Source organism: Sebastes fasciatus, chromosome 2 (genome assembly GCF_043250625.1).
Source record: "Sebastes fasciatus isolate fSebFas1 chromosome 2, fSebFas1.pri, whole genome shotgun sequence".
In the NCBI taxonomy this organism is placed as follows: domain Eukaryota; kingdom Metazoa; phylum Chordata; class Actinopteri; order Perciformes; family Sebastidae; genus Sebastes; species Sebastes fasciatus.
Genome location: NC_133796.1, coordinates 24728383 through 24800471, shown reverse-complemented (window position 1 = coordinate 24800471; position 72089 = coordinate 24728383). Strand labels below are relative to the sequence as shown.

The window sequence follows — 72089 nt, the reverse complement described above, 5'->3', positions numbered from 1 at the left end:
CTCTCTGCTCTGTAATAATAATAAATAATAATGATAATACACTTTATTTTGTATAGCACCTTTCGAAACATAGTTACAAAGTGCTATACAAACATGGGAAACATGTTTTTTTCACCATTTTTGACATTTTATAGACCAGACAAGTAAACGATTAATCAAGAAAATAGACAGATTAATCGACAATGAAAATAATCATTAGTTGCAGCCCTAATCCGAACACATTAACAAGGATGTATGCACTGTAAATAGCTCAATGTTTAAATAGCCTCTCAAGTCTTTAATTGTGGGGTTGATGATAAAGAAGTTGCTTCTTCGTTATGAGATTTTTATTACTGTTATAATACCTTTTGTATGCCACACATACAGTATCACTGCTTTCAAGATTACACACTGGGACTTCTTCACATTGTTATGTGCCATCTATGAGCTGTTGTCATTGTTTTCTCTTCAGATATACAGCTAATAAAGTGAGACATTGTGACACTATCCAATCCATCGTCCCCTTGAGTTCACTGTGAAAACGTATTTAAGATGTTTGTCTAATGTCTTAATACATTGATGCTTCTTTTCACGCAAATAAGCAGAAAAACATTTTATTTCTTCTCAGGTCATCACCTCGTTGATCTCTCTGTGAAGGCATTTTAGAAGTTACATGACCATCTTATCTGGGCTCTTTCATAGAAAAGTTTAGACATTTTCATTGATATAATCACAGGATTTACCTTGTGCTATCTTTCACACTGACTCCGCTTATAAATCCTTTACATGTGTGGACATATTAGAGCTCAAATCTACTCCCCTACTACTGAATGAGAGATGACCTCAATAGATTATAATGTCACCGAAAAGGGTTTGATGAGAATTTGACCTGAATTAAGTCACATTGTATTGTTTTTAACATTAAACGTGACATTTAATGTGACAGCATAACCTCAACTGCACAACAGCTACATTCAATCAGACATAATCTGCTGTCAAGTCATGTGTTTCCTAGTAAAGGTTACATCCGTCATGGTATTAAAATACACAGATGGTTGTCTTCATTCGAACTGCATTGCAAATTTTCAGATTTCTACATATTGATAAACCAAAGAGTAACTCTCATTGTCATTTCTCCTCATAAAGTTATTATTATATTCATGTAAATTACTCTGAATTTCATACATGTTTTCTGTTCCGTTTCAACTAAATTACCTCTCCTTTTACTTCAGGAGGATATTTTGTGTTCATTCAAGCTAAAATTAAGATAAATGGCAACAGATTGTAGCCAAAAGCATAACTAGGTAGCCAATCTGGCAGAGCGTATCAGAGTCCTTCTTTGCAACACAGAAGAGCTCTGTTATCTCCCCTGGGCAGGATGGGGAGGAGGAGGAGGAGGAGGAGGAGGGATTTCTCTTTGGCTGACAAGTACAGTAATCAAATGTCTGTTCCCTTGTGGGATCCTGGGGCACAAATCCAAACTATCCCAGGATCAAGTCTAATCAAAAAAGGGCTTTGTGTGGGCTGTGTTAGAGTGGGCTTGAACAAATTTGTAGAAATATAAATAAAATAAGCAAAATTAATCATTTCATTGTCAGATGTCCAGGAGCACTGAAGCTGTACATATAAAAAAACACATTATGATTGATGTTCCTTAACTAAAATGCACACACACACACACACACACACACACACACACACACACACACACACGCACACACACATATGTGCACACACGCACCCTCCCTTCAACCCAACCGCCCACACACACTTCTGCCACCAATGAGCTTCGTAAGAGCTTCAAAGATAGACGAGAGACCTCGTATCTGCTGTCAGCTGATGCCGCCATCTGGACAGGAAAAAGGAAGGATCGACCGCAACTCTTCCTCTAGTGAGATCTCCAGAAACAGGACGTAGTGCTCCGCTGTCCTCGGCAAACACGCAGCAGCTGGGGCTCAGCAAAATCAGACACATTTGTTCTCATTGTGTGTCTTAATGTGCACGTATTATGAGAAAACAATAATGGGTGAATGATTTGAATAGGTCTGAGAGACCTCCAGTAATACCTTCTGCATTAGAATAATGATAGGAATAATGAATATTGTTGGTCAAAACAGAAAAACATTTCCTTTTTTGGTTCCTCTGAGATGAGAATGAGTTTCTCTGCCAAGCAGCTATTTCTAATACAGACCTTGTTATGTGTGTGTGTTGTGTGTCCTTGATACAAACACCTCCAAAACACATTTCCCTCGGTGTATGCTATCGTTTTTTTTCCTGTAAGAAAACTCTTGCTGGCCAAACATTGAAAATGTGCACACACGCACACATATAAATGAACACACAGAGCGCAGGAGGGAGGCCGATAAAGAGAGCCAAATTAGCCAATTTGCAGAGTTGGAGATAACACAGTTTTCTTCATATCAGCCTCTAAATCTTTCACACTCTCTCTCACAGTGTCTGCATCTATAGATCACTGCAACCTGCATGTCTTTAATAGTGTTGGTGCTTTTTTTCCTCTTCCAGCTCCTCTGGTATAGACACCTCACGCTGTTAACAGAGAGAACAACACATTCATAATTAATTAATAAGATGTGTTTCTCTTTGTTTAGGTGTGAGAGCAGGAAATAGAATTTGATGGCCTTTAGCTAAACGTGAGAACGCTCTCCCTTCATTTCCATGTTATGTGAAATGTCCCATTTACAGTCCAGCTCCTTCACAGCTAGTAATAACAGCAGTGGCTGTTCCATTACATGTGCATTCATCAATACCTTGTAGTGCAGGGTTTCTGGAGTACTTATGCTTAGTTGTTAAGCCTAAGCATGAAAAATGTGGGAACCTTGCAGACTTTTGAGTGATAACTCCACATTCTGACTATATATTTAATAATAACAAAAGGACTGAAAGCTTCATAAAAGTCATAGAAAGAAGTGATAATGTTTTCAGAAGGGTGAAACTGTTTGGCTTGGCTCTCTGATAATCATCCTACAAACATTAGTACCATAGCCACCGTGAAGCTTATACTGTAATAGAGAACCAGAAAGCCAACTGCAAAGCATTTCACAATCCTTAAGTCACCTTAAATCCACTTAAAACAGCAATTAGTGTTTATTAATTAAACATGAATTTCACTCAACATGAAACTATCCAAAGCTGTCTTCATTTGCAGAGTGGATATCAGTGGGCATCTCTGCATCTGAAAAGTGAAGCCAATGTCGAAGTGCTTTAAACCTGCATTCTCTCTAATAGCCAGCAGGGGGCGACTCCTTTGGTTGCAAAAAGAAGTCTGATTGTATAGAAGTCTATGAGAAAATGAGCCTACTTCTCACTTGATTTATTACCTCAGTGAACATTGTAAACATGAGTTTATGGTCTCAATCGCTAGTTTCAAGTCTTCTTCAATACAGCATGATGTTCATTTAGTCAATTATGTTCCCGTTTAGAGTCAAATAAACCATAAAGCAGGGTATGCTTTAGGGCGTGGCTACCTTGTGATTGTCAGGTCGCTACCACGGCGTTGTCTGGTCTGGGAGTTGTTTGTGTTTTCGTCGTAGAACTTTAACCCTTTCACAGTGTGTTTTCACTTCATGAAAGTTAATTATAACCTTTTTGATCACCTAATAGTGCCTTATTCAGCGTTCGGTTGTACTTAGCTCCATCCTCTCGTGTCACTTATAGTTGCAAATAACTAAGATGGCACGGCCAAAATGCTGAACTTGAGGCTTCAAATTGGCAGTCCACGAACCTAGACGTCGTGGTGACAACGTTCACGTCTTATATGCAGTCTATGTTGGATATATTGGGTCTGTCTGGGTCACAAATGCATCCATTACATGAACAAATGAAAAGTATCCTTTAAAGGAATAGTTTGACATTTTAGGAAGTGTGCTTGTGCTAGCTTAGCTTAGCACAAAGACTGGAAACAGCTAGCTTGGCTCTGTCTGAAGTTAACAAAATATCCCTAACAGCACCCCTAAAGCTCACTGATAACATAAATAAAACCAGAACTTGTTTTTACATTTGCGTTTAACAGATAAGAAATTACATGTCAATTATACGGCTGTAGCTTCATATTTACAATACAGACTCCTTTTGATTGATTGATTGACATTTAATCTATTACTCAAACTCATCATTTTTATAAACCTCATATTTGTGGTAAAAAAAAATACAAATTGTCTCTTTTATTTAGCTGTAAAGTTTCTTAAGAAATGCTCTAATAGCTGCAATAAACCAGATCTGTTTAGTTGAGCTTGGCATTTCATTTATAGAACGGTGCAGTCTAAATGCAATCGCCCGAAGTAAAACGCTAACGTTAGGCTATAAACAAACTACACCGCGGTCGCATGAGCGCTAGTATTCACAACGAGGCTGTAAAGGTGGACGAGTCGACGTGATGACGTTTAGTAGTCTCATTTAGCCACTTGTTAGCAACTACCTTTTTAAGACACAAAGGCTACAGAATTCAAGTGGGATATTTACTGACATATTTTATATTGTAGAATAAAACGTTAAAATCCCTCAGACCTTATTTCAGGCATCCAACAAAAAACCCATTGACTTCCAGACGAGGGAACCGGAAGTGCTAAAATGCCATTTCTGGGTTTTAGGACTCATACCTGCACCACTCTATTGAACTTGAAAACAGCAGTTGACAAAATAATCCCAACTCAAGGTCCATTTACTGCCCTTTTCTGGATGTTTGGATCATATCACATGGCCCTCATTAGCCCATAGAGTTTGCTCAGTTGCCATGGAAATATAGAGACTTCCCATGCTTATGAGGACCTTTAGGACTTCTCATCCATAATCCTTAAAAGTTGAACTTGATATTTTATTGTTGACTTTGACCACAGCAATTGACAAAACAATCTCAACTCAAGGTCCACTTACTCGCTTGTTCTGGAGCTTTTTCATACAGTAGCTCTTTAATCTCTTCAGGTATTAGAGCAAACACTTAACTGTTTGAATAAACCCTGAAAAGATTTGCCGCCATTGATTGCTAATGTAAAGTACACATATTGTAGCAGACCTTCAAATGCTTTCATCAAGGCAGACTGCTAGTGTTTGTTAACAGCCTGAACACTAATTAGCCCAGTATTAAGTGTTTGTGTTACCAAGCAGTGGAACCATTAAGGGGCCATACATACTTTGAATCATTAACCATTCTCAGAATTGTGTTCAACTAAAAAAAAAATGTGTGCAATTACAATTCATCACAGTGAGTATGATGTAGTAGTGACTTTCACAATATAACAAACATCCCCTTTTTCAAATCTTGCGCCAGAGCAGAAGTCAGGCAGAGCAACTAAAACAGTTTAAAGTAGGGCAGACCCCTTTTAGTCGAAAAAAATGTCGTTTTGGTCTCAGTCGACTAAGATTTCTTTAGTTGATTAGTCATTTTTTAATGCTTTTTTCATGCTGAATGACTTATTTTTAAGAAACTTATGAGCACATCTCTGGTAAACACACAATTTAAAGTGGTGCTTTTGTGTGATTATTTGTGGAGAAACTCAGTTTCACAGATCTGTTGATTAAATCAACTAATCTATCGTATGAGTGTTAGTCGACTAAGAATTGCTTTGTTTGAGGACAGCCTTAGTTGAAAGCCACAATCCATCATTTGAAAGCCAGGCTGTATGCTCTTGAATTGTGACACTAATCCACAGCAATCTGATGTAGATATCTTTCATTCTGTTACAGAATCTAATTTTACAATCTTACAGTTTGGCTATCGTCATAAAAAATTGCAACTTCATTTTTGCCTAATTTCCTCTTCAGTTACAAGAAGTAACACATTGACAGGTCAGTACATCCTGGGGTTAATGTTTCTTTGTTTTGTGTGTGTGTGTGCAGGTTTGTGTCCGAGTACAGCATGAAGTCGATCCCTGGCTGCACTGGAGAAAAGATAAGATGCAGGAAATGAAAGCAATAATGAACTACAGTCAGAACTTTGCTCCCCCTGCAAGACTCTGTTAAGACCAGTCTGACATGAGCCCATTTTCATTCAGACAAGACACACAAACCTGAACACAACAATCTTTTGTTCTTCTGCTATCCTGTTTCTTGTAGCCTGTAACATGACAGCATTATGCAAAACCTTCATACAGTACAGCCTAGTTATATTACTTGCAGCAGCATTAAAGCCTGCAACTGTACTCCGAATATGGGGTTACATTTGCAAATCACACTGGTACAATAAAAGCTAGTGGAGGATAGGGATGCAAAACCAAACAGTTCAATGATGTACAAACCGAACTGTGGGCTTGTTGAATCGTTGCACCAACGTTAAATACAGGCCTGCTAATTATTTGATGAGGTGCCAGAGATTTGGTGGTGATCAGAGGCATTTGTATGAACATAGACCTACTTGACCATTAAAGTAAGAATCTCGAAGATTTTTGTTTAACTAAATGTCTGTTATCTCTCTACCTATCGCTGAGGGAGGCAACAAAATGGTAATTGAGCCTATAGCCCACTGATGAAAGCCCTTGCATTGCAGTATTACGAACTGGGTGTCAAAATCGCAAGTGGCGCACAGTTAGTGACGCGTTTTCCATCACCCAGTAGTGGTTGGTCCGCCAGAGAGGGTATAGGTGGATCTATCTATCTATCTATCTATCTTTTGAATACTCGATTCTGATTGGTCAATCATGGCGTTCTATAGTCTGTTATTTCTTTATAACAGACCGTTGCTATGTAAAACAGATCGTTGCTATGGGTGCAGTTCTGATGTCAGACTCTGGCTGACCGTTTTTTTTTGTCAAATTTTTGATTTCTTAAGTAATTAGCCGTATAATAAGTGGGATAATGTACAGCTAGCAGGTCATTGTTGTGAAATAAACCCCCTCAGGGCGATTCACTTTATTTCACAACAATAACCAGTTCGCTTGACATTATCCCTCACACATATACAGCATATAAACACATTGAAAATTATTGTTTTTCTTCTCCCTAATGTCCAAAACAAACCAAACCAAAAAGCGCTATACGAACCAAACCATTGGGCTTGTTGAACTGTTGCACTTCTCGTGGAGGAATCAAGCTGTAGTCCTGAACTTTTGAAAACTGCAAATGTCTTATCTTATAAAGGCCGTTCATGTTTTCACAACCAGCTTTGTATGCAGACACAGTTATAAACAAATATGTTTTGAACTTGTTTTAATATTTTATAATGAGCAAAACACTGGAAGCACATTGTTGTCTTGGGGTTACATTTTGGTTGAATTTCTTGAATCAATTTCTTGCCCTGATCAGTCAACAAAACAAGCAAGGCGTTTCTTCTTTAACAAGTTAATTAAATAGTGGAATCAATTCACAAATAGGAATGCATGAAATTACACATTTTGTTGCTTAAGATACTTGTGTAATTCTCTGGATATAGAATTGTTTTGGCTTTTGAACCACTTTAAAGTTGCCATCAGCCAGGGGTGGATAAAACCCAGGTATAGCTGCAGACTGGCAGATTGAAATCTGTGATCCTCCAGTGGCCATGTTATCTGTCTCCCTCAAGGATTCAACCTCAGTGCCTCGGACCATAAAGCTCCGTCTCCCTGTCTGCCCTGTGTAGTTTTGTTGGCTAGAGGGAGGGTGTAAATGTCGCCAGTCTCCGCTGAGCTGCTCTCAGCGCCCAGCAGCAGACCGGAGATTGGTGCAGCTGCCAGTGACAAAGCTGAGCCTTGCACTGTGCCGGTAAACTAAAAGGTAAAAGGCTGCCAGCATCAATCAGCTGCGGGGAACAGAGAGGAGGAGAGGGAGCATCCTCCTCCCCTGCTGTGGCTGCAGCAGGCTTCCTTTCACAAGAAGTGCAACCCCCACCCCTCCCTCCCTCTCTGGGCTGTCTGAAAGGGCAAGATGTGGAGAAAGAAAGTGTGTCTGTGACTAGGGTCATTTTAATTTGAGCTGCACGTCATTTCATGAATAGTAAGATACTGCTATTTGTCCCTGAAATGGTTCAACAAAACAGTATTTCCTGTGAGAAACTGATACCGCTGAAAGTATCACCTTTACAAATTTAGCTTATAAATTCACACCGTTCTTTGCCTTTGCAGCCAGCCTCGGTTTTTCAAGACTGTTCCTCTTAACGTCACAAAAAGCATTGAAGCACCTGCTATTTGGATCCAAATAAATTGGCCTTTTTAAGGAGAAAGGCAAAAAGGATGGCAAAGTCTTTCAGTCGGTCGGTCCATCACTTTGGTCCAGACTGAAACATCTCAAGTTAGTTGCATTCAAGTTTTGTACAGACATTTGTGGTCCCCAGAAGATGAATCCTAATGACTTTTCCTATAGCGCCACCAGCAGGTTGACTGTTTTGGTTTTTGAGTGAAAAAATCTCAACAACTATTGGTTGGATTTCCACAAACTTGGTAACAACATTCATGTCCCCCTCCGCAGGATGAATTGTAATAACGTTGATGATCCCTTGGCTTTTCATCTAGCACCATTACTGGGTCAAAATTTCTATTTGTCCAATTCTTTGTGACTTTTGTTTATGACTAGGGCTGTCAAAGTTAACGTGATAATATCACATATCACAATATTTGCGTTAACGTGATAATATCACGTTAACGCAAATATTGTTTAAAGCTAGAGTGAAGATACTGGTATCATATGAAACCAGAAAAAACCTAAGTAATCCATTGGTACCAACCATGTCACACTAGCTTGTCGCAAAGGAGGCTAAATAACGCCCCAAATTGACACTAAATTTTGTCGAGGAAAAACTGCCATGGCCATTTTCAAAGGGGTCCCTTGACCTCTGACCTCAAGATATGTGAATGAAAATGGGTTCTATGGGTACCCACGAGTCTCCCCTTTACATACATGACCACTTTATGATAATCACATGCAGTTTGGGGCAAGTAATAGTCAAGTCAGCACACTGACACACTGACAGCTGTTGTTGCCTGTTGGGCTTCATTTTGCCATGTTATGATTTGAGCATATTTTTATGCTTAATGCAGTACCTGTGAGGGTTTCTGGACAATATATTTTTTTTCTAGTTATTAATTGATTTCCAATAATACATTTATACATACATTTGCATAAAGTTGTACATTTGCCCACTCCCATGTTGATAAGAGTATTAAATACTTGACAAATCTCCCTTTAATGTACATTTTGAACAAATAAAAAATGTGCGATTAATTTGAGATTAATCACGATCAACTATGGACAGTCATGCGATTGATTGTGATTAAATATTTTAATCGATCGACAAGCCTATTTATTATGACCCTAACTAATGAAATTCCTATGGAAGCGTAATGCATTCACTTGAGGAAGAAAATATTTGCCTTGTTTTTCTGAAATAAGATAATTATCTTGGTTATTCTAAGAAAAGTTTTCATGGAAAAAAAAAGTCAGTCTGTTAGCATGACTGTAGACTCTTCTTCTTAAGTGTTGACCTTGTTTAGCCTTTGCACATGAATTATGGCCCAAATCAACATATTAAGTCATCATTACAGTTTAAGTGAGGATTGTAGAAACAGATTCTAGGTCCTCCCGCACATCTGTCCCATCTGTGCTGGACGTCTCTGTCACTCTGCCTCTGTCTGTTAGTGCTCTGGACAATGTTACAGCAGTGACGCTGCCCTGAGACGACACTCGCCAGATATCTGCCAAGCACAGACACGCCCACTTCCTCCTCACTGCTTCCTGTGTCAGTTTGTCAGTGTTTTAATATCAAGCTGTGTTACAGACACTCCAACTGTTTGCTGTATTGTTCAAAAAACGCATCTCAGTAGTTAAAGTTATAATATGCAAGAATTTCCTGAAAAAAACAAAAATAATCCCTCTCAATCATCACTTATGCCCCACTAGAAGTGTGTTTCTGCAGAGACCCTGCAGCCCTCTGTCTGGATTTTCTCTTCTCTTCTTAATTGTCCTATGTTCGGGACGCTTCTGGGCGTCTGCAAACAGCCTTTTGGCCCCACGTGGGGCTGTAACCCCAGCGTGCAGGGTGTGCATGTCGTCAGATATCGCTGCTTTGTCACGCCCCTTGGGGTCTGAAAGAAGTCCCCCTTTAGCTCTGTTTGATACAAAGCAGTTGTATATGACAGATGAGAACAGGTTGCTACATCGCTGTGTGCTTCAGCTTTTCCCCCGTTCGTCTCTCACTCCTCTGCTGTGTGCTGCTATCGGTGTGCCGAGGCACGCGCATCAAGACACAGCAATTATTAAATCTCAAAAAGATCAGTTTTTAACGATGGCCCTGAGAGCTCCTTGTGGGTAGGTGTGGGTTTACTGGGCACGGGCAAACTCACTGACACACGCATCATTTAGCGATTTACCACACAGAGTTAGTATTAATGTGTCGTGTGTGCTTCAAATCTCAGCGTGAAAGGTTAACTCGCCACACAACAGCTTTTTGTCATTTTCTCTTCTGTTTCCTCCAAAAGGGAGAGCAGTCTTGGTGATGACGCAATGCTGGTCTGGTCTATAGCTTGGAGCCGTGAAGCCCCTCAATTATATATTTTTTAGGACACGGCAGGGGAGCAAATCAGAGATCGGCGTTTTTGGATTTATTGTTGGTGCAACCAACTACTCAGCAACTTTTCGGCATAGCATTATTATAGATACTGGTTCGTTTAAGTAGACATTTGGAGACATGTTTCAACTTCTTCTCTTTACGCTGTTGAGGAACGAGGGATTGCTTCCTCCAAAAGGGGGCGTGGTCATACGAGCCTACTCTGGATTACGTATTGCCGGTCTGATGTATCCCATGTGGGCCCCGCTGTGGGATGGCCCATGAAGGGCCCAGTAGCTTGGCCCCTATTTGTTTTTTCTGTGGGCAGCCCATTTGGCCCCCCTGTGTCAACAGCACAGCACAGTTCAAACGTTGTTTTAACATGACAGTTGCTCAAAGATACTCATATTCATTTGACCAAACCACTAAGAGGAAGTTACTTTCTCTAAAACCTTGGATACATTTTACTTTGACAGAGACCAGGACAGAGCCAGTAGTGAGGAAACTTTTAATCAGTGATAACCTGTGGCCAAATGAACAGAGAACCTCTTTGGGAAACTTTGAATGAACAATTGTTTCCTCTGAAGCAAACTGTAAAAAATGAATAAAAATAGTACTATTCCTAAACCAAATGGGAGCCTTAAATCTTCTTATGAAGACCACGGTCATGATTTTCCACTTGGCTGCTCTGCAACCATAAACTGAAAAACAGAAACAGTAGCTTATTAAAAATGTCCCAGTGATGCTAAAGACAGTTCGCTTCCATCATGTGTCTCATGTACTTATTCCCATTTACACTTATCAGTTAGACATTTCAAAACTTTGTGCAAAGTATAAAAGCATTAAAACCATCTGGTTAATCTTTCAACTCTCAGGCTAAGCTTGAAGTAACTAATGTCTCTACATATGTAGCCTGCCCGGGCTGTTTGACCCTCTGCTGTTTCCGGCAAACTGTACTTGTGATACTTAAATGGGTCAGGCTGGAATCATCCTTAACAGATGGAGCATGTCAGAAACTGAAAAAAATGTCTCTACTTGTGCCTTAAGGGAACTGAACTCTCCCCTCCAAAAGACCAGGTCACAGTAAACTGTAAAAACATTTCCATCCATCAGGCCAAGAGCGCCAAAGAGAGTTCAGCGTTCCAAGAACTAACAAATGATTTCTCCCAAGGTGAAAAACCACCATGTGGTCACTGCCACAACGACCTAAATAACATCTTTGTACGGAGTCCCTAACTGATCTTTGCACTGAGATTCCCGCTACATCCGAGTTGAACGATAGTATTAAGACAGAACTGTCAGATGTGTGTGAGCTGTTGCAAATGTGTGATTTGCATTGCTATGCAACTTCCTCATATGGATGAAACACTGCTTTGTGCTGCTGTTTACTCACACATAGGCTACATTACTGCAGTGCAGCCTACCGTGTGATAAAAACAATGGTGATCTATATGCCAAAACTAATTTTTCAAATGTCAACAATTCACCTTAACTTTTTTTTTAACCACATGGGCACACCACACCACAGACTGTTCTTTAATTTGGTATGTCAGAACCTCAATCTGTTTTAGTTCATGCCACTTCCTCATTTAAAGGCCCTAAAACAGAAAACTTTCTCTTCCCCTTTGTCCCTTCAACCTCGCATCACCAATTTCCTGTTAAAGGTCAGTTTACAGAACATCTTCTTACTCATCCCAACGCAATTCAGCAGAAAAAAGTCTGTTTACAAGCTTTTAATGGGAATTGGTATATCTATAAAAAGGAGAAATAAAACTCTGCAGTGGCAACTAGTAAAAAGTTTTACAAATTATGAAAAGCAGAAGGAGTTCCTTTATACTCCAGCAGTGCACTGCTTCAGCTGTTTATTTTTGTAATTATTGCTAAAAACATTAAAAGGTGCAGTTTGTGACATCTGGCGACATCTAGCGGTGAGATTGCAGATTTAAACCTCTTCCGTGTGCCAAGTCAACACATTCTCACTCCGACGGTCGTGGTTGACGCCAACTTCACTGACTAGCGACTCACGTGACACACAGGGCTGACGATACTAACGAGTCACATGACTAACGACTCATGGGTCTGATGATACTAACGACTCACGTGACTCACAGGGCTGACGATACCGATGAATCACATGACCAACAACTCACGTGACTCACAGTAATAAAGAACAATTAAATCTATATGTATTTATTAGTCACATTAAAACCACACGGTGAGGCATGCAGCTTATTAATTACACACTGGTATCGGATCAGTACTCGTATCGGCCGATACCCAAAGCCAAGGTATCGCCATCAGGACTGAAAAAGTTGGTTCGGTGTATCCCTTGTCAGTTTCCGATGCCGACGGGCTTTTATCAGACGGCGGTATTTGACGAGTTGGGAGTGAGGACAGTAGAAGAGGAACTACGGTGGCCGACATAAAAACGCAAATGGCCCTATCTAGAGCCAGTTTTTGTAAGAGTAGTGTAGGTCATTTGGAGTAGAGTCAGTGTGTAGAGTGTGTGTACGTAAAAAGTGAGTGGTGAAGCAAGAGAGAGGGGGGTGCCGGCGAATGTGTGAGCGAACAAGTGAGCTGGTGGAGCAGAAGACAGTTAGTTTAGCTCTGAGAATATCAAGTGGATGTACAGTGGAAGTTGCAGTTTGTGCAGAAATAAATGCTGCAGCTCCTCAAGACCAACAGAGGTTTCCTTTGTCTTGTTTCCCGGCGGCTGAGTGGAGTAGCGGCGGTCAACTCCGGAGCGAGTAACGTTATCGACTCCGGCCCAAGTAGGAAAAGTCAGTGTTTGGTTTGTTACAAGATTAACTAAAGGATAAACTCTTTCACAAAATCAGGACAGGCAGAAGATTTGTTGACATTAAATAACAGGTTATTCTTTTTGTCCAGTTTCTTCTGACGGCATAAAACATCTCATGTGAAATAAGCAGCGTCTTTGTAGCTGCTGTTAATTCTTGGATCCCTGTTACTGGATGCCATTGTTGTCAGTTAAAGTCATATTAGTACACGCTGGCAAGTACCTGTACTGTCATAATATATTAGCAATAGAAGTCATATTGTACATTAAAAAATAGTTACTGCTCTAATAATTTGGGCATATTCAAATTACATTTTTATCCACAGTTTGACACTGAAATGTCTATTTTACTATGAGACCAATGATGCCATCATGTGGTACACAAAGGAACAACATAAAAACCCATATAGATGTTTAGTTTACTTTATTTACAAAAAGATTTCAGTTAAGATTCCCATTTTCAGGTGACAAATAGATGCATTATATATACCACTGATTTATCCCAAAGTGCACTTGGTGAGATTACAACAGAACAGAAAGTGCCTCAGTACAAGTTAAAATGTGCCTCCATACATGGGTTACATTAACAAGAAAGATCTGATATCTTTAATGTACTAATGGTCAAATATAGCACAAGGATATGACAAATAGAAACACTAACATTAAGAAAAGCATTAAGCAAACACTAATAATTCTCACAATTACTTTATTTCATATATTAATTCTACATTTTCTTGGAAAGAATTAGCAGAAAAAGGACAAACTAAGTAGCACATTTGCTTAAAAACAGCCATTAAAAAAAGTCTACCTTGCATATAGATCCGCAGATTGTCAAGATCTAGTATCACATCGTAGTTCAATTACTATAGGAGACTTAAGTCATGGCCTGGCTGTGTAGTTTCATCCAACAGGAGTTCCCAGCGATTCGGCTGCTTACTCTGTGATCTGGAGTACAGCATGTTGGTCACATGGAGGGGGCACCAGCGGCTAAAATGTTAATAATAAGCGTTATTAATGATACCGTTTGATTTTTACTTGACAAGCAAATCAAGTACTAGTTTCCTGCACAGTGATAAAGCCCAGTCCAAGTACATTTGGTTTTAAGTGCATGATTAGGATTCATTCCTGTTCTTCACAGCAAGGAAAATTGGCCAAAAAAGAACAATTGTACTGAAGTCTCACAAAGACCAGTACTCACACTTGAGTTGGAAATAACAGGGCTCACAGTGGGGCTTCCTGTTTCGGATTCGAACCTGGACTCCAGTCTCAGTTCCTCCGAGATGCCGGTGGCAGCCCACACACTGAGAGGAGGAGGGAGAGAGGTGAGAAAACAAGTCCAGAACTATTTAAGAGAAATCCAGCTGACCTGTAACGTGGGCCTTTTGTGTCTAAATCATTTCACCAGATTGTCCGCCACCCAACACAGAACAAACCAAGCTTTGTTCCTGCGTACAAACACATATAGCATATAAATATTCTATGAGTGTTATGTGCGTCTGTAACTCCTATGGAGCAGAGAGTTGCAAGAGTGAGTCGACTTTTACATCTACATGCTAATGAACAAAAGGTCGACTAAATGTGGGGGTCGTCTGCCAGAGACATTTTCACAATAAGCATCTAAAAGCGAAGCAGGACAGCGGGCTGGCGTCTTCCCCTAAAACAATCACATGCAGAAAATAAGAGACAAATAGCGCACAGGACTACGGCATGAGGCCAGATGCCTGACACAGACTGGGAAACAGACTGGTTAGGAAAGATAGAAGCATGGAAAGGTGTCAGAAATGCTCCTGCTAGCAGGTGCCTATAAAGCGGATATGACTTTAACTACAGATATGAGACTCCTACTGACCTTTCTGTGCAGTCACATTAGTCTTCAGTCTTAATTAAATTTTCCCACAATAAGCACCAAAAAAAAAGGTCAAGTCACGGTTCTGATGCGAGTAATACACTTTGGGCAGAATGATAGGCTGTGTAAGCCATCTCTAGGCAAGCTTCCATCCAAATGTAGTGCACATTTTAAACAAATTTCAAGAAAATCAGCAAGAGAAAATGCAAATTAGTGCGCGTTTCCATCATAGACTATAAAATATGGACATAATCTACATGACGTCACCCATAGGTTTCTGAAGAGCCGTTGTGAAGCTCAAAGTGCTTTGGCCGTCGCCAACTGGGCAGTGATGACACAGCCTAAAGGCCGTTACACACCAGCAGCGTTTCTTTTCATGCGATTAATTCGCATGTCAATATATTTTTTTGAACTGTTGTTTTTTTGTCATGAGTACTTTCACATAGAACGCGAATATTACGTGGCGACATTTTTTTTTTTTTTATCGTAACAAGGTTAGTTTTCTGAGCTTTCACACCATGGATAAAAGGCATCAACCAATCACGTTCTGCGGAACTGGTTGAGTTGCGCCGGATGCTCCGTAGTCCGGATCAGGACGGCAAACTTTATTACTCCTTTCAACCTTGACAAAGGTAACACACACTAGATCCAGTTCCTCTTCAGTGGAGCAAAAGCTTGAGTGACAAATAAGTCACATGCTTCATGTACAGTATGTCTGGATTTATTTGCAGTGTCCTTTACACTGAGTCACATTTTGTTTTAAATATACACCGACTTTTCCACCTCAGCCAAGTGTAAAAAAAATTCTGCTTTATTTTTATGCACAAGGTGAAAATGTGCACAACAGGTGGAAGGCAATGCTGTGTTTTTTAGTCTGACAGCGTAATATTGTGTAAGGGGGTGGCACATTACATCACGTGAACTCACAGATCAAAGTTGAACAAAGGTAAACTCTGACCTGCGAGATTGACTCGAACCAAAAACGTGAGCCGATTCATGAATGAGTAATTATTCACAAAGAGTGGAGCTACTGTGACTGCACACTTAACCCGGTCATGACCTCTCACCTGGAAACAGGCGAGGTGGAAGCAGAGACTAAGGGCCTCTATGACCATGGCTGCCCCACTACCCAGGACACGCTCACACACACAGCAAGTCCTCCTGCCACTGACCATCCTGAGGCAGCACATATTAACAGTGTGAGGCCAAAAATCAATGATGCCATACAGAAAATACCACAACATGCACAAGAGAGACAGGCTCTATATTCGAATGCATTACGTACCTGCCATGTTGAGAGGAATCGAATGTGCCATGTCGCTGGGACAACATTGATCCAGTGCTGTAGCGGGAGGAGGAGTTCCTACTCGGAGCGCAGTAACCTGCAGCAGCCGAGTGTGGACGAGGGTAACTGAATGTAGCGGTCGAGAGTGAGGACTGACGCAAACTATCCAGGTCTTCCAAAGACTCGTACCTACAGAGAAGACGTCACAGTTCAGAAAATGGTAGTAAGAGGGTAAAACACGGGGAGGAAATGTCATAACCAAAGGTTGTGAAACAAACGGCTGCCTGAAGGTGCAAATACACCCACCTCTTCATAGGAGCCCCGACATAGATCGGCTCCTTGTAAAAGCTGCTGCTGCGCTGACGTATCCAGCTGTTGTCGGTCAGAAGCTGAGTCCTTTTCTTCATCTCCTCCAAAATCTGCTGCCTGTCTTTCTCAGCATTGGACTTTCCTTTTCTTTTCCTCTCATCACCTGAACCAATCAAAGTTTGGGGGGGTCAGCCCAGTACATCACCAGAACAGAGGTGAATATCATGACAGAGAGGGAAGACTAACCTCTGGTCTGTTTGTGGGGGCCAGCTAATGCTGGGGTTGACAAGGACTTTGCCCTATGGGTGAAAAAACAGACAGTCCACATTATTCTACAAAAATACTCATCTTTGATAAAGATTTGTTTTTAGGGCTGCAACGAACGATTATTTTCTCGATTAAATTGATTGGTTGTTTAGTCTATAAAATGTCAGAAAATGGTGAAAAATCTGTGCAGAGGAGTAAAGACACCAGAAATTATTTACTTTTAAGAAGCCGAAATCAGAGAATTTTCACTTTTTTTTTCTTTAAAAAATTACTCTAACCGATTAATTAGTCATCAAAATGGTTGTTGGCAATTAATTTAATAGTTGACAACTAATCGATTAATCGTTGCAGCTCTACATTTTATTTTTTTTTATTTTGCTTTTAGGGGCTACACTAAACTGGTTGCGTGCTGATGTTTGCTTGAGTTGTAAATAATACCCACCTAATGAAAATAGCTATATTATGTCATATTAAATATCTTGGAACAAACAATACTGTGTTACGTTTGCACACAAGCAGACAGGACTAGTTATAATATTTAGCTTTGGGCGTAAAAGGTCCTAGAGTAGTATGTCTAAGTCATACAGAGCTAATGTTGTTCTGACCTGTGTGCAGAAGACAGCTTAGCAAAGCCACAGGAGTCCTCAGCCCTGAGGTGCAGCATGAAAAACATGAAGGCCCAGCCAAAGCACAGCAGATTCAGCAACAGCAGCAATGTAAAAGAGATCATGACAAGTCATGTTAAAAAATTGCGAAATAAAGTTCCTCAAACTTTCATTCAATAGTAAGCACAATAACTGCACATGCATGACACTGTTAGACCCAGAAAGGATGGATAAGGAGCTGACAATATTGAGGAGAAAAAAGTTGAATTACCAGGCTTGTTCAGAAATCTTGTCACGCTGCTCTCCTCGTTCATTACTTTGAGGTTTTGATCCTGCTTCTTTCACTCATCTCGGTCAGGGCTCTGCTCTTCTTCGCCTCCTCCTCTGGTTTTGCTCATCAATCCATTCACGTGGAACTGGGCGCTGGCAGGGCTCTCAACAAAGGTGTTCTGCTTCAAAATCGAGGTGATTAAAGAAATGACACTATAGAAACCATGTAAAGCACTGAAATTGAAAGTGGGCCAGGGACCCTCTAATGAATCCTGTGGGATTCCTAAAACCGTATTGAAGGAAAGCAGAAGCCAGAAAACGTGCGTCTAATTAGCAGTAAAGGTGTAGCAGGTTGTATTTGTTCCCGTCAGCACAGTAATCACATGTGTCAGAGCTGCTGATCAAAAATACCAACTCATATTTAACCAGTCTAATATCATCACATCATGATGTGGGGAAGATGAAATATTAAGATCTTGATAAGAATTAAAAATTATAATAGAGCATGCATCATATACTTCCATCATACTGTTCTAAACCATTATACACATTTACAATTTATTTTAATTAATTCATGTTAATTTCTGATTTCTGACTAGAACAACTTGACACATGTTGCTGAGCAGCATCTCTAATTAGTCACGGGTTTCCCAGCTTTTAGATGATGTACACCACTTCTATGTGGCATAAACTGCTGACCTGCTATCTCCCCCTATACACCCCCCGTACCTCCCTAAAAAAGACAAAACTTGTCTATTGTGGGTCTCAGAGGGTTCATGCACACACAGTGCTTGGGGTAAACTTTTTCTATGGTGACTTTATAGAGGAAAATCTCATAATATGTTTTAAGATCTCTTAGTTATAATTAAAAATGTTCTGCAGCTTGGAAAAGGCTCAGAGGACCACTCGACATTACCTCTGACTTCCTGCATAACTCCCCCTTTGCATCTTGCTGTGCCCTCCGCCACTCTGATTCAAGTCTCTCCTGATCCCGCTGGTATTGCTCCTGAAAAAAAAAAAACGAGCACACACACATTTGCATTTAGCTGTAAACTTTAGATGAAGTTAAAATGAACAAGGACTGTGCTGTGTAGTTCAGTGTTGGGGACACAAGTCTTCACCTGTAGGAGGCGCTCCTGCTCTTCCTGCCATTTCTCCTGGCGCCTCCGATCCTCCTCACGGTCCCACGACCAGCTGGATGAGGAGGGGCTGAGGGATGGCACCTGGAGCTGGTGATGCACAAACAGACTGTGTGGCTCAAACATGATCACAAACTCTTTCAACACACATACGCATAACTTATGTTTGAACATGCATACAAACATCCTTTGATCAAGCGGTGTGGTAACTCACATCAGATATTGCAGATTCTGAACCTCCTGTGAGAGAAAATAACAGGTCAGGAGAGAGGACATGATACAGTAGCTCCTAAAGATGATCAAGGCCACACATACGCCACACAAAGGTTGGGGACACATTAGAAGACTGAGAAACCAAAGCATTTTTAAAATACACTGGATCATGAATTATGTATTTGTCTTTTTGTAAGTCTTTGCCTGGTTTCGAACTAGAAAAAAACCCTCATACTTCGTTTATCCTGCTGACCTCTGACAAATGTTTTACAGCATCTTCCTACGTAGCACCAAAACCTTTGGGTGTAGCCAGAAACAGTATGAACATTAAGTATACAGCCCTGCTAGATGCCTCAGTTGCTACGAAACAATGTTCACTGAAGACCAAAATACAACCATGTTGGACAAAATGAATTGTTGTTTTTCTCTTTGTAGAGCTTTACCTGCAGGACTGGCTCAAACATATGTTCACGAAAGTGTACCTTTTGTACTTTTTTGTGTCTGACTAAAAGCGACAACAATTTCTGAAATTGGTCCAGTATTGAGGGAGAGTGCTGTAGACGGCAGCTGCTCACGGGCTGCAATATGGTGCTATTGGGGCAAGCTGGCACCGTCATTCACATCCACTAAAAGTGCTCGTTTTTGCCCTGACAGGCTCCGATTGTTATAACAAGTGTCTGACATTATGGAAAGAGTCTCGCTCAAGGAGAAGTCTCGTTCTGAAATCTGGAAGACAACGGTGGAATAGTGGAATACATCCGTGGTGGAAATGCAGGGCAGTTTGTTGTGTTGGAGTACAGAAAGTGCGTCTTAGTGTTATCTAAAAGATTTTCAATGTCATGGCTGAATATTCAGATGATTTCAACAATGTGGATGAGGTCTTTGAGTTTGATGGCACACACACACACACAACGAGACTTCTCCTTAAGCGGGACTTAAACACAATAACAAACAGACCGGATCAAGAGAAAGGTAAGAAAATGTTTTATTTCTCTGTAGGGTCCTTTCCATAATGTTGTCAGACACTTATAATAGCAATCTGAGCCCATCAGCGGCAAAAACAAGCACTTTTAGTGAACGTAACACGTTACATTGACGCTGCTCACTTGCCCTCGCAGCTTGCTTAGCTTCTGCCGGTTACAGCATTATCCCTCAATACTGGACCAATTTCAGAAATTGTTGTCCTCATTGGTCAGTTAGACACAAAAACATAGGGTCCAGGTTTAAAAATACCAAAGTTACCCTTCAACTATGAAACGTCATATGGTTCACATGTGGCGTGAGAGGTCGACAGAGCTTAACTACTCAGACTAGACCTGACCAAGGATCAGCAAGTCTGTATGTAAATCAGCTCACTAATCTGCGAACATATCCCCACCTTAAAGCGCACAAATACTGAAAAAGAGACAGTTAAGCAAAGACTTAAACATGCCTTAGTAAATAAAGAAAAATGGTAGTCACACTTTGCATCACAACACAAATCCGCTTTGTTCATTTGTTGCTCCACAACAACTAGTTTGTTGCTCAAAGTACAGTTTAAAAACACACACGCCCACAGTGCAAACATTTACCACACAAGTAAACCCATGAGCTGAATCCCGCCGAGCCTGAAGAGAGAAGCCATTGTTGTAGGACACACATTGGATTCATTAACAACCACAAAGGATAGCATTACACATCACTCATTGTGCAAAAGAATGAGCAGTAAAAGAAGCATTTGTTGCTCATCAGATATGGTATGTTATGGACATGATCAGTGCTGTCAGCTCTGTGGTTGTGAGGTAAAGTTGTGCCAAGATGAGAACCATTTTTTGCCCCAGTTTGCAAGCGCCGTTAAAATGCTACATCTTTAATAGTAGCTAAGCTGCATTGATGAAAATACTGTTCAAGTACGAGACTAATATTATTATAGTGGTATAAAGTAAAAGTTCTCATCTGATCACTGTGCATCTTCTGATTCCTTTTAAATCAGCAGCCCTCTTCTTAGAATACTACTAAAATACCCAATAATTAACCAAGCCAAGCACCAGCCACCAAGCTGCTACCCAAGAAGTCTAGAGGCTCTTTCACAAGCCATAGTCCATTTGGTTAGTCCGAATCAGGGTGAAATTGATACTTTTGGTTCATTTTCTATTTAGTCTGGTTCGGTTTCACAGTGCACAAATTAAAATGGATAAAATAAAAAAAATATATATTTGCTGAGGGGCATGTTGGAGGGAAATATTGCTGTCGAAGTGTTTTCACTTTGATATCTCTTCTCCAGTTTATCTCTATTTTATTGACTTTATTTAGCATATCCTGTATGTTCTCTTCGGCCCAGATGTCAAGCAAACATTAGACTTCTGCAGAAGTCCAAGTCAGTCCTCTCCCACTCATGTTAACCTGCATTTACCTGTTTCCATCTCAACTTATGTCCACACAGGAAGCCTGCGTTTTGGTTTGCTTAGAAACCAAACCGCTTGCGAGAGATGGTTGTTTTGGTCCGCACCAGACTACGATTACTACGTTTACAACCGCCCAAACTAACCGCACCAGAGTTCGATTAAAACAGACTACACGTTGGCTTGTGAAAGCTAAAGTTCAAACTGGAATTTTACCTTTCTGTTTGAAAAATTCTTCCCTCCTTTTCTGATTTTTCCTAATAATATTACTATAATCTACATTAGGAGGAAGGACAGATAAGGTGAACATTACATTATTACATACTGTATCTGAGGAGTTAGATGTTCGTCATGTGCTATTGCAGACTTTATTCTTGTCATTACCTTTACTTCTGGCTGTCCTGTGGCTGTCAGCGAGCTCTCCGTGCATGACTTTACCTTGTAAAACCTGGGGAGGTGAAAGAACATCACTTGATGAGCATCACTTATCAAGCTGCACTATCAGAAGCTTTGTGCATCCATTTTTTGAATTGAAGCGATAACAGAAGCGATAAAACGTTGCTCACATTGTCCGTCTGCCCGTTGGATTTGGACGCTTTCCTGACTGCGGTTTCTGTAGAGGCACCACTGTTGGCATGGTGATCAGGGCAACCTATCAGACCGGGCGCTGTGGCGGTCAGATTGAGGGTCATCCTGCTCTGGCCTGGCTGGTTGTGATGACCTCCGTCACCGGTGCTCCAATCTAATGAAAACAACCAACCATCAACGCTAAGGCCACACTGTTACTGTTCGTGACCACCGGTTAGAAGTTAGATTAAATTATTACAAATAATTAAGGCGGTAAAAGATGACTCATTATCTTACCCTTGTTGCCATAGCGCCGGATGTCCATGGTCAGACTGCCGTTTTGCAGGGAGGATGTCATTTTATCCTTCCACTGGATGTAGTTCATGTGTGCCGCCGCAACTCCATTAACAGCCACAATCTCATCGTCCACACACAGCTGGCAAAGCTCCGCTGGACTGCCTGGGGAGGGAGGGACAGGCGTCAGGGAAATGAAGAAAGATGAGGACAGCAATGCATAAAAAAAAAAAAAAAAAAAATGTACCAGCTTCAGAAGTGATTTGTTTAGCACCGACTGAGCTGCAGTATTGAGGACAAGGTTGCTGTTCCAAGTTGAAAAGTAGGCCAGTGAGCCAAAACTACATCGCTGCGAGTAAGTGACACCTCTCTCACTTCTGATTAAATATTCATACTTGAGGTTTAAATCACTGGTTTCATTTTATAGGTTGTTTTGTAGTTTTTAATGCACACAAAATAAACATCAACATCCTAATAACCATGTCATGTATGCCATTAGTCAAAATCTATAAAGACATTTCTCTTTTTCAGCATTAAAAAGAGACTTTTTGCTCTTTTCCAGCTTTGTCTTAGCTCAACAAACAGTCTCAGAAACCTAATTTTTGTGTTTCGATAGTGACCATTTGTCTCTGCTCTGTCTGCGCTGAGACCTGTCAGTGTTTTGAATTACTGTTCTTTTTGTAAGAGCAGGATGTTAGAACAAATTTACTCTTGGAGAAGCAAAAAACAAACAAACATTGAGAGCACAATGTAGCACTGCCATCCATCCCTGTCACTACAATGTCCTTGTTTTACAATACAAGGTTCAAAGCAAAAACTCAACACTGTCAGCTTAATCATAAATTTGATGTTAAATTTTAGCAATGCAGCGAAAGTCTTACCAGGTTGAATGGATTTGACTGTCGCCCCGGTGGAATCCCAATGAGTCTGGAAACCAAAGTCTGGTCTGCTGTTGGGTTTAAGAGTGAGGCTCACTCTCATGTCACTGTGATCCACCTGAAACACAAACGTAAAAGGTGACACCCTGTGATCCAATGTCCTGTTCTTCCTGCTGGAAACTAGACCCTTATAGTAAGAGATACACACCAGGGAGGAACCAGTTTGTTATGTACAATGTGGTGCAATCATCACGGCAGCGCTGCAACAAATGCCATCTTTGTGAAGTTTTATTGTTGATTTCAATGCTACGTTCATGTTTGTGCCTTCAGTTTGTGCTGGTTCACCATTATAATGAAAGGCGTTTCTTCACCCCTCATTTACTCAGATAAGGAGGGCAGAATATTAAAAACACCTCACACACACACTGCGTAAAAAAAACGGAACATTATGAGCTTGAAAAAGATAAGCTGGTGACTCAGCGTATAAGCACGCTTTAGGCCTTTTAGGGCTAATACGGTTTAACGGGCTGCACACCCACACAGGTGTTTTCACTTACTCTGCTGATTAGCGGCTGATTCACCTGTGTGGGTGAAGGAAGACACTGCAGGAATATAAATGTTTGCCGTTTGCTCCATGTCTGTTTACCACACTAGATTCCAAGTTTGACTTGCTGTTACAAAATATTAATGTTTTTGTTTCAGCTACTAGCTGCTCATTTCATAAATAAGAACAATCATTAATTACAACATGTAGATTCTGGATAGCTCTTTCTCCTCCCTGATCATGACATCTCAGGCAGTGAAAATAAGAAGTCATTTATTTGTTATTTTATTTGTCATTTATTAAAGAGGACCTATTATGCTTATTTTCAGGTGCATACTTTTATTTGGGGTTTCTACTACAATATGTCTACATGCTTCAATGTTCAAAAAATATTTTTATTTTTCTTATACCGGTTGTGCTGCTGCACCTCTTTTCACTCTCTGTCTGAAATGCTCTGTTTTAAGGCCCTGACACACCAAGCCGCGGTCGGCCGTCGGACAGTTTGGGGTCGTAGGTGAGCGTCCGTCAGCCTAATTTTTTGGTGTGTCCCGCATCGTCGGCTCTAATCTGCCAATGTTGGAGTGTTTTTGGCCAATTCATCATTTTGAAGATGTTGAGAGATCGCTCTGATTGGCGGTTCAGCTTAAGCGAATCGGTGCACGAGAAGAGAAATGGGTGTGAGGAAAGCAAACTAACGAGTAAAGTCAAGAGGAAAAACACAGAAGGCTCTTCTCATTTTTCATCTCCATCTCCATCTCATCTGATCAGGACGGACCCGCCGATCTATGTGTATTAATTTCTCCTCCATTGTTGTTGTTGTTGTTCAGCACTTGTAGCCTACATGCAGGATGTGACAGTTGGTTTTGTGGTATTTGTACCGCCCCTTCTCCATTGTGATTGGGTGGCTGGGTAAAAAGTGACAGTGACGAGTGCTGCGTTTTACCCAAAGTTGAACATTTTCACTATCGGTGACTACAAAAAAAAAAAAAACACCAAATGTGCAGCACTTAGACACTCGATGCCTCGTCACGCTGCTGGCGTAGCGGTTGCAGCGGTTGCTTGCCATCCCTGCGGTTGGTTTGTCAATAGCGTGGTATTGCAATATTGCAGTTATTGCAACAGCCCTAGTTCAGTAGCAGTGTTTCTGTAGGGGAGAGTAACCCCCTTTGGTGTGGTCTTTGGGCTTTGTAACATGGACAAAAAAACTAAATAACACTAAAGAAAAGGGAAAAAGCACAAAAGCATAATAGGTCCCCTTTAAGTCACAATAAATATTAGCAGATAGTGATCAGTGCCTGATCGCCTGCTCAAAGTAAAAATCACTTAAAACTACTAAATTACTCTTGTTTTGTTTGTTATTATTTTGTATCTGTTTTTATTTATTATATGTTCGAAATAAAGTCTTTCATTCATTCATTCATACTTAGAAAAGTGATTATTTTTCCATCCATTTGCCTGTGATCTTCTAATCTAACAGTGGCTCATTTAGCTTTTCTATTGATCAACGGGCACCGCCACAGACCGATAATTGATTTGATAATCCCTGATTATAAAGAGTACAGTTTGATCAAACAATTCAACAATCCTAGATGCATCAACATATACACAGTACAAATGCTGTGTGCTGAACATAATCTAACATACCTTTGGAAGGTCAATGCTTGCGGTAGATGGGAAGGTCGAGCTTTTGTTGTGGTGTGTCTGCGGTTTTGAATAAGGCTGCGGTAGTAGCTGGGTGTGGGTGTAGGGCTGATGGTGGTAGCCATTGGTCTGGAAGAACGTCTGGCTGGAGAGAGTGGCACATTTCACCTCCTCCCTCTGCTCGGTACCATTCTGCCTCGCCTGGTCGGCTTTCTCCAGTCTGATTGAAGCCGGCTGCTGACCCGTCAGATAGGCGGTCGCAGTCTGTCTTTTGAGAGAAGATTTGGTGGTTGGAGAAACAGATTCCTCTTTCTCATTTTTCATCAGCAGACCCTGGTTGTCGTCTACCTGGAGATTAACAAAAACAAGATGTGCTCAGACGGACAGCACCGACACATTTGACTGACGCATTTACTCTGCACTTGACGTGTTGACTGTGCTGACGTAAGACAGGTGGTACTGAATGTCTACAACCAACAGCCTCATATGAAAATAAAAGTGTGTAATCTTGTAGTGAGTTGACGCTGTTCACAACGGTGCAGCAGCGTTTCTATTATTAATGAGGTCGATCCAAGAAAACAAAAGGTAACACAAGCTCACTCACATACAGTACTCACAAACAGGAAATGCTCTCATTACATTAACTAGCTTGAGCCTATTTGGCTGACTAAACAAGTCCCTATGCACCCTCCTGAGCACCAACTGTCCATTAAGACAGAATTACAACCGTCCACACTGTACAATAAAATCTGCAGGTGGCAGGTCCTTCTACTTTAAAAGCTCCGACACACTCATTTTCACCCGGAGAGAGAGTCCTATACTGTTTATCCCAGTCCCAGCACCATATCCATCACCAGCATTTTGAGAGCGTCTAGATTTCAAAATTAGACACTTAAGCCTGTAGGAATCGCGGGGATGGGCTGTTGAAAAGTGACCATGTTAGAAAGAAATATCCATTAGACAAGTGCTCCAGGTTTATCTGAGAGAGATAGAGAGGGATGATGGTAGTCATAAAAACAATGGTTAACAGTACTGGTTAAATGTTTTATGTACGCCTACTAGTATGCCAAGAAGTTGCCACAAAAATGTATTATTATCATCATCAACACATATAAAAAGACCAACATAGAGCACAAAACTAATTAATTAAAAACTCATCAACAAGCCACACCACCAGGCGACATGCTCTTTTGTTATGATGATCATGGGAGTATTTTGAGTTGATCCCACTTGCACTGTCCTGCTGATGTAAATACTTGTTAGCGTGCCAATGTGTATTAATCCACAGCTGAAAATAGTCCCAGACAAATGCACTAATTACTCCCATTTGAGTAAGGATTGCTGAAAACTACAGTGCCCAGCTGCTTTTGGAAATTATTTAGCATACATACAAATTTGCATTATGTCTTTGTGACCCGTTTTAAAAGATGGTTTTGGTCTTTTCATGGAATTTTTCGACAGTAACAAAAATGTAGACTAAACACCAAACTTATTCTTTAAGCCTTTACTGTACCATGAAAGGAAAACAACTATGGATACCATTTTGTTAACCGTGTTAAATGCGATATTGGGAGCATTTCTATTGCCTAAGCATGGCTCTCAACAGCTAACGGTGCTAATAGCACTAACGGTGAGAACAACGGCAACAGAGCTAACAGTGTTAACCTGGGGGGGAACTGGAGGGTGGGTGCTACTGTACACTCTGTGACCACGTTGTCGGTAAGGACGCCATATGAGCGCAGTGCAGAGCGGCAGCCGTGAGCTAGCCAGTGGGGTAAGCTCACATGCTCGAACATGTGCTAAAAAGGCACACGCGTCTGACCGGCTATGTCAACAAAATGAGGAGAATCTCTGATTACAACACACACAGAGGGAGGGTGACTTCATTCTCTGCTCAGGTAGACATTACTCCTCTATATCTTTACATAGCAAATTGTTGTTTGATGCAATATTAATTCTCTGAATACTGTATAGAGAACATTTAAACTCCAATACATTCATAGAACAACAGTGCTATAGCTGTGATAACCAATGAACTCACATTGCACAGTCTCGGCAGCGAGGACATCCTGGACTGCTTCATCCCAAAGGGTCTGGCTGTGATTGCAGAAGAGAGACGAGATGAGCCCTCGGACCTGCGGTAACCACGAGGAAGGCTGGCTGAGCCGGACCACGACCCAGCTCTGGACAAGTACTTGTAGACGCCTGCAGCCTGCTGGCCTCCACCTTGCTCTGCAGCTGGTTCCCAAGATGCCTTCTGGCTCTCTTCCTGGGACTTGTGGTTGTGGTGGGGCAAGTCCTCCAGAGCATCAACTCCTGCCGGATTAACAGCATCGGGGATGAAAGTGGGAACTTTTGGATCAACGCAAAATGGAAGTTCCTTGTGACTAGACATGGATTCAGCCCTGGTGTTGGTTAACTTTGTGGTTGTGGTCAGAGTGGAGATTTGGTTTGTAAAAACATTTTCTGGCTGGGCCAGTTCAGATGTGGGCTGGAGAGGAGCAGGGCTGCCCTGCGCTTTGACTTGGGTCTGGGAGCTGAAAGGGCAGTCGGGAGAAGGGGTGGTAACTCCTGCTCCATCTGAAGCCAAGGAGGCAGCCTGGGTCTCCTCTTCCAGGATGTTCCCATCAGAGGCAGGCATGGCTCCAACCGATGGTCCCTGAGAATAAAGAAGTCAACACAGGCTGGAGATTTGGTAACATGCAACTTTTCTGTTATCACTTTCACTACAATTATACTAAAGGCAACACAACCAGGGACACTGATTAAGGTCAGGGATGCAAAACAGAACGTAACTGTAAACGTACCTGCTTGTGGGGGCTTAGTGGAGCTGTAGGGCTTAAAGGTGCCTCAATGGCGTAGCTGCGAGCCAGCAGAGCTCGAGTATGTGGCCGGAGATCAGAGCTTGAGTATTTTGATGGAGGAGAGATGGAGTAAGGACGAGGGGCAGGGTAATGTCTGCGTGGTGACTGCTGGTCTCTGGGGAATTGGCATGTAAGGAAAGAGGAGCCAATGTAATAAAGGAAGCAGAAAAGATGGGGTGGGGGTGGGGGGATGTGTGTCATATTACATGAGTTCACTGTGGCGTACTGAACAGTGAGGTCAGCAGCTTTTAATCAGTGGGCAACCTCCAGTTCTGTTAAGTGAAGCCAATGAGGAAGTGTCTTAAACTTGCATTCTTTCTAATAGCCAGCAGGGGGCGACTCCTCTGGTTGCAAAAAGAAGTCTGATTGTATAGAAGTCTATGAGAAAATGAGCCTACTTCTCACTTGATTTATTACCTCAGTAAACATTGTAAACATGAGTTTATGGTCTTTATCGCTAGTTTCAAGTCTTCTTCAATACAGCATGATGTTCATTTAGTAAATTATGGTCCCATTTAGAGTCAAATAGACCATAAAGCAGGGTTTGATTTAGGGCGTGGCTACCTTGTGATTGACAGGTCGCCACCACGGCGTTATCCGGTCTGGGAGTTGTTTGTGTTTTTGTCTTACAACTTTAACCCTTTCACAGTGTGTTTTCAGTTCATGAAAGTTATTGTAACACTTTGGTTGCCTAAAAATGTCTTATTCAGCGTTCGATTGTACTTAGCTACACCTTCTGGTTGCAAAAAGCCAAGATGGCAATGGCCAAAATGACATACTCAAGGCTTCAAAACGACAGTCCATAAACCAATGAGTGACGTCACGGTGACTATGTCCATTTCTTATATACAGTCTATCGTTTTAATACACACTTTAAATAAATTGTTGGTAGCAACAGGGTTCGGAAGAGTTAACATAACATTTCACATTACATTTGTAGCAGGAGCATACCTCTTCAGCATTCTGCCTTGTGCTTCGTTCTTCTCAAATTTAATCACAGCCCCATTGGCCATCTGGTTAATGACGTGCTCTCTGTCCACTGATTCCCTGCGGAGGTCAGAGTTGGTGCTTCTGCGATGATTCTTCCACTTTGTCAAGTCCTGAAACAAAATGCACAACAACACGATAACCCCGTTACTTTTGTTCATATAACTTCAATGTAATGTTATAAATATTTTAAGACTGAAAACACATTTTCTTTCGAGTGATTATACTCTGGAAAACCATCCATTTGTTGAGATAGAAAGTTCATTCTTCAGTACCTTTGGAATGGTGGTAGACAAAACAATCTTTTCTCCCACCATGCACTGAGAGACTGCTTCTCCTGCTTTCCATAAGAAATGAGTGGAAAGCGTTGAGACGCCCTCCGTCACCGGATCTAGTGGAAATTCGCGGTTACAGCTGCTAACGCCGCCCCGACCAACGGCGCCGTTGCGGATGCGTAGCACCTACCCTCCGGTTCCCCCCTCAGGTAAAGCGCTTTCACAAGTGTTGCTATTGTTTTCACTGTGAGCGCTGTTAGCATAGTAAGTTACAAGCCACCGGCTCAGCCGTTGCCACGTTGAGAACCGTGCAGACGCAATAGAAATGTTCCCAATCTCGCATTTAGCACCTTAAGGACTGCCACAATCAAGGTACAGAATAAACTTTAATTTTCAATTTTTAAATCAACATGGAAGAAAAAAAAAAAGATCAACTATAATTCCAAGACATCTGGGCAGATTTTATCTGCTGAAGAACATGGGGAGCTTTTTCAGCATATCACACTAACAGCAACTAAAAGGAGTGTAGTGTAGTGAGATTGTTTTGTCAGACTTTTCCAGACTTACATCATGCCACTTAGCCTCACTGTCCTTGGCAGCAACGCTACACCTCCGTTTGTTTTCTTGATTGCACTCCCTGGCCATGTCCATGTCCTGGTCCAAATCATAGATGGTGTTCCCATCAGGAACTTTACGCACCGGGTACACCATCGGGATGTCACTGAGTGATTTGCTCCTGGTTCAGACAGACAAAGAGGCAGGAAAATGGAAATAAATAATGTATATACAGAGCAAAGAAACACCGCAGCAACACCATGTAGCAGAACAAGCATGATGAATAGCAGTATTGCAATGCAGCGCACACTAACGGTTACTTTCAGACACACACACACACACAGAATACACTGTACATCACAAGCCAGTACACCACAGTATTAACAGCTGCAACACGACACATTCTGCATCCAAACAACAGAATCCTTAGCGAAGTGCGAGCAGGAGAGTTGCATGCAAGTCAAGTAACGCAGCAGTATAAATGGCAACAGATGTTGCTGTCTGGATAACAGAACAGCCATGACTTGTAACAAGTAATAGCACTGCTGTGGGCAACAGAGGGTGTCAGATGTGACATTCAAATAACTTACAGCAGCAGTTAGCAGGTGGTATATCAAAACGGTGACATAATTTGATGGGAGGAACCGAGCCTGTGATTACAAACAATCCTGTAGTTTGCCATAAATTCTACTGTCAAGTCTCGGCCCAGAAAATTAATAGTGGGAGGTATGCCAAGTGCTTCATCTTTATGAAAAGGCAAATGTTTGCGGCGTAATTTCCTTTGTAGGTGAGCTGAATACAAACAAAAGCAGATGAAGCAGCAACAAAGCAAATATGGTGCGGAGCAATCTCAGACACCTTCGCTCAAAACTTTAGGACTCACCAAATCCAGCCAGGGTTGACCTGAAATGGTCTCTCAGGTCTGACCTGGATTTGATATGCTCTACAGAACCAAAGAAACAGACACGGAGACCAATGAATGCCATCATGCTTCTAAATATGAAAGGCACCTGGTTTTTACAGAACTAACTAACAGCATAGTAACAAATGATGAAGGCTAGACATGACAAGGTGCTAAACTAAAATAAAAACATATATTGAAGAGACATTGTATAGATTACTTCGAGGCAATGGGCCTTCATGCAAGAACATGTTCCTATTCTTGTCTTAACTTTCTTACTTTTTGTGTGCCACATCAGATTCAGGAAACGCTCCTAACTTCAGATAACTGTGTAAATGACCTGCATAAATATGATGAATGCCACCTGTGCATTCATGAGAATTGTAAATCAGCATAATTAATACCCCAATGATACCATATAAGGCCATGCTTCCTGCCCCATTCATCTGTCTCTGCCAATATATCAGCACACTGTCTACAGACACTCTCTTACAAGGGCCTAACGTACATCCAAAAGAAGTCAGCCATGACGCACCTGGTTACACTTCCTGTTGACCTTATGATATACAGAGACAAATTAACCTTCAATTAGTGCATAATTTAAGTCATTTTGTAGTTTGAGATGTTCATATTGATATTTTAGTGTTATACTACAGCATCAATGGTTAATTTAAAGTAATGATGATATCGTTAGGCTATATGAATACATTTAAAATTAAATTATACTTCAAATTGTAGAGTCAAACAGGATAATAACACATTGCTTCAAAGTAGTTATTGTACAGTTTTAAAGCTAGAGTGAAGATACTGGTATCATATGAAACTAGAAAAAAACCTAAGGAATCCATTGGTACCAATCATGTCATTCTGACTTGTTGCAAAGGAGGTTAAATAACGATCCAAACGTCGCTAAATTTTGGCGAGGAAAAACTGTCATGGCCATTTTCAAAGGGCTCCCTTGACCTCTGACCTCTAGATATGTGAATGAAAATGGGTTCTATGGTTACCGACAAGTCTCCCCTTTACAGACATGCCCACTTTATGATAATCACATGAAGTTTGGGGCAAGTCATAGTCAAGTCAGCACACTGACAGCTGTTGTTGCCTGTTGGGCTCGAGTTTGCCATGTTATGATTTGAGCATATTTTTAATCCTAAATGCAGTACCTGTGAGGGTTTCTGGACAATATGTGTCATTGTTTTGTGTTGTTAATTGATTTCCAATAATAAATATGTACATACAGTTGCATAAAGCAGCATATTTGCCCACTCCCATGTTGATAAGAGTATTAAATACTTGACAAATCTCCCTTTGGAGGTACATGTTGAACAGATAAATCCATTAGTGAAAAACTAATTTCGGATAACAGCAGACTATTGCACAGGACTCCTACAACAGGTCTGGAGTGGACCACTCGCAAACAATGTTTGTGCCTAAGAAAAAATGCAAAATACGAGAAAATTGGTGAATGCGGCAAGTTCTAAATCGCTCATACAAGCCACTTAAGATCGAATCTGTTCGTACGAGTGGTTCTTGTATGACGCCCATTGTTATCTGACGGATACAACACATATGCTCTCAGTGCCACAGCTGCAATACAAACCTACTGAACACACAGAAGATCTTGGCAGAAAGAATGTGTTTAATACACAATATTTTAGGCAGTTCATTAACCCACTTTGACGCACTTCCATTTATCCAAACCAAAGCCAGAAAGTAAACTGGAACACATTAGCGCTGACACAAAAGGCGTTATAAATTACATGATTCTGTGATGGCTATCAAAGCATGACACGACGCATGAGTCATCCGTTTAACCATTATGAACTAATGAGTCACTCAGCATGACGCTGTTAAAAAGTCCTCACATAGTCAGCACTGTAATAATAAAAAGGTGCCAGAGTAAATGCCAGATAATACACCGTGCAGTAGTTAGGAAAACATTAATCAGTAACAAAGTCAAAGCATTTTCCTGATAAAACAGGGCAAAATTTGCATAGCAAATTGAGTACTTTGCTGATGGATTAGAGGTTTGCAAATACGAATACTTTGGGATAGTGTGTTATAGCTTGTGTCAACAGTGTGTACAGTTTGTGTGTCAGTATGTGTGCATTAGCTGTGGATCTTCAGGACATGAAGGGTGAAGGTTCAGGCTTGGGAGAACGTTTCTTAGAGACGGTTTTGAGGCTCTCCAGATGTGGCAGAGATGTTTGTACAGGTTTGCTCACGAGCCAGGAAATGAAGTCAAACGCTTCCTCGGAACCCAAGAACCCAACGCTTTATGGCTACAAGGAATAGAAGATGCATGAAATGAGTTCATTATTAACATCAGACTTTATATATAACACAGGATGTCTTCTAAGGAGAAGAAATTTGCAAGATGTTGGGTTCGGCAGTTTTAGCTTATGTCATCTTTCTTGCAACGTAGTGCTAGCTATTCCCATGTGCCTAGCAAACTAGGATTTAGTTTGCTGGTGTTGTTAAGCTGGATTTAGTAACTACTAATGCTATAGCCAAAAACAATAAATCAACAGAAGACATTTGACCAGATGCCACTATGTCACGCAGCAGGTTATTTTAGCACCACACACAAAAGGTTTCAGGTTAGAGTTCACAAAAGAAGGTACAGTAAGTGCTTCTGTGCTTCTTTACAAGTTACCAAGATGACTTGCTGCTCAAGCAATGCAACTTTTTACACTAAAGCAAACAGCACAACAGTAAAGCTTCAGCTTTGCCTTGTATTAGTGAGTAAAGTATTTGTAAATCGTAAAGCTTTGGTGCCGCCTCGCTTCGTAGAGCAATAAAAATAGCCAACAGACCTTAAGCCTTGCATTTTACGATACCAGGGTCTTCTCTGGGAGCCGAGGTAGATGGTACGCACACGAGTCTCCTCTTCAGGCGTCCAATAACGGGGTAAGAAGCGGTCGTAGTCGGCGTTGTTAGACGTCTGATGAAGGGTCTGCTGCACCCGCCGCAAATACAAGTCATCTAGGACGGGGTCTGCGTCGGTATAATCGTCCTCCGAGTCTTCCTCACACAGAGCTCTCAGGAAAAGCTCATCAAAGGAACACTCGGGAGGACTCACAGTGAGGTGGGGTTGAGGAGGGACAGGGGCATCTTCAATGCTGCAGCAAAGAGTGGTATATACCCACGTCTATGTTTATGATGATCACACAGACTTCACTTTGGATAAAATATGAACACCAAGTATCACAGAAACGATCTCTGAGCTGCTCCAAAATGTTAAAAGGCAGAAGTGTGGTCGATGATTAATGCTTGCAGGCAAATTCACTGATTTTTGAGGAGAAGGTTAGGGTTATGCAATGCTTTTCAACTTCAAGGCAGCAGAGTGGAAGGTAGTGTGGTTGAGTAATTACGGAGCCAAGCAGAGCACCGTCGACACGTCGGCCTGCCTCATCAGATATTATATAGTATCATCTACTTCTGAAAAAAGTTAATGTCATTTGTTGAGCAAGACTGATGTTGAACTGCAAAGACTAATCAATGAAAGTATTAAATTAATTGCCAACTATTTTGATAATCGATTATTCAGTTTCAGTAATTTTTAAAGAAAAAAAGTAATTCTCTGATTCCAGCTTCTTAAATGTGAATATTTTCTGTTTTCTTTACTCCTCTATGACAGTAAACTGAATATATTTGAGTTGTAGACAAAACAAGACACTTGAGGACGTCATTGGGAAACACTGATTGACATATTTCCCCATTTTCTTACATTTTATAGACCAAACAATTAATCGACAGATTAATCAACAATGGAAATAATTAGTTGCAGCCCTAGAATGAATTTTAAGAAGTATTTTTAAGCTTGGATGTCGTCCATTCAGTGTTTGTAGTCGTATGTTTTAGAGTGATAATAAAAAAAAAAAACTTCCTTGCCCACAAAAAAGGGTATTTTAAAAATGTTAACACAACAAGAACACTGACTTGCTGTCGCTTTCACAAAACAAGTGGTAAAAAAAGAGCTCTTTATCAGACATCACTCAGCAACTCAGTCTACAAAGTAGTTCTGATGTAATTCTGATGTAATTCTAGCAGGAAAGAAGGATTAATACAAGGCTTAAATACCATAAAGATAATTACCACCTGGTAGGTGTTGTGTGAAAGTGACTTTGTCTGCTTGTTATGGCTGCGTTCATGAACGCATGCCGCTCTGCATCATTGATATGAGCTTGATAATGTGAAGAAACTCCAAACTGTCTGAAATCAGTCTTTAACTGATGTGACAACCTTGAAATTTGCCATGATATAATAATAATGAGTTTCAACCAAGAATAATCAATGATAAATATTATTGAACCCAGTTCTCGCTTCACAGCAGTTTTTGCCACATTACAATATTAGAAAGAAAGCCGAATACTGCAGGTTACTGTTGAGACTCGGGAATAAAATGATCTTTTCTAGGGTATGTTAAAGTTGAAATTCCACATAAAAGGAGGGTTATATATGTGCAAATACAAATAAACACAGAAAGGAAAACTTTAAAATCCAGTGAAGAATTAAATGTTAAAGAAAAATAAAATGTTAACAGTCCTTTAGTAGATATGAATAAGTGAGTTAGTGGCAGGAAGTGAACTATCCGTGTACAGTAACTGACACATGTACAGTACCTGGAGAGTGGACCAGCGCAGCACCCCACGTTCTCCTCCCGTCCTTGTTTTCTCCGAAGGAGCGGCTGTGGGATATAACTTTTGTTTTGCTGGGTTGAGGGCTGTGTGGTCTCCATCTTGAACACCTGCTCAGCTTCTGCGTCACTTCCACAACCTTGAGACCGCACAAACACACATGGAAAAAATGAGAATCGGAAAAGATACAACTTTGGAGAACAGGGAGCTATCGGAGGCGGAGCGTACAATAACCTTTAGAGGAACTTTAGTGGGTGACTGAGTCTTCACACAGCCAAGCATTTTGTCCTCTCCCATCACACACACCGTTATCACCACAGTGTGGAACTTGCCACAATTTATCACTGACGTGCACGAAGACGAAGCACAGCAGACAAATGACACGTTGAGTAAGAAGATCAGAATGTTGTTGATCCAACAAAATGTGGTTGATCAAGCATAATAACACGGCTGCATATCAACTTATCAGAGTTCATGCATTTTAGATAAATACATTTCTGTTCCGGCGTGTTGTTTTTGCAGATTGACAGTAGCAGGTAGATATTCTCAGGTAAAAAAAAAAAAAAAAAAAAAAGGTGTGTTGATATGACATGTCTTCAACTGCAGCAAAAGTTGCATCAGCAGAGTTAGCCCTAACAACAGAAACTGCATCAAATCAACTTAAAGCAGAAAGTGTCACTATTGGCCACATTGTTTGATTACCAAGTGATTTCAGCAAATTACAGTAACTATCTTTTACAACCAAACAAAAAAAGGAGTCACATATGTACAAGTCACTGACTATAAGGAGATTTAATGCACCGATAAACACACCTTCACTGTTTGGGCGAAGGGCTCGGGAGTCCGGAGAGTCGATGCCGTCCACAGAGAACTGCGTCTTGTAGCTCGCTCTCGTGCGCCGACATTCCTCCCTCTCTGTGTACCAGCTCTCTTTCCCAAGCACATTACTGCCCTCATCTAGAGCCTGCATTTAGAAAGCAGAGTTAATGTTAATAATAATAATAATAATAAATAAAAAGGAATACAAGTGTGTCAAAAGCCTAGAAGAGCAGCTTACCTTGGACAAGGCCAACCCTAACAGCCCTTCAAAGGCCTTGAAGTTCAGCTGAGGACCATCGTAGAATGAGTCGAGGTGAGCCTTGCGACCCAACCAGTAGATTGTGATGAGAACCTGAGAAAGCGTGAACAAACAAACGTCACCGACCGCACACACAACTTCCTTCTCCCTTTTCTTGCTAAAATGGAAAGTGTAGGGTTTCCTATGAATTCAATTTTTTTTTTAGCATTTCCTCACTCCATCTATGGGTGGCTAAGGCACAACATGAAATGCCCACCCTGATCTAACTCATCTACAACTCAAAAGCCAAAACCACAGAGAGATATTTCTGATGTTCAATAAATTACTTGTGGTTTAAAGTTTGGCAGATTAGGATCTAGGCCAACATAAACAACCAGAATTACCACCTCGTGGTTGTATGCCTCCGCCAACCAGTCAAGTTGCTGTTTACGTCCATGTCTGTCCAAAATGTCATCACTTCATCATTTTATCCTGTTAGACGGTTGTGTGAAATTGTCATAATTAGCATATGAATTCTTGAGTTATGGCCAAAAACATGTTTTGTGAGGTCACAGTAACTTCGACCTCAGACCACCAAATTCTACTCAGTTCATCCTTGAGTCCAAGTGGACGTTTGTGCCAAGTCAAGTCAATTTATTGATATAGCACGGTTTAAAAACAACCCGCGGTTGACCAAAGTACTTTACACTGTAAAAATGAAAAAGGCATAAATTGACAAATAACGCAAATTCCCTCCAGGCGTTTCTGAGATATCGTGTTCACGAGAATGGGACGGACGTGAGGTCACAGTGACTTTTGACCACCAAAATCGAATCTCTTCATCCTCAAATCCAAGTGGACGTTTGTGCCAAATTTTAAGAAATTCTCTGGGACGGACGGACAACCCGAAAACATAATGCCTCCGGCCACAGCTATCGTGGAGGCATAACAATAGTTCCAACTAACGATGCAAAGCAACAAATCAATGAAAAGTTACGACGATAAGAAAACACAGATGCTGTTAAGAGGTGTTAACTGTAGATTCTTCTCTGGGGACCATGAATGTCTGTACCAAATTTCATGGCAATCCATCCAGTAGTTTTTTAGATAATTCAGTCTGCACCAAAGTGATGGATTAAGTCGACTGATCGACATTGCCACAAATTGTAAAGTTTCCTACAGCATCGGCCACAAGAAATACTGGCGAGGCCAGGCGCGTGGCCTTCATGAGACAACGCCATGGGACCGAATGCTGTTGACAGTCAGTCAGACACACACCTGACACCATTAGTAAAGACGGCGAGTAAAGGCCTGTGAGATATACACCTCTTCCTGGCATTTTGTGGTTTATTATTTCAGCAAGCGAAGCGTTGGACACAATTTATTTATCATTTGCCTTGAGGCGAGGCACATTATTTGACGAACGGCCTTTCTCCTTGGCAGAGCAGCACCCTGTGTTGCAAAGGGATTATCCACAACACTACGTGTCAGAATTTCTCCATCTGTATCTTAACAAAGTCATCATAGAGCGGTCAGCAGATTGAACACATCCACGGAGGGCCTTGAGAGATTTGAATCAGTGAATAAATATTTTATAGCTCAATGCATATTAGATGAAAAAGGTGAGAGGTAATAAATGCCTGTGTGGATTCCCCATTATGCTTCATCGGTGTCTGTAGCGGCCACCTTACCGGTCATTTGAAGGCATTCACTGAATACAGACATTATCTCCATCACCTTAGAGTAGCAATATAACCTAATAAAGGGTTGCTTTCACATTTTTCAGCACCAATTATGTACAGAGAGCCACTGTAATAAGCACTAGCAAAAACAGGCAATTCTGTTGGCTATGTTTCAATCATTAAATGGAAAATTGGTTTTATTTTTCCCCTCATTTGTTTACCTGAGAGTAAACAAGCATCAAGTCTGAAGCACATAACAGGATGCATTCATTATTCTTTAACAGCTTGCCACCTACCTCATGACAAGGAAATCATTACACTGCACAAAACAAGTCATCATATGTTAGTGCTATTTAATGGCGCCATTTGCCACGTATGATTTTATTTATTGTAAATTATTTTGGAACCCTTAAATCTCTAATCAAGTCCTGTTAACGTTAATTCACATTAGTGTTCTGGCGTTAGCAGAGATTTCTATAGTCCAGTGGTTCCCAACCTTTTCCCTTTTTCTATCATTGAGTAAACTGACAACCCCTGACTAAGTGACACATTTTATGGATATTTCATATTATAGTCAATGCATAACAATAACAGTATAGAACTGTACAATTAACCCAAATGGGGAACACAATACCAGCCGGAAGTTTGTGTAAAATGAGCAATTTGGATGAATTTTGAGCAGATTATATCCTGTGAATATTGCATCAGAGATGATTTTCTTTTAGGAACTTTTAATAAAAGTTTTTGTCTGTATTATGCATTTACATTTAATTTTTTTTAAACAAATGCAGTTGATTCTTCTCCCTGAAGCTTGGCCATTTTGCCATTAGCTCTTAGGTTGTATTAACTGCATACTTTTCTAATGCATCCTGTTTATATCTTAAATAATAATCTAAACTTTAAAAATAATTCTCCACAGAGAATCACACAAAAGCAGCACTTTAAATCGTGTTTACCAGAGATGTGCTCATAAGTTTCACTCATAAGTCATTCAGCATGACAAAAGCATAAACAACTACGAATTGACTAAAAAGACCTTAGTCGACTAAGACCGAAACGACAGATAAGTCGACTAAGAAGGGGCAGCCCTACTGTAAAGTGAAGAAAACTCAATAACTGTAATAATAAACGGGCTTATAAAACATCCCTCCACATAAAGAATGGGATTCTCACTTAATTTGAATGTTATGGGTGCAACAGTACATGTCAACATTATCCCACATTGCATCAATGCTTTATGTAAAAACAGGGATACTCAGCTCCATTTTGCAACTTCAACCTTTCAATTATGTATGTATCTGGTTGGAGGTCTGTATGAAAACTGGATTTCAATGGATGTTGCAAATTGACCCTAATTGGTTAATTCAAGGAAAAATGCTATACCCATTTCAAAGAAAGAATGCTCCGACAAACGGCCTCATTACTGAGTCCAGGCTGTCAGCTATTGTGTGACTCCGATGAGGCTTCCCAGATAAACAAACAACCTCGAAACATGTGAAATACCAGCCGTGCACAAAAGCGTGTACAAATAACAGTACAGTACTCACATGTTCCGCACAAACAAAACACATGCGGTACTACCACTGTGTACGGATACAGTTTAAACTTTAAGGCATAGTGATGAAACATTTTGCCAGATTATTGGGATGAGCCCCAAACTCAATCAAGAAAACAACCCCCTTGACCATCATCACTCTGATTCTTGATGCTGGTGGGATGTTGGCATCAGCATCAGGAGCTGCAGCCTGTGCGCTACACATACTACTGAGCAGATAAATAGGATTTTGACTACAGGCTTCCATGTAGGTAAATTCAGTGGTAGTGTTTGAGTCAGTGGGCAACCTCCGGGTCTGAGAAGTGAAGCCAATGAGGAAGTGCCTTAAATTTGCATTCTTTCTAACAGCCAGCAGGGGGCGACTCCTCTGGTTGCAAAAAGAAGTCTGATTGTATAGAAGTCTATGAGAAAATTACCTGACTTCTCACGTCATTTATTACTTCAGTGATCATTGTAAACATCACCAATTGGTGACGCTGTGGTGACTACGTCCACTTCTTATATACAGTCTGTGGTTAGGGACCCTTAACTAAGTGAAGTGGAGCAAGACGGAGATTCTTTGAAGGTTTTAAAACTCGAGAGAAAATCAGGAAAATATAAGAATGATAGAAAAAAAACATTTAGGAGAAGAAAAACTGAATAAGTCATTTTTGTCAAACTTACATTTCTGAGTCTTCTGGTGCTCTCATCTCGCCTAGAATAAAAAGGAATGATAAATAAATATATATATAGAAGAGTGGTGCTCCTAATGCTGCAATTTACAGTATGACTGCATGCTGCTGTAAACAAGATGTTAGGGGGAAAAACTACAGTGACATCTTAATCCTTCTCATTTGCAATGCTCCACTAATCAGCTACTTATCAGCATGTACAGAGAACAGGCTATCAACTCATATAAAGCAGCAGCTTGTCGCCAGGCAAAGCTCATACCTTTAGAAATGCAAAGCAGCTGTGAGGCTATAAACTTTATTCAGCTCAGGCATCGCATTAAGAATGCCTCCGTGTTAAATGTGCTCAACGCAGCCGATACAGAGTCAAGCCGTCATATTAGTCAATGTGTGAGTTGACTTTCAGAAGTAAACGTGTGCTTCTCTGTGCTGGCATGAGCTCCTGTAGCTTTAGGCAGTTGTACACATTCACTTAACAAGACATGACACTGCTTCTGTAAGACAACGGTACCTGAGTGTGGCACGACTGGACAGGTCCTGCAGGTCTCCTGGATGAAACAGCTGAGACACATTCAGGCCCATTTTCCCACAGGCTTTCAGGAACACATTCACATTATCCTGGAGATTAAAATGACAGAGACGGCAAAATGAGTGCAGGTAGAAAACGGGTAGAGAATCAGAAGGGGTTGTCGATGCTGTTTGGGATGAACTAATAATGGCAGGCGAGCTCGCTAAAGGCCACCAACAACTTTCCATGGTTTGATCGGATATCTAAAAAGCACTGTTATTATCTAATAGTCTGCAATGTTAATTATTAAATTACTTATAGACACTTTTGCACATGAAAATCTGATATTGGTTAACGGAAGGTTAAGTCAAAGCCACAATTGAATGTAAATGTAATGTTAAAGCTTTCAATGAATGCCATGATGACCTACAGGCTTACTGTCTAACATAATGCTTCTTTTTACTGCATTCAATAAAACCAAAAATGGTAATGAATCTTTTCATTTTTAGGTGGTGACTCGTGGCTGAAATGACAAATATCGGCAGCAGATTTTTATTTGCTCTGCTAGGTGCGGACATTATGCTTTGTTAAAGACAGGCTTCCTCTGTTAGCTGCTAGCTAATTCGCCCCATATGAGTCTTTCTCATCCACGACATCGGATCCCAAACGATGACACAACCTAGGAAGCAGCAGCCAAAATCAATACTTTAAGCAGTGAAAATTGAGAGCTGAGAACAGGATCATTTATCTTACTCATTCTAAGACCCCACTATAGTGATTATTATCTGACTTATCGTTTGTTTGTCATTGTCATCATAAGTCTACAGCCACTTCTGAAAGTCACAACGATTATTTTGGAAAATGATTAAGGAGTCATTTTAGATACACCATAAATGTAGGCTCTCTCGCTTAGATAGCATTAGGTTAAATAAAGAACTGCAATGTGAGAGCAGTCTATATTGCAAACAACAATAAAAATCAAATCAGAAACAGACTTTCACTGTCAGCGCTCAAGCTTGTGTGACAATAGAGACGACACCACGTCTAGGTTACGTGATGAACGTCTCCACGATGAACAGTCTGCTGTTCATCTCAGTAAGTGGACCAGGGGTTTGCTTCCTTCCCTGCACGGAGATTTGCAGAGATGTGGGAGGGTTTGTGGGCGACACGCCGCAGATGACCCCTCCACAGGAAATCAGAAAAAAAAGGAAATAGGTCCTTCATCAAAGCAGACCGTTTTCTTAGTCTGACTAGTAGACATATACTGTAGCCTATTTATTTTTATGTTCACAGCACATTGTGCTATTGCATTTTTAGATTTTCGAAATATTGAAGTTTCTAAATAAGTGTATTGGCCATACACCTGGCCAAGTGGCGCTATCCACGTTACTGAAAGGGGGATCTAATTCTGGCTTGTTAAATTAGCATTTAACAGTTTGTGTTGTTTTTAGCACAAGGCAAGAGAGTGAAAATAGGCTTGTTCAAGATGAGCCAGGCCTGCGCAGAATCGGTCACCGGCGATCACCACGCAATGCATGCCGGTTAGATTTGTGTCCGACTTGATGCCGACTTGCTCTGACGTCATGCACACGTGGGCAACGATAACCTCACGAGATCGAGGCGGCCGCAGTTTTTTTAGAGCCAGACGCCGCAGTTGCTCTCCACCAACTGCAAGACCCAGGGCATTATGGGAAATGCCTGGCTGTCGCCTGATCGAAGAGCTGATTGGCTTAGTTTTGACAGCAAACACCACGTGTTGTAGAAAGTCACAACTTTCTGTGTAATTGTAATATTTAATGCTAAATTGTAGGATATTAGTCTCATGTTGTGCCATGAAGGTTTCATCTGTTAAACATATTTTGTGTGGTTGATAATAATAATTATAATAATGAAGGTTATTTATATAGCACTTATCAAAACGAGTGCTTTACAAGGCGGACATAAACAATAATAAAGGATAGAATCCAATGCTAAATACACGCACATTACCATATATATTTACAAACAAATATAAATAAATCTGAACGTGGTCTGAAAACGGATCTAACAGGATGTCACCATCTCTGTGATTTCCTGTAAATTCTTTGAAGGCTGCTGGAAACAGCTGGAAACAGCTGGAAACTGTCCGACTTGACCGCAGATTTTTGTCTCCGCCCCCTGATCTCGTCTACTTTCCAGGCGAGGCGCAGGTCATCTCAGACAAGCCTAATATCGCGCTACTTGATTAATAAAATTTAATTAAAATACTGCTGCAAACAGTGGTTAAGTTCAAGTTAGAAAAATTGTTTTCTTAAAGTTCATAATTCTATGAATGTGGCTTCAACAGATGGGAGAAACAGCCTAGCATGCTTCATCGTCTATATAAGCCCACTGAGGTTCGGGATTCATAAATATGAATAAAAATACATCCCCCCAACTGAGCCATGTTATGTCAGCAGTAATGTAAAGTATATTTAATTTGTAGTTGCTGGTTAAAACATGTAAAACCACCAGTCTGGTCCTTTAGGATGTTGAAGTAACTTCTGATTCTCCCCCACCATCACCACCTTCAGTCCTGCATCACTGCTGGGCTCTGTCTATTTACTGGCCCCTGATGGGAGGTTGCAATTCATCTTTTCCTGCCTTGCTTTGGCAATTATACTTGCCATCAAAAACACAGCCTGAAGCCAAAATAAAAATCTGCATTTGCAACTATGCCGGGTATATACAAAAATATTTATGTATGTTGGGTTGTCGCACTGAAATGCAGTTTCAGGATCACTCAGACTGTGGCAACACTGTCTCGCAGTGCCTTAAACAGGAAACCACACATCGAGTCAAAACTTCCTGGCTAGCAGGTGCCTTCTTATTTTCTTATGTACTTGTTTGACACTCAAGGCAGCCGGCGCCACACCGCCAGGCTACCTGTAACACACACACACAAGGTAAGAAGTGTAAAATCCAACACTCACCAGACCAGCGATGGGAGTAGAAAGCCTGTTAACTCTCTTAATGATGCCAGGTTTCAACTGGTTGATCAAGCTATAAGGGATGACAAAAAAAGAAAAGAAAACAGTTTATAAATATTCCAGATTTATGCTGCACATATTTGAGAACCAATATATAATTGTATCATCAGGGTCCCATTCCACAAAAGAAGCTAAATAGAGTCGGACTTTAACTTCCAACAAAGAAATTACATTAAAAAAAAAAATGCAACAAAAAGCTTGCTTATAAACCAGTTTGATTGGAAGAAACTTTAAGTTAAGGTCTATAACTAGACTTCTGGGCTAACCTGCAAGCCTAGACTTCCTGCCCAAATATCTCATTTGTTGGTTTCATTGTTATTTTGTAGCTACAAGCTGATGTTTGAAAAGTCAGTGGTTATTGAAGAGTGTGAGAGAAGAATATGAATAGTAATTGCACGCCACAGAAGATGGAACAGAAACAGAAAGTTGGTGTAGAAATGAATCTTATCTGATTGTCTGTATTACATGTAATTTAATTCTTGGGATATGCATTTTTGTTTTATTTACATTAACTTAAAAAAAAAAAAAGCATGTTTAGAGATATTGAGGCCTCTCAGAGTGCAACTTAGGACAAGACTATTTTCTAAAGTTGCTCCAGGGCTGCTGCTGAAGCTAAACTGGCAGATCAGCCCGACTACTCAAACCATAGTTTTACACGGTGATTTAGCTTGAATTTAATCCTCTGCAAGTAAAATGTGACATCGTAAAAGGTTTGTGCATCATTACTCACTCGCACAGCAGGACTCCATTCTCCAAGGCAGCACGGAAGTCGTTGCAACCGAACAATTTTCCAGTCACTTCCTGAAACAAAACACCAGTATGATTAGAATTTAGCTATTGAACATTGCATTTATATTTTGCCACCATCACAATCATCACAATTGTAAAAAAAAAACATTCATAACTATTTAAAAGGAATGGTGTGTAACATTTCGGGGGATCTATTAGCAGAAATCGAATTTAAATACGATGTTTTCCTTAGTGTATAATCACCTGAAACTAAGAATCGTGTTTTCGTTAGCTTAGAATGAGCCCTTCATATCTACATAGGGAGCGGGTCCTCTTCACAGAGTCCACCATGTTGCTCTACCATGTTTCTACAGTAGCCCAGAACGGACAAACCAAACACTGGCTCTAGAGAGAGACTTTACATGCTTTACATGAGGGCCACCATAGTTCTCCAACAAGCTTATGAAACTACATAACGTGAGCTGCAGTGTAAAACTGTGGTACCACCAGCCGCCATCTGACTGCCATTGCTCCTTAAGTAGGGTTATTATGGTAAGGATGACCTTTTTGAAGGAAGCGAACAGCGTTACCACAGTTTTGCACTCAGCGGCTCACATTACCGCAGTCTTAGAAAGGGAGGAGTGAGCGGAGGGGTACTCGGGTGGTTGCAATCTGCAACCACGCCACTAGATGTCGTCAAATCCTACACACTGTACCTTTAAGGGATCATTATCAAAAGTGTTTGCACTACATATTTCTTAAAAAAAAAAAAAAAAATGTGTGGTCGCTCAAAATTATCAGATTTTTTAAACCCTCAAAAATCCAGTCCCGCTACATCTTATACAGGCTCCCTAATAGCTTCACAAACTGCGTTAGTGTTAACACAAGTGATAGTAAACACAGCAGCAGTACTAAACAAGAGAAAAACAAAACAATGAAAAGTAGATTTAAACCAACAGTTTGTAAATTGCAGTGTGGTTGCTACGCTGTTAAAAGTATTTTAATTAAACTGTTTGGTTCAACTGTTGAAGAATGAGTTGCTCCTTTATGCACTTTAGTCACATAAAGCTGTTTGGTGGCTGTTAGCGGAAAGAACAACTCTGCCAAAAATTAGGAAAACAAGGTCCTGGTGGAAGTTAATTAAAGTAATTCTTTAGCCCACAGTGCAAGCATTTCCCTGTTTTGTAGTTGTTCTCAACAGTAACAGTAAAGTAAAGTAAATTAAGTGAGCCGGATACTGTTGAGATTCAGCTGAAATATATTCCAACTACTGCACAAAAAGCAAGGCTCTATACAAATAATCACAAAATATCTACCAAGCAAAACAGTGGGCTCTAAAAATAATGTATGTAAACAAACAGCGCATATGTTTTTGATCAAAACAAAAGAATAAAACATAACCTAAAGGATTTTACGTGGCAGAAGCAAGCACAAGGCAAAGGGGGCTTTGTAATGAGGACATAAAAATGGGGCTATTAAGGTTCAGCTCCATAACTAACAGAGGGCCCCAAAAGGCTATTCTTCTCACTAATTAGTCCCCCCAGGAATCCACAATCACAATTCATTTTGGGTAGAAGTGGGCACCGGGCACCGAGCAGAGGCTTCTCACAGACAAAGCAGTGCCAGGTTAACACAATAAAACACAATCATGTGGTTAAGATACTGTCTGTTCTACAGCAAACACAGCTTTAATTGGTCATTTCAATAAACAACTGTCCCTATGAAACCACAGATGCAATGGATTTTTCAAACATATGTTCTTGAGTGTGACTTGCAAACTTCTCTAGAAAGCTTCATCTGTTTAAATGTGCCAAATCCAAAAGGATCAAACGAGGCAATTATCTCAACTGGGAGGAAAATACAGGCTTCATTACTAAATCCATGTGATCCAGTTCTAACAGGTAGCCTAATGTAGAACAATGGGACATTTAGAGCTGCAATGAGAAGTTGATTCTGCAACTATTTTGATAATCAAATTATAAATGATACTTTTAAACTTTTACTTTTTAAGCAAAAAGGCCAAACATTTGTTAGTTCAGGCTTCTCAAATGTGAAGATATGAAGCTTTTCTGTCACACAAAGTAAACCGGATATCTTTGGATTTTGGACTATTGATCGGAGAAAACCATAGACTGTATACAAGAAGTGGACGTATCACCGTGAAGTCATCCATTGGTTTGTGGACTGCTGTTTTGAAGCTTCGAGTTAAGTATTTTGGCCGTCGCCATCTTAGTTTTTTACAACTAGGAGTGACATGAGAGAACGCTGAATAAGACATTTTCAGGTGACCAATTAACTTTCATGAACTGAAAACACACTGTGAAAGGGTTAAAGTTGTAAGACAAAAACACAAACAACTCCCAGACCGGACAACGCCGTGGTAGCGACCTGTCAGTCACAATGTAACATATAGAGCTGCAATGATAGGTCGGTTAATCTGCAACTATTTTGATAATGAAATAATCATTTTAGTAAAAAAAAATGTAAGCAAAAATGCCAATCGTGTTTGTTCCAGCTTCTCAAATGTGAGGATATGAAGCTTTTCTGTGTCACACATGAGTAAACGGGACACTTTTGGATTTCGGACTGTTGATCAGATAAAACGAGACATTTGAAGATCTCACCTTGCGGCGTTTTTCACCATTTTATGATATTTTATAGACAAAGGATTAATTGGGCAAATAATTGGCAGATGAATTGATAATGGAAATAAGTGTGAGTTGCAGTCCTAGGTAAATAGGATAATTGCACTACATTTAGGAGATGAATTCCTCTGGTTAAGGAGATGGCAGCCACTGTCATAAAAAACAAGAACACCTCCTCATAAATTGGACTGTGCTGCTCCTGTTTCACCAGACACTAAATGGCCTGTTTACATAATGTGGAAGAGGCCAATCCATTCTTATTTCTTCTCCAGTCCAGAAGGGACTGAGCAAATATTGACATGTTAATCGCTGCTTGTACTGTGCTAATGATAAACACCAACAATTTCTGGACACTTGAATGCATGGAAGCTTATTATCCTGCAACGTGTTACACTGCATATTAGTGCAAACACATTCCTGATGTTGTTTGGCACAAGAGGGAGGGTTTATGACAGCATTTACAGTACCATTTCCTTAAAAGCAGCATTCGTTGCTTCCCTCCAATCTCTCTCTCACACACACACACACACACACCTCATCACTGCTCATCCATCCTTTCATCCGTCAGTGCAGGAAAATAGACGGGTAAAATTGGCATGGGCTTACTGCCAAGAGCGCTCTGGGCAGGATTCTCATAATGATCCACTCAGACACAATTGACATTAATGGTCCCATTTAGAGTTGGTCAACATTCACTGCCTGCAGTCTACAAGTTGTATGCATTGGTTATGATTTAAGGATTACAACTTCAACAATGTTTGGGCAGCAGCAGCAGCCGGCTGTAACAACCTAGAAAATGCCTTGCTATAAAAACCACATTCTCCACCACAATGTGTGCATGCAATAACCAGCCTACAGCACATCTCAGTGGACAGACACTAAAGAACAAACCACCACACAGTGTTTAGGCCTTTCTCTTAAACGTTACATAATTACCTTCCTTCCAATTGCATTTCCCTCTGAGGCTCCTGCAGTCAAATTATGTTTTATCTGTGCAAACCACAGAGGAGCCTCACACTGGGCTCTCTGTGTCAGGACGCTTATCTTGGTATATTTTGCATTTGAACTCAAAGATAAGTCTGTAAATTTAGGTTTTTGAGTGTTGAGTCAAGAGTCGTTTGAAATGTGAGTTAAAGTCCTGATGATGCAAACAATGCACAAGTGGGTTTTCATGGCTGAAGTGTTTGCCACTGACTAACAGAAAACATTTCCTGTCTCAACAAGGGGTTAAATGACTGACTAGGCAAATCGTCATGGCTGAGGAGGGCAAGGCATGTTTTAAAAAATTACTAAAATAAATAAATTTAAAAAATAAATAATCCCGGTGGCCAACCTCAACAACCATGAGGGATTGCAGTTTGATGCATTGTAAATTTAGTTTTTTTTATTTTAGGCAATTTGTTTGTTTTTTTCTCTTCTTTTAATTTTATTTTTCTAAAACATGTTTTTAATGTGATTTTTTTAAATTTGTTATATGACTTGTTATATATTATGTTTTTGTTGTGTGTGTTTGTGGACCCCAGGAACAGTAGCTGCATGCTACCCTGGTGGTGGCAGCTAATGGTGATCCGAATAAACAATAAAGAATGAATAAAGGAGCACAAATACAAAAATAAAAGACAGATGAAAGTGAAGCATGTACCTCAATCCAGCGTTGAGCCTCGTTGAAGGCGTCTGCACAGCTGACACTGGTCTGCTGGCGCCACTCCATCGTTTCTCTCCTGGACAAGCAAACAACACACAACTGTGATGAAATGAAATGAAAGGCTAAAAACAGGTCACACTCTGTTCAACTCATTCATGATGGAGCCACCACGACATCAACCACCACGAGCCTATCAAATAAGTTCAATTAATGTCGACAAACATGAGATAAAAATGCAATTTGGTTAAAGAAATGCACATGTTTTTAACCAGCTCAGTCACCTTGTGCTGTGTAGCTGCTCACCGGTGAGAGTTCTCCTCTAATTGACAGAGAGTTTATCAGCAGACACTTCTGCCACTGACTTTCCATCACTGACAAGTTCCTCTTATTGGTTAAAGTGGAGAGGAAAGTCTCCGCCCCCACTGAGAAACTACAGGCAAAGTTTTAGAGCTGAAGTGAAAGCGAGAGGAACAATAGAGAGGAAGATCTGCAGTGTCCTCGACCCTCTGGTGGCCTGTTGCTGTGAGACACTGTGCTGCTATCTATTTATTTTTCATTAATTTATTTATTTTATCCATCTTTTTTTTCTTTTTTTTTGCTCTCCATTTTATTTGATCCATATATAATTTTATTTTATTTTGTTAAAAGAAAAGAAAAAAAATATACATATAATTTATAAAAGAAAAAAAAATCTAAGCTTTATCTAAGCATCTTTCAAACTCTTAGGAAATTCATAGTGCCCTACACAAGGCGAGGAAATGCATTAGAACAAAAAAACACAGGAAAAAACTGAAAACAAATAGATAAACATTGAGATAAATTGGAATAAAAATGGACAAAAATAGTAGACCACGAATATAGTTAGGGCAGCAATAAGTTGCCCCAAATTATAAAAATATTTTGTCAATGGTCTGTTTATTGTCAATACTGTATATACTGCTCCTATTTTTATACTTCCTTCTATTTAAATGTTTCATATTTTGTTACACTTTGTTTGGCTCTTTTTTCTTACTGTGTTAGCTGATGCATCTTGTTTTTTGCACTATCCCGTTTGCTGCTGTACACTGCAAATTTCCCCTCTTACAGACTAATAAAGGAATATCTTATCTTATCTTAAAAATGCAATAGAGAAATTAATCAATCGACATATGTGAAATGAGGCATCACTTCACAGAAGTCTGACCTGATTTTGTGAGAGTATAACCTTTAGTTAATCTTCCAATCTATTGTGTAACGCATTAACATTTCTTTGAAGTTCTCTTATGCAGTTAAGTATATGAAGGAAGGAACTGCAAGAAACTCTGTTAAGTTAAACCTGCAGTATAGGCAGACGTCTGATCTCACAGTATACCATTATGGCATGTGACATGTGAGAAGAAGCCTTATGTAACCTGTTAACAGAGGATGACGAGCATTTAAATGGCAAATGTGTAAAATAACGTGTTTATATAGACTGCAGATAAAGAAACAACCTGTCTCTTCTTCATGTCTTCCATATCTCCTCTGTCCTTACCCTGTAAACAGCAGCCTGAATGATAACGTATGCAAAACATGACAGTGTGTTTCAAGTGTATCTCTCTTCACTCTCCTGCCTTTTTGGTATTGAAGTGATGAAAGATGGCCTGTGACAATTTAATTTTCACACATATATCACTGCATAGAAAATTGTTTTTCTTTTGTATTCTTTTTACACATTTGAAAGCGAGGCATTAAGAGTCTGGTGCGTAGGCCTCATCTCGTATTACAGCACATGCTCCCTCCAATCCAATTTCCTGCCAAATGCCCAAAGAGGTGCACTATATGGGGAACAAGGTCGGTGATGGAATCACACAATTTAAAAGTAAAATGAGGTGCAGAGGTGTAGGACACTGTAGAAAATTTAATGAGACGCCTATTAAAAGCACAGAGAACATTATGGGAATCAATAATCTTAACAGACTTTCAACGTATTATCTTAACCGGGGAAATTAAAAGATAATTTCCTGCACCATCTGGTCGTATTATTACTCCAACAGAACAACAGGAATTAACTTTTTTTTGCTTCAATTCTGAATCCTCTGGCTCACTTTTGTAAAGTATTAAGAGTGAGTGTGTCCTTGTTGTCCTGAAATTTTATTGAAGCGGTTCAAAACATCTTTAAAAATACATCCAAGGACACGTCCACAGACACTCTTTAACCTTTTTCCATTTAGATCTAAAAACAGGAGGACATTTAGAAGCAGTAGGCTGCCATTGAAGAAACATTTTTTCTTTTTCAGCACATTTGAGTTTAACTGTGCTATCAAAGTGCAAAAGGTTCTGTTCACCCCTTTTGATATCTGCTTGAATCATCTTAGCTTGTTGGTGTATTCATGTCGTGATCGTGACCACAGCTCAGTCTTCTGCGTGTCTCTTTCCAAACCGAAGGAAATAGTACTCCACCATCCCTGCACATGTGATGCTAATTGATCTTGAAACTGAAGAGTGGCGCACTCGAGAAAACAGATTGATGCTCATCATCTTTATTACAGGAACGAGGGTTTGTTGCACATACTGATCTGCTGCTGATTAGATGAGCAGAGAGATTAGTCAGTATGTCAGCCCAGCAGCTCATAGACTAAACAATAGCACTGCTCCCGTGACGATCATTTAAACTCTGTACTTAATATGATCTGAGGTGTGTTTATTATGTTTATTATGTCTCTTCAAGATGTCAGATAGATAGGTAGATAGATAGATAGATAGATAGATAGATAGATAGATAGATAGATAGATAGATAGATAGATAGATAGATAGATGTAGAAGTATGTTATGTAATAGAGTTAAGAAAACATACTGTAATAGATACATATGTAATGAAAATAATGTTTATTTATTTTATTTTCCTTTCTTCTACTATAATCAGTGCTATGTCTGTCATTTCTGTCCAGGCAGCCGTCTTTATTATTTTTGCATTATCTTATCTCTTAGAGAAGGAACAAGACTAACAATGAGCATGCAAAAAGGGGGGAACAGAAAACAACAGGGCAGAGATGAAATGCATTTCATTTCATTTGGGCCAAGTTTTCCTATGAATACATCAGCTTATCAGAGCTGAGAAATTTATCTGTTGCATTTATTTCTGACTGCCAGTAGGTGCTGCTGTAACTCTGCATGTGCGTGCATCATTTGGAGGGTGGGGGTCGTGGGGGGGTTGATGGCTCAGTACTGGGTGAGGAGACTGAGTGAAATGGGCAGTGACGACAATCTGATTTGCCTTCACATGAAGCAGTTGTTTCCCATATTTCCCATTTGTCGGCTCCCCTGGGTCCAGTCCAGTGTGAGGAGAGTGATGCGATGCTGCTTAGAATACCCAGTTTTCAATTACACCCACTATCATTACTGTTATCAACAGCAGCAACATCAACCGCTAATCTCCTTTCCATTATTTTCCAGATGGAATTTGAATTGAAAACCAAGAGCTTTGGACTGAAACTCTCAACACTATGAGAGATATGTTTTGAATAGAGATGTCTATTTACTTATCTTGATCACACTGACAGCCAAGACATTTCTGCCACCACTTGGGTTGCTGCACAATGTGTTCATAGTCTTTGCATTAAAAAAAAAAAAGTTTGATATTATGGTAGTTAAGCATAACAATGAAATCAAGCATTAATGTAGGTTACCTTTTACTGGGTTATACTTTAAAGTTGAATTAAATGAAAAAAATATTTAAATATATTGCACATTTTCAACATTTAGCCTATGTATGAATTCTGCTGTTAGAGAGTGTTTATTATTTATAACCCCCCTGGTACCCTCAAACATCTTTTACACAGCAAAAACGCAAACTCTTACCAAGTACTAGTAAATCTCATAACTCTTAATATGAGACAAAATCACCTAACAAGTTACATTTCAGCGAGATATCGGGACTTAGTTTTTGATGATTCATCTCAAATATCTTATTAAGTGAAAAAATACCACTTTTGAACATTACAGGCTTATAATGACACACAACACTTCCTAATACTAGTGAAATATAGCTCAAAATGAGTTTCCCCAGATGATTTCAAGATCTCTTTTTATCTTGAAAGGCCTAAATATTACGTCTTATGTAAAAAAATCTTACTACGCAAATTTTTCACTTGTTCCATGAGCCGTTTTTTTTACTTATTACAAGCAAAAACACCCTGTATTCTTGTATCCTTGGGGTTCGACCATAGCAAGTGAAACCTCCAATGGCAGGTTAAGGCCCAACATATTATAGAAATGCATGTTGTAATGCAAGATAATAGGAGGTATTTATAAACATTTGTTAATTCATTATCACATGTAAAACTGTATGTATGTCCCCGAATTAGGGACACTACAAAACATTATATTGGTAAAATATAGACAGAGTAAAGCCAATGATAGATAAGAGCTTTAGTTCTCTCTCTCTCTCTTTTTAATGCTTTTCAATTGCATCTTATAGAAATGAGCAATGTTTGTGTTCAGTGTATTTCTCCAACAATTAAACAATACAGTATGCTGCACCATTAGCTTCAGCCCAACCCCCCTCACTGTGGCATCATCTGATATGTCTGTCCGCGTAGCCAAAGTACTCTCTGTACTGTATTATATGAGCTATTTTACACAATGAGTGAGAGCCATGTAGTAATGTTATACTCGGTGCACAGACTGCATTAGTGGATCATTAAGGGTCACGCTTCTCAATGAGATCATTAGCTGGAGGGCTCGCCTACGGTGCTCCTCTGTGAACTGCATAAAGGGCGGACGGAGAGGCTAAGGTCCACTATAGTAAAGTACATGGTCATGGTCATTGTTTACATGTTACATTATCCAGATAATCATGCATGCTAAAACAGAATTTGCATATCTATATGTGCAGCCTATGGATGCATGAAGATATGAACATTATGCAGGTGTATGCACTCTTACTTACCTGTTGTCTTTCTTGTCTATGCTTAAAAAAAACACAGAGGAAAATAAAGTTATTTTGCTGTACGTATAACTGTTATTGTGCCACGCAGAGGCAAGTGAGTACAATAATTTCTCTGTGTTGAAGGATGGAGAGAGGGATCAGCTCCCAACAGCTAAAATGTTATCATCTTGTCATTATGGAGCATGATTATGACCATAACTATGAGTAAATAGCATGTGTGTGTGGCATAAAGTGGACTTTAAAAAAGGTGGAAATTGAAGCCATACACTGTAGCGACAATTGGGGCTTATTGGCTGTTAAGAACTGCTTTCCCGCTGTTATCCTTTTATAGATAGCCTAATATAACAAGGGTTTTCACATCAACACAACAGGTTTAAAGCTGCAATTTGCATCTTTCAGGGACTTTGAGCCAGCATGCTACCAGTACATTTCTCCATAATGTCAACTAAACCATGAATGATATTTACAAAGGATGCAGTGTGTTACAGATAGATCCCAAAAGGAAAAAAAGAAAAGAAAAATAACGAATTTTCCTTAATTGTTCCTTTGCAGCCTTAAAGCACAGGCTTATTCACCTCCACTGCCCTCTCCTCCCCAGTGCCTGGTGTGTGTTGTCCCTGCCAAGGTCTGAAACATTATCACAACAGGATGTGGGCTGGGATAACACTGAGAGTGCTTCCTCTGCAGTGCCAGTCACCTGGGAGAATCTTCAATTATTGCATTTTAAAGTAACTTCTGAGCTGCGCTGCAACTCAAAGGAGCCAAAGGAGAGGGGGCAACATGGGCATTAGACTTGTGGGAAAAAGCTAAATTGATCGTGTTTTGCCTTCCTGATTGCCTTCAAAGTGGTTTTGTTGTATTGTCTGTTCACATGTAAGGAATAGCACTCTCTGCTAATGCATGAATATATTACAAAGTTGGGTCCAATCCAGCGGAAATTGTACATTGCTGTTCAAGGGGCAGTTAGAGTCACTGATTACTATTCATCACATTAAAAATAATGAGAGGGTAGTTTGGATATATCACTCTTCAAGCAGCTTCCATGCAAACAATTAAGAAAATACAGAATAAAAGCTTAAATTACGCATTCCAAGCAACTGGCCGCGTGGGAGTGTGCACTATTAGCTTCAAAACTGTTCTCCCTGAAGCTGAACTGATTGTCTGACTACTTTTGTGGATATCGTTTTGTTATAGCTTATTAAACTTTTTATTGCGGCTATGATGATATCTATGATGATCACCTCTGATGCATGACCAATTTGAATCAGGTAGTTTGACCACAGGAACAATTCAAGTGTGCTTTGGGAGGTGTTTACCTTGAGAGATCTTAAGAAGAAAATGAGCTTTCGAGCCTTTAAGAAATGCACCAAACTACCAGCTCAAAAAAGTACAACTTTATTGTAGACTCACACTCACACTGCTGTGATGTTTCATCCTGACGTGTAACATTGTGATCTGTCTCCACGCTCAAGGTGCTACATTTCCAAGGTAATGCGTTTAAAATCCTGTTATTTTGCTGCTATTTCATTGTGAATATGGGTCTAACAGATCAAGATTGCCTATAAGGATTAGTCAGATAGTATTTTTTTTTGTATAAATATATAGGCTATAATTATTGTCAGCTGATAGGTACTGCATTGCTCTGTTTACTTTGTGTGTTTCTTATTCGTATTTTATTTTTTCAATTCAAGTTTTTTTTAATAATCATTTATTATTCTTAATTTTATGAGGTCCACTGCAAGTACGGCTTCTGTCTTCTGTCTTTATTGTTTTAACTGTTGTACAATATAGACCGGTGTGCCAACTAAAATAAACTATAGCATTGCATTTCAAACATTTATCAAAACATGTTCACTGTATGAAAAAAGAATTCCCAAACATAATAAAAATCAGTGGACAAACAAAGTGGCAGGTTAAATGTGACTCAGTCCTTTTTGTTGCTCAGATGTGGCACAGATACAAAATATTATAAAATAATAATAAAAAATATTTTTACAGAAAGGACGAAGAAGAAAGCGAGGAGTTTCCTGGCAGATAGCGCTCATCCTCTCTCCAGCCAGTTTGAGCTTTTGAGATCCGGGAGACGCTGTAGAGTCCCTCTGGCAAATAAACATGTGTTTAAAAGTGCCATTAATATTCTTAATTCAACAAAATGACTGAACAGATCTAAGCCAATGACACTGACATGAACTGTTTGAATGGGTAACATAACGCGTATATGCAAATTTTTTCATCCATGCATCCAAATGGAGGAAAATGAAACCCCTATTTTCCGTTTTCAAAAGGGGACCTTGTGGATAATCATCTCAGTGCTTTAAGCGTAATGAAAGAACGACATGCAAAGTCTCTCCTCAGAGCTTATGAAGAACTGAACATATATAATGATGACCCCTAGAGCTACCATGGAAGTGTGCAGTCTTATTGTTATTTATTTATTTATTTATTTATGCATTTCTTTTTTTGATCCTTGAATTATTTTCTGCCCTCTTTTATTTTTATTATTTTATTTTTTATAATTTAAGTTATCTTTCCTATCCAATTTTGCCTTGTATTTAGATTATCTTCAAATAAAATAAATAAATAAATAATAAAAAGTTGCAACGTGGCTTCCAGCCTTTAACGGCCTCGAGCAGCAGAGCAGCAGTTAAACCAACCAGCGAGGAAGAAAGCACGCGCCTTCTTGGATTTCAGGGTTGAGGTGAGAGTTATTTAGCTGGCTGCTACCTGTGTGTTTGTTCAGCACCTGTTATCTACTGGACTCCTCTGCCTATGTAATGTCAGTGGTTGTTTATATAATAGTTTGAAATAATGTCAGAGGGTTTGAAGCTAAAAGGGGCCCTGCAGCTTAAGTTATAAACGCTCAAAAGCTAGCTAAGCTACCACAACCACTGCTACAGGTGAGAAACGCAGGACCAACCAGGTGTTGCAGAGTAAAATGAGGATTATTTTTTACTCAGGCTGAAGACAAGAGGTGGAAAACTGTTCCTGAGGGATTTATCTAAAGGTTTGCCTCTGTCAGGGTTTTACAGTCAAGCCTGGAGAGACACAGGAACAAGCAGAGATATTGGAGAAATTGAGGGATAATCCTGGATCCTCCTGACCTGTTGTGCCAATATCTGTGTGGGAGAGGCAGCTAAAAGTAGGTAATTCAACTTTATGCATTGTATTAGTGTGCTGTGAACATGCTGTGGATGTGTGTGTTGGAACAGGTTGTCTTGGGTTGATCGTTGACCAGCATTTGAGTTGTGAATATCCAAACACACTGAAACTAGTAGTTTCAGTGTGTTTGGATTAAGTCGTTGTTGGCTGGTTAGAATTAGTTGATAGTTTATTTTTCTTATAGTTCAAGTTTGCAGTGTTGTCAATTGATGAACATCATTTTTATTGTGGGGGTTATTCATGTTTTTTATTTGCTTGTGTCTTACCATAGTGTGATTGAGTTTTGTTAACCAGCCTGCATGTTGTTTTTAACTGAATTAGGCTCCATGCCTGTGATTATAGTATTTGGGTAGTTTAAGTTCTCTATTTCTAGTGAATTTCTGCTATTTTTTTTATTTAGACTGGTATAAAAATGGGGACTTATTAAAATATAAGAAAGGTTTCTAGTATTTGAAGCTGTTGCAATTATACCATCACTTTTAAAATCTCCATAAACCACCATCTGAGTGGATGAGAGAGTGATTTAATTCCATAATGAAAAACACCTAAAGTTAAGACTGTATGCTTTTGTCTACAATTATTAAACTAATCAAAGAATAAAATGAGTAAAGCAAAAGAATAAGAAACAATATTGTGTTATCAGCAGCCCAAAGTCATTTTAGAGAGTTATTGTCCTGACACAAAACTGGATACTTGAAAAAGGTTTTATAAACCATCCTCTATCTTCCTTCCTTCATACCAGTAATTCATCTTCATTTTGACCTAGAAATGCAGTGAATAAAAGTACAATCTTTCCCATAAGTATAGTACCAGTATTAAAGAATACTGTTTGTTGGTTTCGAGCAGTACATTACATATTGGCAGATCTATAGCTGATTGTAGCTCTTTAATATTTAGCTGTTTAGCAGGAACTGCTAGAAACATGAAAATCCAGGATTGACTACCTTAAATAAAAATCCCTTGATTAAGTTCAAATGTCATGTCATTTGTACATAATCTTGGACATTAAAACTAAAATTCAATAATCAATATTATTTCTATTTCCGTTGTTGCAAATGCACCATTAGTCTAAATTAAAATGAAAATGCCATCAACACATCATTCAAAATGTACTTTTTATTTGCATTTTCAAATTGGCAGACATGGGAATTATGTCATCATCTCAAAGGTTATGTGATGCATCATGTTGGTGTGGTGGTGGTTGCTGTATAATTTTTGCTTTCAGCCTCCATCGCTGGAGTGCAATTCTATTGAATGAGAATCAAGTGCACTTTTCCAGTAAGTCCTGTGTAGTGCTGCCTCCATGTGGCGACACATGGTAACTAGGTGATGTTAGGCAGTCGTTACAGGGAAACTTTGCAGATTTTCAGCCAGCTTTGTATCGTTGCAATGTGGGTGGTATGTGCAAATGAACTTCTCGACTTCCCTCCGTGTTAATGGCGCCTGGAGCTTCCCGCTCACCGGCCGGCGAGGGTTTTCGCGTCATCGACGCAAGGAACACACAACTCCTGATCATACTGCTTCTCCGAGGTGCATGTACGATCAAATACTGTAGTTAGTCTTTCCTCAGTATTGTTTTTTTTTTTATTGGTTCATTCAGCTGAACATATCGATGGACAGTCCTTTTTTACACATTATTCAAAATAAACACATGGCAATTTTGACAATGAACCTTTAAACTTGGTTACTATTGTGACAAATATACTGTATTTACAGTTCAAAAATAAACTTCAGTATTAAAATTGACATTTACAGTAACATTGACATATAATAATAATAATAATAATAATAATAATAATAATAATAATAATAATAATACATTATCTAAATTACAACTGGAAACAAATACAACAACAAATACAATTTTAATTTAAGATAAGTAGTAGTCAAAAAAATGCAGGCATTAAAACATTTAGGTACAGTTAGGTACATCAGTTTCTATATACATACTATTGTCTACCAACATACTGTATGTGCCAACACTGATGTATTTGTGATAAGCCAATATCCGCCTGCCAATACGTCAGCCTACAAATAAGACAGGTGGATATACGGTGAGCAAGACATGCATTAAAGAAAGCTGTGTTCAACAAAGCAGTTAACAGTGATTACTCTGGGTATAAATCTGGGTAATATAAAGATAGGGGGTTTTCAAAGTCACACCGTGGGCTCCCCCCTCACATAAAATTGAGCCAACTGCAACTACAACTTGAGCCTCATTTCTTTAGCCTATATTTGCTTACATTTTGGCAAACTGGTACTATTAAAAGTATGCCAAATTATTATTTCCTGTTTGCAATGTACCCATAGATGTACAGACAACTATCACCGGATTACTTTGATACTGAAGAAAACTTTAAAACGTGATGATTTTCAGGCAAGTTCTTGAGTTAAAGGGACGGGTCCATCTTTGTTTTGTTCCGTTTTTTTTCAAATGGAAACGCCCAATCAACCGTTGCAAAAAGCACTGACGTAGGTTTCCAAAGTAAGATAATCAATAAGGTTATGAATGATGTGAACGCTAGCACTAGCTGAGTCAATGTTAGATGGGCTAAGTTTGGAAATAACTGAAATGGTTAGTTTGGATTTTTAGAAGTGGGGTTGTATGTATACTCTAGCATTCTGCGAGGTAGAATGACTGTTTCGTAAAAAAGAGTCTGGTCTGGTCTTGAAGACGACATAACGGCTTCAGATACTGTTGGAACGGGCTGTCTGACGGCAAGGTAAAGCGTTTTTTAAAGTTTTTAGAAGGGCTTTAAAAAATATAATTTTGACACTAAAACATAATGTACTTTGACCAACATTTGAACGTTTGGATTTGAATACATAAGGAACACCACTGTGAAGCTACAGAGTGATATAAAAACCTAAAAAATAAAAAATAAATAAATAATGGACCTGCCCTTTAAAAGGAGCATCTTTTTTTCTATGATTTGTAAGTGGATTTTTGGATTCTCTGATATAATGATATCCTCAGGAAGTGTAAGTCATGTCACACATACACAACTGACTTTAATTATTTATTTGTATTATTAATGTTTATAAATCTTACCATTAATGAATGCTGTCTGACATGTGAAATAGAAGTTCACAGGGATGGCATGGCTTCCACCTACAAAGGCAGAGAGTGACGACACCTCTGAGTTAGTGGGCAGAGATTAATGCAAGGATTTGCTTGTGAGAGAACATGCGTGGAATGGTAAGAAAGGTGCTGCTCCTGCTCTGGGACAGTGAGGAGTTGATGCAAATTCGATATGATAATGACTGACCTGAAAAGAAGAGCAGAGGAGGCATTAAGATGCGTCAGCACCTTTGTGTCTGTCCTGCAGATGGAGGGGGAAGCTTAGTTTATGGTAAATCTTTAGTTTTTGTTCCAGCTTCAGTACATGATTTGATTTTGAGATTGTTCAAAAACCCTTGTTGGTCTTTTCCTGAGAGATAATGCCATATATGAGGGGGGCTTCCTTTAGCAGGCTAACTGTACTGCAGGACTGGTGTCCAAAACAAAAGAACTTATAATACAAACAAAACCAAGTGGAACCAGTAACAGCCCAGTTGCACAGCAGTTCGTGAAATAGTCACGAAATGTAATGTGTTGATTCGTGTACATTGACACGAATTTAAAAAAAATGTCATGATGGTCAACGCAAAATCAATGCATATGTAATCATGTAATTGTCAACCGGCAAATGTAAAGAGCGGCGAACACCACATAGGGAGGAGGTCGGGGTGCATTGGGTGGGACAAAAACACAGGACTTTTACCCAGGAGACCGGTGTTTTGTGTCTTGTGTGAAACCAGAAGTCAAACCTAACTAAGTAGTTTTATTTTGAAAAGACTGGAGAGGAAATTGACACATTTTGCTGGACATTCGTAGGAAAAAACACGAAAAAGACGTTAAAAGTCATGCTGAGCATAAAGAAAAGGGAAATTCGTGTCTATGTACACAAATCAAATAGATTCAATTTCGTGAACTGCCTTGAGATTGTGTTGCCCTGTCATACTCAATAACCAGCCTGTAGGGAAAGTAGAAAGTTTTAAGTACTTGGGCACAATCATTGATCAGACCCTAACTTTTGATGAGAAGAGGAAGCCTGGTTGAAAGCATTTTGTCATTTAACATAACAGCATGGTACGACAACTTGAGTGCAAAGAGCAAGCTCTCCAACATTGTTAATATTGTACTTTATTAGTATTGCAGGGAAGGTGATTGGCAAGTCACAAAAACAACTTTGCAATATCTTTGACAGTGCTTTTCACAGGAAGGCAACATCTAACTGCAGACACCTCACATCCACTAAACTCAGAGTTTGAGCTGCTCCCGTCTGGCCATCGATTTAGGGTCCCAAGGGCCAGCCGCAACATATAAGAAGTCTTTTATACCCTATGCCATACAGGCATTGGAAACAGAATGACTGCATTCAGGGATCACTTGTTATTTTATAAGATGTGCTCTCTTTTTCCTCACTCTCTTCAGTTCATAAATAGTCATCTGCATTGTTGTACATTATACTTTATATTACATTGTCATTCACATTCAATTGAGATAACAAACTATTCATGATTTTAACATTATATGTAATAGGGCTGAACGATTTAGATTTTTTTGTGGGGATCTGTACCAAACAAAGATGTTTTATTAAGTCTGTAGAATATGATGTGTGGGCCAGGACATCTCTGCAACACCACAATATATAATGTAAAATGTTATTTTGTCAACATTTCACCCCTAACAAATATTGCGCCTCCTGCGATTTGAAAATTGCAATAAGCCATATTGCGATTTTGATAAAATTTCGATTAATTGTGCAGCCCTAATGTGTAGTATTTGAATTAGCAAGTTTGCCTGTACCACTAAGCCAGCATTATAGCAGTAGTCTTTACTTTGGGCTTATAGTAAGTCTATCTCTCTCCGAGTTTTTTATTCTGCAGAGCTCTTTCCAGTTGGTGTTAGATGTACATGAAAAGTCGCCCTGATAACAGGGTTTTGTGTTTTTAACTATTTGTAATTTCATACAGTTCTGATTTGCCATGTTTGTCTGTAGCAAGTACTGTTCTGTGCTTATACATTATCTAAGATACCTCTCTATCCATCCATTATCTGTAACGGCTTATCCCATTCGAGGTCGCGGGGGGCTGGAGCCGATCCCAGCTGACATTGGGCGAGGGCGTGGTACGCACTGGACAGGTCGACATGCACACCTACGGGCAATTTAGAGTCAACAATTAACCAAACCTGCATGTCTTTGGACTGTGGGAGGACACTGGAGAACCCGGAGAAAACCCACGCTAACAACATGCAAAATCTCACACAAGGGTCCGAAGCCGGGTTTGAACATGCAACCCTCTTACTGCGTGGTGGCAGTGCTAACCACTGCACCACCGTAGAGCCTCTATCTATTATAATATAAAAGGCCCCAGTGCTTCATTTCAGTGAGACTGCTACCAGAGTGTTCTGACAATCTTGTTTGTCAAAGAAGTTGAACCCGGCTCAACTTTTTCTGCAATGCAATGCAGCATCATCCTGCAAGGTCTTTTGTTACATGAATGCCGTATTTCTGCTGTTAGATTGCTGATCGTTGCATCGAAAGATAAAATGATTGCAGCAGGGAACTTTACAGAGTTGTAAAATGCTGTCTGTGTCTCTTAGTGATAAACGGTTGTGCAGTGTTTTGGTGTCTGAGCCTTCAAACTTATGGATCTATTACTCAAACGGATTGCATTTCATCTTCTCAACGGTACCTGAAACAACTCGCCCCAACAGCTCAACCCCTTGCTTTATGTAATAGAGGGCTGTTTTATGTCTGACCGCTCGGTAAGAGGTTGATTTATCAAACCCCCTGTGAACTTTGTTTACCAAAGTTTTCTTTATATGCATCACTCACCAGGTTGAAGAGCCCATAGGGTGCAGCCAAGAACAGACTACACACAAAATAACAACTAATACACAAGTTACCATAATCTGTAAACGTCATAATTGTGTCTTTGTGAAATAATTGGACTAAACACCACGGATATGCATTAATTTGTATCCGTTGAATTTATTTTCAGTATCGATCATTCTTGTGATGAACTGTTCTCTGCAAACAAACAAAAGCCTTATCTTGTTTTTGTAGCTTCTACATGCTTTCATTCTTACTTAGATATGGTGCATTTTGGGCATACTGTAGTTGTTTCAAATTTCAAGGTAGTTATTTTGTTTATGTCTTATATTCTCATTTTGTTTTTTTGTTTTTTTTACTTGTGTAATTTTCTTTTCATACATATTTAATTAGCATTGTTGGAGGGAGCTTAAGCCCAAGGATCCAAGATGTTCATAGACAACAACTGCTTCTATAATTGTTGCACACACATTGTTCATACCAGGCTCAAAATCAAAGTGCGCAGCGTTTCATTTGATGTTGCCCAATAAGAATTCAGAATCTCTACTAAAGACACTGGTGTCTAAAAAATTAATTGACAGGAAAAAGGCAGAGGAGAAAACGGTGAAACCAGCTGGGGCAGTGCGGGCGGGGCATCGAGGCCACTGTGGCCACAGGACATACGATTTTCAGACAGGCATCAAGGCCAGACAGAGGGTCCACGACGGCCATGGCTGCTGTAGCCATGGGGGAAATTCCTGCCCTGTGTGTATGTATATGTATATGTGTGTATATATATATATATATCAAGTGATGAGCTCAAGAGTTCAAAAGCCTCATGGCCTGTGGGATGAAGTCGTCCCTGAGCCTGGTGGTGCGGAACTGGATGCTGCAGTAGGCAGAACAGTTTGTGGCTCGGGGGATTGGGGTCTCTGATAAACCTGTTGGCCTTCTTCCTACACCTCTGGGTGTAGAGGTCCTCCATGGATAGCAGCTCCATCCTGGTGATGTGCTAGGCAGTTTTCACCACCCTCTGTAGAGCCTTGCGGTTGAGGGCGGTGCAACTGCCATAACAGGCGGTGATGCAACTGGTCAGGATTCTCTCGATAGTGCACCTGTAGAAGTTGCTGAGTATCCCGGAGTCCGTGTTGAACTAGGGCTGCACGCCAATTACAGCCAAAATGATAATCACAATTATTTATCATGATTATTCATTGATTTTAGGGACAACATATTTGTATTGCATATTCACATTAAAATAAACAGAGCACTGCTTTCACTTCCATGAGGTGCTACATTCCTGCTAATGTACAATTTAGGGCGATGTTGGAAAAAACTGACATTGCAATATTTTTTTTATGCTTTATATATTGTAAATATGAAAAATGACATGAATATTCTCCCTACCCTTTTGTAGGCTACATTTTAAAGTTAAATGCATCAATCTGGTGCACTTTCAGAGAAAAATTCATAAACACATTGGTTGTCTAGATAATATCTATCCCCAAAAGTGAAGCCAAAACATCTCGATCGCCGGTTGGTGGCTAGCTGTTACTTTAGGAAGCGCTTGATTTGATATGCAGCAGAAATTTCTATGAGCAAAACACATATTTTAAATGTCAATGTTGCAGGCGATCATGTTCATTTAATTGTGGGAAGCCAAAATCGTGATTGTGATTAATATGCAATTAATTGTGCAGCCCTATGTTGAACCTCCTCAGCCTGTGGAAGAAGGTTGTGTCGCTGACTTGGTGTCTGTGTGATGAGTCCAGGTTAGGTCCTCACTGATGTGATCCCAGAGGAACCTGAAGCTGCTGACTCTCTCCACCATAGTCCCGTGGATGGAGATGGGGGCATGTCCTTCTCCCCGTCTCTTCCCGTAGTCCACAATCAGCCTCTTAGTTTTGCTGACATTGCTATGAAGGTTGTTGTCCTGGTACCAAAATATTAGGGCTCTGACTTACTGTCCGTAGGTCGTCTCGTCGCCATCGGTGATGTCGTCCATTCGTCAGCAAATTTAATGATGGTGATGGAGCTGTGTGTGGCCACACAGACTTTCGTGAACAGGGAGTACAGGAGAGGGCTCAGCATGCAGCCTTGTGGGGCGCCGGTATTGAGGTCACAATCACAGAGGGCGGTGTTGAGTCCCAGGTCTCTGAGCCTGATGACGAGCTTGGAGGGAAAAATGGTGTTGAATGCTGAGCTATAGTCTATGAACAGCATTCTCACATACATGGTCCTCTGGTAGCTTATTATTCTGTTAATTACCACCAAAATCCACTTAACTGCTATCTGTGCAATAGAGAAGAACTGTTCCTACTTTCCTCTGTGACACTGTGACCTACAGGATGTCAGATGTCACAATTTATCTTAAAAGAGGATTTATGAATGCTGCCTTCTGTCTAAATGCATTTGATATCATGAGTGTGTGGGAGGATCATTTACTGGTCATAGTCAGACTGTCATGCATAGGTAGTACCGGTAAAATGATTTGTTGTTGTTCTAGGGGATTTAATTACTAATAATTACCACTAAGCTCCTGTACTAGCTACTAACAGGCCATACATACACTAAATGCCTTTGACGGCTAATCAAACCACGACACAGAAACAGTAATTTAGATGAATTGTTATTTGCAAAGGAAGCAAGAAGAATGTTTTTAGAATATTTTTAGGACTAAATCAACATTTATTAGTTGTTTTGTTCCAGTAAAACATCCCCCGAAAGGAGATTTCTATGTACAATGAAAAAGTGCTAATTTCAAACTAGCAATTAAGTGTCCTACACTGTGGCCTGTTGCTGGCTTAAGTGCAGAGGAGGGTTTGTTTTTATCTCCACCTAGCATGTGGGCGGCTGCTCTGTGCTCACTGAGAATACCGTGATCCAGTAGAAAAGATGAAAATATAAAAAGAAAAACAAGCACTACGACAGTTAATACAAGAAAGGGTGCAAGAGAGCGTACTAACCCCTGTAAACTATACATAAATGCTCCGGGGGTGATGATGCGTGTAAGCAAGCAGCATTTCAGATTTTGAGAGGCGGGTAAACAGCGTTTACGTGCTTTTACCCTCAAATAAAGCCGTGGCTGTATTGACGTGTTATCTTCTGCTGTCACTTCTTTCTCTCTCTCTCTCTGTACTTTTCTGTCTGGTTATATTATAAGGAAATATGCATCAGTGTAGAATCATTATAAATTGGAAGATTTCTTCCACTGCCGACACGAAGAACTCAGGCCCATATTTCATTAAAGCCAATGATGCCTGTGAGCTTGCACAGCAAATCCAAAAATGAGGCAGAAGTAAATCCATGCAGCTCACCAAGTAACAGAAATTGTACAGTGCAACCAGAATATTGAATGTGTACTGAAAAGTAAAAATAGTGCATAACTTGCCAATTCCATTATGCATAGGCCCTAGGCTGCTGCTTCACAACCAGTACATCCTTCAGTTAAGATTGGGTTGTATTTTGCATGTCCAGAATGTGATATTTGTACAAGAGGTACATAAAGCACAAAATGATACCACTGTAGTTGTAGTAACACACGTTTGAATATGATCCTGACACCCATAATGTATGTAATGTACAGCGAGCCGGTCATTGTTGGGAAAGGGGTGGACCCCGCCGCGAAGCCCTGACGGGGATTCTTTCACAACAATTACCCGCTAGTTATACATTATCCCTCCTATAGGAACATGCTTATGTGGGCCAAATTTCATTTAATAGTTGTCGAGACATCTGACTCAAAAGCACAAATGTGAACATCATGGTGACATTTGTTGCATCTGTCACTCCCTCATTTCCTGTCATATCTCTACTATCGCTATCTGATAAAATGGTCCCGATGGCCAGGCCAAAATGTAAAGGACTTTGGATAAAAGCTTCTACAAACTTGATTCAGGGCTCAACACTAACTTTTAAAAGTGGTCACCACTGATGGCAACCGAAGGCCAAGAATTGGTTGCCAGTTTCTCAAAATAGTTGACAATGGCAATCTGGCTGTCGAGTCCTGCTTGATTGCAAAGAGGACATATTGTAAGGCAGACATGTGGTTGTGGTCTTGATTGAGGGAGTATAATCACAATATAAAAGTTGTGTATTAAGTTGCATTTTTTTGTAATTGTGATGAAGTTGTGCATTTTTGTATTGTGAGGAGGTAAAACGAGTCTGTAATTCAAGTAAAATAGAATTTTATGTACCGTTACTGAACATTTTACAAGATACTGCTGGTTTAAGGGAGAAAAAGAAATGTTTTGATTTCCTCAACGACTTTATTCAAAATGCCATTTGTCTGAAATCAATGATACCCTTATAACTCAGTTTAGACACATGCCAGTAATATCTGTTTACCTGATAGCATCTATTGATCGTCTGGAAACGACAGAAAACAGCAGTAGAATAAATCAAGGCCTTTGAAATAGGCTCTCTTATGGCTTTGGGATATAAAACATGATCTGCCTTACAGTAAAAGGAAAGTTGAAACTAAAGCAGAATGGTATATTGGCTTTAGGTGTAGCTATATTTGTATTTTTTCTTCTGTAGAATTTGTTTTAGTCTAGACTGCAGGGTCACACCGTGAGGGAAATAAGAATACCCAAGGCCATGCTGTCGTCTTTAGATGTCAGTCAAGGTAAACATTTGGCGGAAAGTGCTTGTCTCATAATGTGCAATGTTCCTACTTAAGTAAGGGTGTGAAAACCTCAAACGCATCAATAGAATAATGATGTAAATCAGGAATAATAGCCTCACAGAGCTGCTATGGCTGTAGACTCTCAGTCTTTTATGTGAAAGCATACCATTGTGAGAAACTCTGACATTGAAAAATTATATGAATCACAAATAAATGACAAAAAGGCCTAGATTAAATAATAATAATAATAATAATAATAATAATAATAAAAATAAAAATAAATGTTTACATCAGCTTTGTAAATTGTAAGAAAATAAGTATCAGTAATAGTATATATGAATGGCCTGGTTAATCTTTAAAATGGAAGCCTTAAGGAAAATGTAGATGTTTTGTGCCTTGACATAAAAAGTATTCCATTTAATTTCATCTTTTCAAATGTTCATGAATGAATGCAGTACTTTAACTGTAGAACTGTCACTTTGACACTAGGAGAAAAAAAACATCACTACCTCAGCTTTGAGCAAACATAAGTTGCAAGCCAGCCTGAGACCACATTAAACCCGATACAATAACCTCTGAATGATAACAAGTCAATCAGGAATTCAGCCTGCAGCACCATCCCATCGCTTACTTCAAAGTCTTCAAAACTTTAAAATACAGCTTACTGTGGAAGTTTGAAGCTCTTGCCGGACCTAATTTCATTCCGCAGTCATAAAGAACACTGTAAGGATGAAACCCAGGAAACTGTCTTTAAAGAGCAGCAATTATTTATGTTACTATGCAGCAATTTCCGAATGATAATCGACTAATTCCCAGTGACTTTCGAACAGTATTTTTGCTTGGAATGCATATCCCTACAATTAATATTTTTATATTTTTATATATATATATAGTTTAAACAAAGAACGTATATTGATACGAAGTAAAAGTCAATTGTTCGTTTCATCGCAACGTTATCGCCCAGAAGCAAAGCTACGCCCCTGCCATTTTGGACTGAAAGCGACTACCAGACACCAGTAAAACGTCCGCCTACAACGTGCCGTACAAAAGTAAATCAAAATTATTTCTATTCTATTGTCATAATGTAAATGTCTCTACCGAAATGGCATGTGTTGAACAATAAACATATTATAAATAAGCATACTATTGTAAGTATTTACTTACTTATTAATTAATTAATTAAGCTTTTTTGCCTGGCTGAAGTTAGAAAAATCCAGCGCAAAGTTTTTGAGCGCAATCTCAATCTTTTTCATGTCAAGGACCTCCAAAATCGATGTCTAATAGACCACAGATCATGGATGTATAAGAGGTTGTGCCCTGTGCGATTTCCTTGCGTGTTGGTAAATAGATAGATTTTCGTCTCTTTGCTTTTATACTCTTTGGTTTAAATGCTCACAACTCTGTTGGATGCAAATGTGCATCACACAAGTTGTAAGAGACCAAAATAGATCCATATTTTTGACCCGCTACATTAACCTGTAAAGCTGTTCTGTGTTGTAACACAAGACGGTAAAAAGGAAATGTTAAAGTGATGCTCCCTAAATGGCTTTCAAGACAAAATAAATAATAGATACAATATTTTTATTTATATGTTATGGCTGTATAGATCATCATGGAGCAGCATGCCTGTTTGAACCCAGAAATACTGAATTGCCTGTTTATTTTATGTGAGCATTTCAAGTGCTCAGGATGCATCATTTTGAACTCTTCATGACTACTAAGTGCATCGCATATTTTCCACGAGACACCCTTATAAAAAGCTTCAAGAAGAGCTAGCAATAATCACTTGGCTGAGCATAGATTATTTACATCAAATAAGGTGATCCTGGGGTCAGTGGCTCTCCTGTGTGGGTGGATGAGGGGATGATGGAGGTAGACGGGGGTAGAATGATGCTGCTGCTGAAGTCGAAATAGTACGTGTGTGTGTGTGTGTGTGTGTGTGTGTGTGTGTGTAAAATGAAATGAGGCAAGGGCAAAATGATCAGTATTAATATTGAGTTGCTAAATGTAAGCTCACTCTCTGTTTGGTTACTTTTGCAGAATAAAAACTAGCCTTGACAACTGACTTCTCATACAAATGCAGCAAATTAGTGTGAATATTCACTTCACTGAATATAGGTGCATTTAAATGAAGCAAAAGGTTTGATGTTAGTGTAAAAGGTTCAGTGTTATTGGTAGACTAATAGTAGTTTTTGAGTCACACGGTTCTTTGCACCAAGGAGCATCAAAATTCAGAGAAATGGGCAGGGAGATCACAGTGGAAGCAAAGAGCCATTATAAAGCCATTTACCAGACAGCTCCCTGCACAGTAGCAGGGTAATGAACAGGGCTCAGAGAAGAGATCACTCTCTGAGGAGTGCTACATTTAGTACTTCCATTGAGACAGGTGGAAAAACAAAAGATTACCTAAGATTCAACTGGGACAGGCTTCATTTTATTACATGACGCAAAGTGGAAAAGCTTCGTCACGTTCTACGACAGCAAGTCGTACCTAAACCACAAAATAGATTGTTGTCAGTAGAGGTTGGAATCACCAGACGCCCCATGATATGGTATTATCATATTTAATATATCAGTATTGCGATAAGATATAATATTGTGATTTATTACCTTTTTGTCAACATCTGTTTTATCTAATAAGATACAGTTTTCACTCTGTTCATCTCACAGTTTTCATTCACATAACTTGAGGTCAGAGGTCAAGGGACCATACTGAAAATGACCATGCCAGTTTTTCCTCACCAAAATTTAGCACAACTTTGGAGCATTATTTAGCGGTCTTCCCGACAAGCTTACATGACATGGTTGGTACCGATTGATTCCTTCGGTTTTCTACTTTTATTATGATACCAATGTCTTCACTAGCTTTAAGACTGAGCCCGCTACAACCTCTGAAAGACAGAATAGTGGCCGGGGCCGTCGGATTGTTAAGAAGTTAATAGTTTGTATAATAAAAGATTGATACTTAACGTCCGTGTATCGACACAATATTGCCACGCAATATATTGTGATACTATGCTGTATTGATTTTTTCCCCAACCCCTAGTTGTCAGTGTTTTTTAAAACAACATACATTACCGCCATGATTAAAGTATGTCTGTATTTAGGCAACTAAAATACTTTGTTTAGAAAATACTTGGTTGGTTAAGATTTAGAAAACCAACATTGACTGTTGAGGAGACGCCATGTGAATCCTAGTATTTCGGTTCAAATTCTTTGTACAGTCAGCCATCCACCCCAACTTCTTTTGTGTAATGTTTCTCCATGCTTTAGGAAGGTCATACTATTTCTCTCTTTGCTAATAAAAAACTAAAACACTATATTCAGGAAATGCTTTTAGGGAGGTTAACCGGTCGATCCTTGAACGCCAGTGGACACTTTTTTTCTCATACTCAACTCCAAAAACTTTGTGTTTCACATTTTCTTGTACTTCAATCTACAGTACAACCCTGAAGTTATTTTTAATTAACCAAACACTATTTGTTCTTCATATCCTCGTAAAAAAGTACAATATACTTGAAAAATGCAAGCACAATCCACATAACAAGACATGTCTCCCTCCTGGCAGGGGCCTGCATCTGTCCTGGTAATAAAGCCATAAACTTATAAACACATCCATTTACCCTGTCCTGACGTATCTCGAACCTGTTCTAATATGTTCCCCCAGCTCTGTTGGTGGGGTTCACATCTGTGGAAGATGTGAGGTTGTCTCCCCCCTCATCCCACTGCCAGCTGTTTCAAAGCTTACAGAAACCATAAAAGTTAATTTCCCTCATTTACATTTCAATCTTTCACCCATCCTTAGTTTTACTTTTGTGTCTAATGTAGCCAGACATGATGCTCCCTCCAGGGTTTTCCTGTCTCAAAATGAGACAAAGGTGGCGTGTCAACCATGAACTCCTGAACTGTGATTTATTTAATTATTTGTTAAAAAGTTAAGCATGCAACCAATTAAGCATTGACTATGACTTGGATACCTTATAGCTCTAGAATTGGAAAGAAAAATACATTGATTTAGTGCTTAAACATGACTTCAATAATAAAGAGATCTCTTTTTGGAAGTCAAACTATATGTAAATAGAACAAGGAAAATGTTTTACAGACAGATGTTTTTTTTTCCAGTATGTTGCTTTAAATATAAATTGAAATAGCACTTGTCTCTTTATGCTGACACTCTGTCAGAGAAGTGTTCACGCAACACTGTTTTGGAGGCTTTATTTTGGGGTGTTGGATTAGTGATTCTGCTGTCGCAATTAAATTAGTTTTTCAAGTTTGAAACACTTCAACTAAGGCCACGTTCAAACTTTAGCATTCCGTTACAAAAAGTCAT

The 72089-nt window shown here is 39.8% G+C and overlaps 2 protein-coding genes across 7 annotated transcripts in view; one reads left to right on the top strand and one right to left on the bottom strand.

Annotated features, from left to right (window-relative positions):
- Positions 1-486, top strand: part of kctd12.2 (potassium channel tetramerisation domain containing 12.2) — a 2014-nt gene extending 1528 nt beyond the window's left edge. Inside the window, exon 1 of the mRNA XM_074615134.1 lies at positions 1-486. This exon is cut by the window's left edge and continues 1528 nt beyond it. The gene's annotated coding sequence lies outside the window, so the exon portion shown is untranslated.
- Positions 487-16921: 16435 nt separating this feature from the next.
- On the bottom strand, positions 16922-49618 carry LOC141755828 (LIM domain only protein 7-like). Of its 6 annotated transcripts, none has more exons than XM_074615078.1 (25): positions 49484-49618; positions 49200-49278; positions 44914-44984; positions 44127-44196; positions 41179-41285; positions 40663-40693; positions 36763-36876; positions 36519-36669; positions 35691-35844; positions 31045-31104; positions 30174-30342; positions 29296-29444; positions 28288-28459; positions 27522-28139; positions 25484-25828; positions 23299-23413; positions 22421-22582; positions 22123-22298; positions 21941-22004; positions 19177-19202; positions 18945-19052; positions 18740-18829; positions 17825-18005; positions 17554-17598; positions 16928-16980 (listed from the first exon to the last, which is right to left on the bottom strand). In XM_074615078.1, exons 2-23 carry the CDS (start codon positions 49266-49268, stop codon positions 17895-17897), a joined length of 3132 nt encoding a protein of 1043 aa, XP_074471179.1. In that variant the 5' UTR covers positions 49269-49278; positions 49484-49618; the 3' UTR covers positions 16928-16980; positions 17554-17598; positions 17825-17894. The 6 variants fall into 6 exon arrangements, with proteins under 6 accessions (XP_074471197.1, XP_074471179.1, XP_074471224.1 ...); XM_074615123.1 differs by having other exon boundaries at positions 28288-28384; positions 49484-49613; XM_074615107.1 differs by having other exon boundaries at positions 17825-18002; positions 49484-49610.
- Between the last annotated feature and the right edge of the window lie 22471 nt (positions 49619-72089).

Bases quoted from the DNA above. Each gene is read 5' to 3' on its own strand.
- LOC141755828 (XM_074615096.1), bottom strand. From the start codon at position 49,268: ATGGAGTGGCGCCAGCAGACCAGTGTCAGCTGTGCAGACGCCTTCAAC. The intron at 28,140-28,287 runs GTACGTTTACAG...CTTTATTCTCAG, and splicing joins CACTAAGCCCCCACAAGCAG to GGACCATCGGTTGGAGCCAT. The intron at 18,830-18,944 runs GTGAAGACTTGT...TTTTTTTTTCAG, and splicing joins AGCAGGAGCGCCTCCTACAG to GAGCAATACCAGCGGGATCA.